Raw genomic sequence first — 72089 nt, forward strand, 5'->3', positions numbered from 1 at the left:
AAGCCACGCACCACTGTGCTCTAAAAGATATAAGTGAAGCACATAGAGCAAAAGTATCTAGCTCAAAAGATATAAGTGAAGCACATGTGAGCTGAATTGTCTACCAAAAGATATAAGTGAAGCTCGACAAAATTACGGTGAGTGCATGTCTCTCTCTCTAGGTGTGCAGCAAGGATGATTGTGACACAACAAAAAAATAAAAGACTCATACGATACAAGACGCTCCAAGAAAAAACACATAACATGTGGTGAATAAAAATATAGCCCCAAGTAACGTTACCGATGGATTGAAGAAAAGAGAGGGGATGCCTTCCCGGGGCATCCCCAAGCTTAGGCTTTTATGGCATCCTTGAATCTCTTGGGGTGCCTTGGGCATCCCCCAAGCTTGAGCTCTTGCCACTCTTTATCTCTTTGTCCATAAGAACTTCACCCAAAACTTGAAAACTTCACAACACGAAACTTAAAAAGAAACTCGTGATAACATTAGTATGAGAAAGCAAACCACGACTTCCTTAGGTAATGTAGAAAACTTAAATTCTACTTGTGCTGATGTTGGGTTACTATATTTTCAATCTTCCCTGGCTAATACCCTCCGATACTATCCATAGTTTCATCAAAATAAGCAACTAACACAACAAAAACAGAATCTGTTAACAGCAGACCAGTCTGTAGCAATCTGTATATTTCGTATATCTATGGTACATAAAAAATTCTGAACAATTACGACAGTCTGAAGAATTTGCGTAGCAGTCAGCAGCAAAAAGAATCAACTCAAAAGCTCTAACATAAAAAAATGAAAATCTTTTCGTGAGCAGAAAGTTCCTGTCTTTTCCAGCATGACCAAACGATCATCCCCAAGACTAATCATAACGGTTTTGCTTGGCACAAACGCAAAAAAGAAACACAAAAAACACAATCATAACAGAATTATGAAAGTGTGGAAAACACAAAACAGAAATAAAAAGGATAGATTTGTTGGGTTGCCTCCCAACAAGCGCTTTTGTTTAACGCCCTTAGCTAGGCGAAAGGTGATGGAATCACGTATAATCATCTTTGGTGCTCAAATCGTAAGTAGCCCTCATCATAGATTCATAAGGCAATCTTATTTTCTTTCTAGGAAAGTGCTCCATGCCCTTTTTAAAAGGAAATTCAAATCTAATATTTCCTTCCTTCATATCGATAATAGCACCAATAGTCCTTAGGAAAGGTCTACCAAGAATAATGGGACATGAAGGATTGCAATCTATGTCAAGTACAATGAAATCCACGGTTACATAGTTCTTATTTGCAACAATAAGAACATCATCGATCCTCCCCATGGGTTTCTTGACAGTAGAATCCGCAAGATGCAAATTAAGAGAACACTCTTCAATCTCATGAAAACCAAGAATATCACATAAAGACTTTGGAATCGCGGAAACACTAGCACCCAAATCACACAAAGCATTGCACTCATAGTTTTTTATCTTGGTTTTGATAGTAGGTTCCCACTCATCATGAAGTTTTCTAGGTATAGAGACTTCTAGTTCGAGCTTTTCTTCAAGAGATGTCATCATAGCATCTACGATATGCGCGGTAAAGGCTTTGCTTTGGCTATAAGCGTGTGGAGAGTTTGCAATGGATTGCATCAAAGAAATGCATTCAAACAAGGAGCAATTATCATAATTGAATTCCTTGAAATCAAAAGTGGGAGTTTTATTACTACCCAAAATTTTGATTTCTTCTACTCCACTCTCCACACCTTTATCATCAAGATAGGTGGACTCCGAATCATTGGGGCGTTTTTCAACCAAAGTGAATTCATATCCAGCCCCTCCATCAAAAGGTTTGACACGCGAAAACAAAGATTCAAGAGGAGACACACCAAGCACTTTAAGATCTTCGTGATTTGCATCACTAGAACGCACCCTTTTAAACCATTCATGCCTAGCGCGAATTTGGGCGGTTCTTTTTTTGCTCTCATTCATGGAGACACGCATAGCTTTCAAAGTTTCATCCAAGTTGACCTTGGGAGGAGGGCACCTAACTTTCAAAGCATCAATATCACAAGACATCCTATCAACGCTCTTAGCCAAATCGTCAATTTTGAGTAGTTTTTCCTCTATGGACGCATTGAAAATCTTTTGAGAGTTGATGAACTCTTTGATATTACTCTCTAAATCAGAGGGTAATTTGTTGTGATTTCCATAAGTGTTGTTGTAGGAATTGCCATAATTGTTAGAGGAGTTACTAGGAAAAGGCCAAGGAACATAGTTTCCTCTAAAAGCATTGTTGTTGCCAAAATTGTTCCTACCAACAAAATTCACGTCCAAACTAGCGTTGCTACTCTCAATCAAAGAAGATAGTGGCATGTCATTAGGATCTACAGTAGCGTTTCTACGAGCAACCAAATTCATCAACTCGTCCATCTTAGCACTAAGCGAGTTAATCTCTTCTATAGCGTTTACCTTTTTGCTAGCAGGTGACCTTTCACTGTGCCACTCAGGGTAGTTGGTCATGATATTGTCTAGGAGTTTTGTAGCGTCTCCTAACGTGATTTCCATGAATGTTCCACCTGAGGCGGAGTCCAAGATATCGTGAGAACCGAAATTCAAGCCAGCGTAAAGGATTTGTATAATCATCCACAAACTCAAGCCATGAGCAGGACAATTTCTAATCATAAGCTTCATCCTCTCCCAAGATTGTGCAACGTGTTCATGATCAAGTTGCTTGAAATTCATGATATTGTTACGTAAGGAGATGATCTTAGCCGGCGGAAAATACTTGGATATGTAAGCATCTTTGCACTTATCCCAAGAATCGATACTATTTTTAGGCAAAGAAGAAAACCAAGTTCTTGCGCGATCTCGCAACGAGAAAGGAAAAAGTTTCAACTTAATCACGTCATTATCCACATCCATTTTATTTTTCATATCACAAAGCTCAATGAAGGTATTGAGATGGGATGCGGCATCTTCACTAGGAAGGCCAAAGAATTGCTCTTTCATAACAAGATTCAGCAAAGCTGTGTTGATTTCATACGATTCCGCACTAGTGGCGGGAGCAATCGGAATACTAATAAAATCATTATCATTGGTACTCGAGAAGTCGCAAAGTTTGGTGTTTTCAGCCATGATGACTTAAAAAAATAAACAAGCACACAAGCAAGAAAGAAAACTAGCAAAGGGAAACAGCAAAGGCAAAAGAAAACGGCAAACGAAAAAGGCAAACGAAAACGGCAAATGTGAAGTGGGGGAGAGGAAAACGAGAGGCAACTAGCAAAAATGTAAATGCACGAGATGAGTTTGTGAGACCTACTTGGATAGATCTCTCCTTCCCCGGCAACGGCGCAAGAAATACTTCTGCTACTGCAACAAAAGACCTTCCAACGGCGCCAGAAATAGGTGTGTCGATGGCACCAGGAATCCTTGTGCTATGGCTACGCCTTAAGGGACTTCCTAAGCAAATATGCCAAGGATTTCCCCCGTGGACTTGGAGCCTTGCGTTGGTGTTCCCTCGAAGCGGAAAGGGTGACGTAGCACGGCGGTGGTAAGTATTTCCCTCAGTTTGAGAACCAAGGTATCGATCCAGTGAAGGTGTATCACAAGAGCCTGCACAAACACAAAAAGCTTGCTCCCAACGCTATGAAGGGGTTGTCAATCCCTTATAGGTTGTTCGCCAAGTGAGAACTGAAAGCAACAAAGTAACAAAGCAAAGTAAAAAACGAAAGTGGAAACGATAGATGTGAATAGACCCGGGGGCCGTAGTGTTTACTAGTGGTTTCCCTCATGAAAGCAAGTAGACGGTGGGTGAACAAATTACTGTCGAGCAATTGATAGAACCGCGCAAAGTCGTGACGATATCTATGGAAATGATTATGTCTATAGGCATCACGTCCAAAACAAGTAGACCGATACTTTCTGCATCTACTACTATTACTCCACACGTCGGCCGCTATCCAGCATGCATCTAGTGTATTAAGTCCAAAAGAACAGAGTAACGCCTTAACCAAGATGACATGATGTGGATGGACAATATCATATCTACGACAGAGCCCACCTTGTTACCCTTGATGGCAACTACACAATGTGTGCCTTGCTGCCCCTACTGTCACTTGGAAAGGTCACCAAACGGTAAGAACCCAAAACCAAGCACTTCTCCCATTGCAAGAATCATAGATCAAGTTGGCCAAACAAAACAAAGACTCGGAGAGACTTACAAGGATATCAAATCATGCATAAAATAAATCAGCAAAGACTCAAATATATATCATAGATAATCTGATCACAAATCCACAATTCATCGGATCTCGACAAACACACTGCCAAAGAAGATTACATCGGATAGATCTCCATGAAGATCATGGAGAACTTTGTATTGAAGATCCAAGAGAGAGAAGAAGCCATCTAGCTACTAACTACGGACCCGTAGATCTGAAGTCAACTACTCACGAGTCATTGGAGGGGCGATGATGATGATGAAGAAGCCCTCCAACTCCAAAGTCCCCTCCGGCAGGGCGCCGGAAGGGTCTCCAGATGAGGTCTCGCGGAAACGGAAGCTTGCGGCGGCGGAAAAGTATTTTCGTGGCTCCCTTGATTTTTTCTGATTTTTAGGGAATATATAGGCGCAAGATCTAGGTCAGGGGGCCGCGAGGGAGGCCACAAGCCTGCCCACCACCGCCCCCTGGTGGCGGAGTGGGGGCTTGTGGGCTCCCTGTAGCCCTCCTGGCTTGGCCCACAGGCCCCGTGATGTTCTTTCGTTCGGGAAAAAACTTTTCGGGGATTTTATTCCGTTTGGACTCCGTTCCAAAATCAGATCTGAAAAGAGCCAAAAACAGAGAAAAAAAGGAATTGTCACTTGGCGCTGAATTAATAAGTTAGTCCCAAAAAAGATATAAAAGGTACATAAAATATCCAAAGATGACAAGATAACAGCGTGAAACCATCAAAAATTATATATACGTTTGAGACGTATCAGGACAATGCTACTATCTTTTTCCATACTTGTGCTTCAAAGTAGCACCATGTTCTTCATAGAGAGTCTCCTATTTTGTCACTTTCATAAACTAGTGGTACACATCTTTTGCACAACAACTTAGTTTTCTTTTTGAGGTTTCATACACTTAGATCTCTAGTGCATTTATTGCATGGCGATCCCTACTCACTCACATTAATATCTATTGGTGGGCATCTCCATAGCCCATTGATATGCCTAGTTGATGTGAGACTATCTTCTTCCTTTCTTTTTGCAAACTCCACCACATTCTGTTCCACCTATAGTGCTATATCCACGGCTCAAGCTCATGTATTGCGTGAGAGTTAAAAGGTTTGAGAACATAAAAAGTGTGAAACAATTGCTTGATTTCCACTGGGGTTGTGCATGATTTAGATACTTTGTGTGGTGAAGATGGAGCATAGCCAGACCATATGATTTTGTAGGGATAACTTTATAAGACCATGCTATTTCGAAAGGAAGCAATTACCTTATTAGTATGCTTGAAATATTATTGTTTTTATGTCAATATAGAATTTTCTTTTGAGTCTTATGGATCTGAATATTCATGCCACATTAGAGAATATTACATGGATAAATATATTAGGTAGCATTCCACATCAAAAATTATGTTTTTATCATTTACCTACTCGAGGACGAGCTTGAATTAAGCTTGGGGATGCTGATACGTCTCCAACGTATCTATAATTTTTTATTGTTCCATGCTATTATATTATATGTTTTGGATGTTTTATATGCATTTATATGTTGTTTTATATTATTTTTGGGACTAACCTGTTCATCTAGAGTCTAGTGCTAGTTTCTGTTTTTTCCACGTTTTTGAATATTGCACATAAGGAATATTAAATGGAGTCCAAATGGAATAAAATCTCCAAAAAGATTTTTTTCTCGACAAGAAGACATGCAACACACTTGGAGTAGGGGGCAAGGAAGTTGTCGGGAGGCGACAAGCCTGCAGGGCGCACCCTCGGGGTCGTCGCGCCCCCGTGGCTTGTGGCACCCCTGCAGGTCTCCTAACCCTAATTCTTGGCTTATAAATTCCCAAATATTCTAGAAACACCAAAAAGAGCCACGAGAATACTTCTACGCCGTCGAGAGCCTCTGTTCCCGAGAGATCCAATCTAGGAGCCTTTTCCGATAATCTTCCGAAGAGGGAATTGATCACGGAGGGCATCTACATCAACTCCATTGCCCCTCCGATGATGTGTGAGTAGTTCACCACAGACCTACGGGTCCATATATAGTATCTAGATGGCTTCTTCTCTCTCTTTGATCTTCAATACCATGTTCTTCATGATCTTCATAGGGATCTATCCGATGTAATACTCTTTTGCGTGTGTTTGTTGAGATCCGATGAATTATGAGTTTATGTTCAGATTATCCATGAATATTATTTGAGCCTCTTCTAAATTCTTATATGCATGATTTCATATCTTTGCAAGTCTCTTCGAATTATTTGTTTGTTTGGCCAACTAGATTGGTAATTCTTGCAATGGGAGAAGTACTTAGTTTTGGGTTCAATCTTGTGGTGTCCTCGCCTAGTGACAGTAGGGGTAGCGAGGCATGTATTGTATTGTTGCCATCAAGGGTAAAAAGATGGGGTTTTCATCATATTGCTTGAGTTTATCCCTCTATGTCATGTCATCTTAGTTAATGCGTTATTCTGTTCTTCATGAACATAATACTCTAGATGCAGGCAGGAGTCGGTCGATGTGTGGAGTAATAGTAGTAGATGCAGAGTCGTTTCGGTCTACTTGATATACACGTGATGCCTATATGCATAATCATTGAGTTGGATATCCTCATAATTATTTGCTTTTCTAACAATTGCTCAACAGTAATTTCTTCACCCACCGTATTATTTTCCTTTATGAGAGAAACCTCTAGTGAAACCTATGGCCCCCAGGTCTATTTTCTATATCATATTTTCAGATCTATAAACCAAAAATACCAAAAATACTTTGCTGTAATTTATTTACTTTACTTTTACTTTCAGATCTATCAATATTTTATTTCTATCTCTATCAGATCTCATCCTTGCAAATAACTCTGAAGGCATTGACAACCCCTTTATAACGTGGGGTGCAAGTGTTTGATTATTTGTGTAGGTACTACTATTGGAGTCTCGCTTGTTCCTCCTACTGGATTGATATCTTGGTTCTCAAAAAACTGAGGGAAATACTTATCTACTTTGCTGCATCACCCATTCCTCTTCAAGGGGAAACCAACGCAAGCTAAAGAGGTAGCACTAGCCTAGGGTAAGTCCCACGCGAGGTGCTGGGGACTCAACTTCCTCCTTCATGGGTTCTAGGCGAACGATGCGAGGCGGCTAAGCACGCATTGGGCTAGCAGGCAGGAAAGCTCTAACGGGGGTAGGAGCAATAACTTGATTGAACTCCTCAAGTGTATGCAGCTGATGGCGAACTGGCTGGCTAACGGGGAATGACAAGCTGAGGAGTGATGACCCACAAGTATAGGGGGTCAATCGTAGTCCTTTCGATAAGTAAGAGTGTCGAACCCAACGAGGAGCAGAAGGATCTGACAAGTGGTTTTCAGCAAGGTAAAATTTGCACGCACTGAAATTGTCGGTAACAAGTGATTGTGTGGTGAGATGAATCATAGCAAGCAACAAGTAACAAAAATAGCAACGGTGCAGCAAAGTGGCACAATCCCTTTTGTAGCATGGGACAAGCCTGGACAAAATCTTATAGGAGGAAAAACGCTCCCGAGGACACACGGGAATTTCTGTCATGCTAGTTTCATCATGTTCATATGATTCGCGTTCGTTACTTTGATAGTTTGATATGTGGGTGGACCGGCGCTTGGGTACTGCCCTTACTTGGACAAGCATCCCACTTATGATTAACCCCTCTCGCAAGCATCCGCAACTACGAAACAAGAATTAAGACAAAGTCTAACCATAGCAATAAACTAGTGGATCCAAATCAGCCCCTTACGAAGCAACGCATAAACTAGGGTTTAAGCTTCTATCACTCTAGCAACCCATCATCTACTTACTACTTCCCAATGCCTTCCTCTAGGCCAAATAACGGTGAAGTGTTATGTAGTCGACATTCACATAACACAACTAGAGGAAAAACAACATACAACACATCAAAATATCAAACGAATACCAAATTCACGTGACTACTATTAGCATGACTTATCCCATGTCCTCATGAACAAAAGTAACTACTCACAAAGCATAATCATATTCATGACCAGAGAGGTAATGAGTAGCATCAAGGATCTGAACATAAACTCTTCCACCAAGTAATCCAACGAGCATCAACTACAAAGAGTAATTAACACCACTAGCAACCTTACAAGTACCAATCGGAGTCGCGAGACGGAGACTGGTTACAAGTGATGAACTAGGGTTTGGAGATGAGATGGTGCTGACGAAGATGTTGATGGTGACGAGTCCCCTCCGGTGAGAGGAGTGTTGGTGATGACGATGGCGACGATTTCCCCCTTCGGATGGGAAGTTTCCCCGGCAGGATCGTCCTGCCAGAGCTCTAGATTGGTTCTGCTCAAGTTCCGCCTCGTGGCGGCGGCGAATCCACGAAAAAGCTCCTCCTTGATTTTTTTCCTCGACGAAACCCTTCACATAGCAAAAGAGGGGGGCCAGTGGGCCAGCAGGCTGCCCACAAGCCCTCATGGCGTGGCTTAGGGGGGTGGCCACGCCGTGCAGGCTTGTGGCCACTTGCACGCGCCCCTCTGGCACTTCTTCGGCTCAGTATTTTTTATAAATCCGGAAAAAAATCATTGTTGATTTTTACGGCGTTTGGAGTTGCGCAGAATAGGTATCTCAACTTTGCTCCACTTTCAAGCCAGAATTCCAGTTGCCGGCATTCTCCCTCTTCATGTAAACCTTGCAAAATAAGAAAGAAAAGGCATAAGTATTGTACCGTGAAGTGAAATAACAGCCCAAAAAGCGATAAATATCAACATGAAAACATGATGCAAAATGGACGTATCAAGGAGGAAGGGCATGACTGGGGCGGTGCGGACGGGGAATCTCGATCCTGTTAGGGGGACGTGTGTGAGCCTCCATACGAGAAGCCACCAAGTCATCCACTAAGTCTTCGAAGGCTGACTCCAGGACCACGAGTTACTATACCACCATCCCAATGGCCTCATCATCCTCTCCTCTAGGGAAGGCAAAGGCATAGTAACTGGTGTACGGAACGTGGCACGAGTGGTAGTGATAAGGGCGAGTCTTCATCATTGTAAGGGTGTCCCAAAGACGGGAAATCGCCTCCCTAGCAGCCATCTACATAGCCTGTCTCTCCGTAGGCATGGCTCTCCCGACGAATCAAAGACGGTGGGTCTCAACTCGCCCACCAATAAAATGCATCGAGGCCTCATGCATAGTCAGAACATCGCTGACCTTGTGGTGGTAGAACAAGTACTCGGTGCGAGTCGTTGGTCCAATCGCAATCCTCACAATGACTAAGAGGAGTTGTGAAAATCCCGCCGGCTCGTTGGCGAAGACCTGTGATGGACAACCGTTGCCAGCCATCTGCACAATAGAAAAAATTTCTAGAAAGTCATAACATGAATATATGTTGACTAACAGAAAAATCTCTATAGTATGTAGAACACTAAATTAAAAACAGCTAATGTGGTTAGTGATCGCACATAGTGGTTTCTTGCAGTTAGCCTGGCTCTGATACCAAGGTTATTAGGACTGGTTTCCAAATAAATAAACTTATTCGAAATCAATCATGAATGTCACAAATGTAGAAAATAATTCACACTAATAGACCAATCTTGATACAGAAACCAGTAGTACTTAATATTAAACATGGTAGAGCGGAGCTCGCTCTACAGTTTATTACAACACGCCCATACTATCATAAGGACGGATATATTACAGTGGTCATGGGATAACTCTACTGTTTGCATAAAGGTGAGCATTTCACATCAGAGTGAGGTGACATGGCATAAGTACTACTACGCGCCAAGCGTGAGAGTGAGGCTTGACGATTTATTCATGGTGGCAAAAGCGGTGAAATGATAAAACGACGAACTCCATGATCGCACAACTGACTGGGACTCCTCTAGGCGTCGGACTCGCTATCGTACTCTTCATCCATGAGGTCTCCTTCATCCATACCTCACCACATCAACAAGCCAGTGAGTACTTCGAAAAGTACTCGCAAACAGTTTGCACAAAAGATAAGGTGAATGCAACAATTTCATATGCGTGGTTAATTATCACAGTTATCATGATAAAAAAAATTAATAACGTTTTAGTTAGAATAGATAAGTCGGGCGATAGTCCTTCTGAAATATCCAAACGAGAATAAAATGCATCGATCGGGTGTCTGAAGCGGCACCTCAAAAGGTTAACAAGCAAAATAAAAACCATCTTCGGGCGTCAAAGCGACACCACATACAAGGCATAATAAGAACAAGGCACAGTTGGGCATCTTAGCGACACCACAAAAAGGGCATAATAAATAACATGTCATAGTTGGGCATCTTAGCGACGCCACACAAAGGGCATAATAAGTAACAAGCCACAGTCGGGCCTATTAGCGACGCCAGAAAGGGAAAAATATATAACAAGTCACAGTTGGGCATCTTAGCGACGCCACGGAAAGGGGAAAATAAATAGCAAGCCATAGTCGGGCATCTTAGCGATGCCACAGAAAGGGTAAAATAAATAACAAGCCAGAGTCGGACATCTTAGCGACGCCACAGAAAGGACAAAATAAATAACAAGCCATAGTCGGGCATCTTAGCGATGCCAAAGAAAGGGCATAATAAATAACAAAGGATTATCCGGGTGGTACAACCAACCTTCAGGATATTCCAAATAACCAAGTTTTTATCAAGTCAATTCCCACATCACTGTGAGATGTCAATAATCAACATTTTATAAACCAATACTTGTGCTCCATGGACCAACACTAAGACCGACACTTGACATGTCAACGAGCCGTCCTTGACCATGCACATGGCTATTCGAATAGTTTTGACTCTACACAGGATGTGCTCTTTACCCACAGCAAACGGGTTCCAATGGTCACTAGGACTAATCCTGCGTACGTTATTTTAGAAGCAAACACTCAGAACCAGCACACACCCATTTTCCCCCGCAAAGACCGTCCTCACCCGAGCTACGCTACCAGGGAAAACCCATAAGACGGGGAGGCCAACATCCTCTACTAGCATGGGTCAAATTTCTACCACGCGCTCCAAGGGAGTGCCCTCCCTCTCGGTCCCATACCGGAAACACCCATGCACCCTAACCAGATGACTGGCTTTACTCCACGGCCATGGAGACCTTCATCCCGACCCCTCTACTTCGTGTGCGACTAATAATAGGTTCACGACCTACTATATTGTATTCCCTTTTGGAAAGAACTGTGGCAGCACGAAATAAAAGGTGACGCACAACAAGACTCGATCTAGGTCGACATCCATCACAGTCATGCATCCGGCATGCTTAGGCCACAACCTATCACGTCCCACGTGACTAGGCTGTCCACGACCTCTCATCACCACATCGGTCATCATTGTCACATATATGGTCATATCATGTAATATGTAATGTGTTTGTTAATGCAGCAGTTGATCAAACAAATTTCATCAGCAAACATCACATCAAGTGTTCAAACATGCTTGCCTCGTTTGTCAAAGTCGGGATCGAGCTCGGTGAAGTGGACGTCGGCGCTTTCCCCATCGGTATCTACATTATACACATCGGTTCTAATATAATTACCATAGTCCAAATATTGTCTCAAATATTTTTGAATAAATATGAAAATAAACTAGACAGCAAGAGAAATATTTTGCAAAAAGAATCACTCGAAAAGCCCCTGCAGTATAAAAGATATGATGAAAACAAGTCCAGGGACTATTCTATAATGAAATAGAAATTTCCCAGGGGGCAAACTGGAAAGAAGCAAAGAGCCCTTTTGAAAATACGCAAGCACGAAGAGAAAATGTACTCCGGAGGAGTATGCTTCTAGAAAATGCTTCAATAAAAAAATCCTGACAGTGGGCCTCCACTGTCAGGTTTGATCTCACCTCGCCGGTGGTAGAGGCTCGTGGTGTTGCCGGTGGCGCCCTGCGATGGATTAGAGGGGCAAGAGCGTGCGGGTGCACTCACCAGGAGGTTCCGCATCTGATGGACATGGAGTCACACGTCGGCGGACACCACGTCAACGGCATCTCCAAACTCCGGCGACGACGCTTTTCGGGTGCAGGTGGATCTCATCAGAGCGCGGGTCACCGAATCGACGCGCAGGTCGGATGAGCTAGTGCTCTAGGCGCTGGCTGGCAAATAATGGGTTGCGGGGATGCTCTTACTGGCTCAAATTTAGCCGGGACTCATAGCCCAATTAGGCGGCCGGAGGCGGGGAAGACGACCTTCCCTCCCTTCGAGAGGCTGGGGCGAGGCTCTGGAGTGGAGGAGGGTGAGTGGTGGCGCTAGCAAGGGCTCGGTGTGTCTATTTATAGGTGGACTCGAGGGGAGCCGCGGGGGACCAACTCCGTCGACAAATTGCGGCAAGACAAAGGGATTAGCAGGTGCTCACAGGGCCGGGTTAGCTGCTATGGTGTGCGAGTGATCCATTTTGCTCTTGAACACGAGATAATGCCGGCAAGGACATGCTATCAATGGGGCGTCTCGTCACGGACGCGTCGGCGGCAGAAGACGCGCTCTGCGCTATCCAGAGTGTGATGATGGGCATCGCGGCGCGCATGGGTAGGGGACGAGCACGCGGAGCTTGCATGACGCTTGGGCGGTGCCGGGCGGCGTTGCTTTGCAGCAATGTTTGTTGACGGTCGCGGCAGCCGTTGCTGGCGCTGTTGCCAGAGGTGGCGAGCTTGGACCAACTCACCACTGACGCGTGCAACTGGTCAAAGGACCGTGCGACGCGATGGATAGGCTCGAGGCATAGTGCGCAAGCAGCGAGGGCTTGCCACTCATGAGATTGAAGATGAGATCCCCCTCCCTCGAACAGTGCACACAACCTGTTCGACAGAAAGAAAACTGCACAAGGAAAATGATTTAGGAGCTGGAAATTTATGGGTTGGCCTCTCATTGATCCGAGAGGCTGCTTGTAAACTTTCAGAATTTTTGGAAAAGGTAAGTTAGGTTTTTAACAAAAATAGCCAAATTTGGTCAAACTTTGATCAAACCTAATTTGAACATTTTAAACTAGAGACCAGAATGTTTTTGGTGAAATGAGTTGAGGGTACCTAGGGCTGTAATGGATAGGAATCTCACGGTTAGTAACCAAAGGGGACTAATAGTTTCTTTGCAAATTTCTAAGGGCCAAAACTAATTACAGAAATTGCCTTTGGTTAAAATAAAATATGAAATATAGTTAAATTGTCCCCAAACCTTTAGAGACTATTTTTAAAAGTTGTCTTGAAGCTAATAGAGGGTCATGGGCAAGAAATCAGAGAGGGGAGAAGAGAAAAACACATTTGGTAAACTAGTTACCAAAATTTGGGGCACTCGCCACATAGAAGATTTTTAAAAAAGAAATATCTAAAAGAGCTTCTCCAAGAAAAACTTTTGTGAGGAAGAATCTCAATAAGACTCTTCCCTAAACCAGAGTAGTGGTCAAAAGAACCATCAAAGGATTTTGCTCAAGAAAGGATTTTCAAAAATATCCAAAGATGCTTTTGTAAATTTTTTTGGAAATCCACTTAAAGATAATTAAAACTCAGAAAAATACAAATTGAAATTTGAGGGTGTTACACGTGGCATGAAGCAGCATGGCCCAAACGGCTCCATTATCATCCATTTTGCCACGTCAAAATAGATGACATTAGTGGAAATCTTTTTGGTTTTTGGCTTAAAAATGTGGTATCTCCTAATTAAAAATCCGTTTTCACCATTAAATTTGTCTCGTCGAGATCTTTAAAACTAGATCCCACATTGATATGTTTCGATGAAACAAAAATTTAACCAAAAGTTGCAATGATGTTTAGACAGTAGTTGGCATAGTGTTTACACTAAAATTGCCATCACATGTTCTATCTATTTTATTTTTTTTAGATTTAAAGCTACCTTTATATTTTTAACTACTTTTTACGGCGATTTTATTAATTGATCATGGCAATTTTTAGTAATTAACCACGGCAAATTTAACGCATGGATCATGACAATTTTTAGTAATCCATCATAACTATATCAAATTTTACTTCTAAACGCAGAAAAAAATAGCTGAAACATATCATAGCAACTTTAGTATAAACACCATGGCAATTCATGTACATGGCAACTTTCAAACTAAAAAAAAGTCGTCAAAACATATTCATATGAGATTTAGTTTTGAAGATCTCGTCGCGATGGATTTAATGGTGAAAATGGATCTTTAAATAAAATTTTCATTTAAAAAATAAAACATTTTGAAAACTAAAAATCCAGAAAGATTTCTACATGCATGCATGCGGTGACGTAATTGTAATTGTTAGAGCAACTCCAACGGGGCGACCCATTTCGTTCGTCACCGTCCCTTTGGGTCGGCGCGGACAAAAAAGATGGCCCAACGCGTCGACCCATTGCCAAAACGCGTCCGCGTTGACCCTTTCCGACCCAAATTTGGGACTGAAATGCGTCGGCGCGGACGCGAAGCGGACGCGCGCGCCCCCTCGGTGTCCGCCCCAACCACCGCGGTCAACCTAATTTATGACGGTCGCCATCCTCGGGCCCACGCGTCGGCGACCGCGGCCGGCGACCGCGGCCGGCCTTTTTTATTCCGAGCGTGCGGTGGGTTCCGCCACCCAATCCAGAACCCGTCCCGTCCCCACCTCGCCACCTCCCCGGCGACCGAAACCCTAGCCCACCATGGTTGACGGCTTCCCAAACAAGGGAAAGGCCCCGCTCTTCCCCCGCGCCACCTCCCCGTCGTCTTCTTCCGGCCTTGCCAGCGCGTGAGCGTCCCGGTGCACCAAACGCGGTGGCACTGGGAGCACCGCGTCGCACTCCCTTACCCCGACGTCACACTGCCGCACGGCTGGCACCTGTATCCGGAGAGGATTCCGGTGTCGGCCGTGCCGTGGTCGACGCGGATGCATCTAGAGGAGGTGACGAAGCGGCGACGTCTACTGACGGCGGAGCAGCGACGAGACCCCACATACGCGACCGACTCCCCTAACTCGGAGGTGTGGTTCGCGGTGGAGCACGAGCAGCAGCGCCGCCGTGGCGTGCGCCAAGTGCATCCAGGAGGTCCTCCTCCGTCGCTGCCTGTCGTCAGCGATGAAGACCAGGAGGGTGAGACCGCCTAACAGGCGGCGCTCACTGGCGTCCTCCGCGACAGCGAGGAAGAAGCTTGTCACGCCGCCAAAGAGGAGGAGGAGGCGTACCAGCAGCAGCTCGCGGAGGCCATGGCGCTGTCGGCCGCCGCCGGCTGCGTAGTGCCACCTCCGCCGGAGCCCGAGCCCGCGCTGCCACGGCAAGTCTACCAGTAGACCGGCATCGTCCAGGAGTTCGTCAGCGCACCGCCCATCTGAATGGGCGCGACACCGGAGCAGGAGCAGGCCTACCTCGAGCACTGAAGGTCGGTGCACCTGCAGGCGGAGCGCGCCAAAGGCCTGCAGCTCATGGAGCTGGAGAAGGAGGGGGAGGAGGAGGAACGACGGGAGGCGGAGGAGGAGGAGCGTGCTCGCGCTGCCACCGCCACCACCACATCCCGCATTGACGGGGTAGACGACGGAGGCGCGGGCAGCTGCGCTCTAGAACTCGGCGTTCCCTTGAGCCGGCCCTGCGCCAACGCTGGTCAACCTCACCGGCCCCGACGACGACGCCTAGGGCTGCATGAATGCAGTTTTAGTTTTTTTATTCAATGTGATGCGGACGCGACGCGTGGACTATCATCAGCCGTCATGGCCGCTTTTAATGTTTAATGTTTTTTTCCTCATCGGCAAAAAATGGATCCGACCAGCGTTGGACGCACGAGTCGACCCATTTGCGGGAGTGGACGTTCGTGTCCGGCTGACTGACCAAAACGGACAAAACGGATGAAATCGCTGTCCGTTTGGATCGGTCCGTTCGAGTTGCCTTTATACATATGAACGGATGTTACTTTCATCACACGTGTGAATGTTATAATACTCAAAATAAAATGATCACTTTTCTCTGTTTTAGTTTCAGAACTGTACAATTGCGCAGCGCTGTTGTCTCTCATTATCGAAATTGTTTGGTCCAGTCCATCATCTGTCCCCATGCTGGCACTTTATCTTGTTGGTCACCAGTGTTTCATCATCAGCCCATCTTTCTAAATACTAGTAATGGTGCACGTGCAAATGCACGTATCATCAGATGCATCAAATTTATTTATAAAATAAAAAATTCCTTATTCTATTTTCAAGATAGTAATAATCTGTATGAGTTAGGAACTCTACCTGCTCCGGGAGTGGAGTTGTGGAGTGGAGGTTCTCCGTACAGGGCCTAAGTATTTGAAACATAATAAAAACGAAAAATGGAAAAAAAATCTATTTTCGGGTTTAAATTGAGATACCCACATTGAAGGTACAAACACAAAAAATACATGTTGATGTGTTCACTTGTTCTTCCATACAATCTGATGTGTTATGCACTACCATTGATACATACTAATAATGTACTTTTGCAATCTTATTTTTTCTACGGGAAACAGGTTGAAACCTACCCAAGAGGCAACATAACAAGATTTAAAAAGTAGAAAGGAAATTTGGAGGATGTCAATAAGTCAGCTCGGCTGTACAGCAGCAAAGGCTAAGTGCCAAACACCTCCAACGGGAGGTTAACACTTTAAATAACTTCAGAAACTAACTCTTACGGACTCATATCTTTGGCCTAAAAGAAATCTCCACTTATTTCTTTCCAAATCTGCCACACTGCTTCATAAGATGCAAGAGAGATCTGCTTGTCAGACTTATCTCGATCTAATGAGTTCTTGCTCAATACGTATAAATCTTGCAACTATGTCAGCAATTATAGGTAGATGTTTTTCCCTGACTATAGGAACATCATCCAATGAATAGAAGGCAAAACTTTGTTATTCAATAAGTTACATTGTAGGGACCATGTGTGAACTATAGAACAAATAAAAACTCGAGTGAACAAAAAAGAAACTAATCTCAAGGAATTTCTCTTAAGCAAAGAATTCAAGATAGACATAGGGAATGATACCGAGGCAACGGAAATGTCTTTAGGTAATAGATTAATTGCTTGATATGTAATAACACACCTCCAGGTCAGTGAAACATCACTAATCACATCAGCGTTAAACAAGAACAAGGAGACTTAATTAGGGCTTATATGAGATACGAGACTGAACCTTGGTGATCAGCTCCGCCTTAGAGTCTTCCCACTCCTTCAAGTAGCCTCTAATTCGCTCGTTCCGGACAATAGCACCTGATACAGGCTCGCCGGTCAGAGGACAGACAAGTCCTTTCTTCTCAAACCAATCCTTGAGGAACTGTTGGTCAAACGTCTAAAACAAATTCAAACATACCCATCGTTAGTTCACTATACTTAAAATCAAGAGTTGTATATATTGTATGCAGCTAAAAAATTTAGTGAGCACTAAGATAATTACCTTCCCCGTGGCAATTGTCACCGGGTCAATCATAACTTGGCCACACAGTGGACAGGTAAGATATTCTGGAATATCAGAATCCCTGGTACGCTGCTCTGCAAGCTTCCTATCCCTCAGGTTATCCATTGCAAGCATGAATAGGGGAGTAGGCCTGCGCCCGCCCGCTTGCTGACTATCACGCAGCCCTCTGAAATGATTACGTGCGGCAAACTTCTCTTGCTGACGCAACCCTCGCAATTTTCTCACAACTCTTACATCACTCCATTCTCTTTTTGGGGTCAAATGAGAACCATCTCCGCAGAATTCAAAGTATAAAGGGCACGGAGTTCCCTACATGGGTTTTGATCAAACAGATACGATTCCTTAGTAAGTTGGATTACAAGTTTATAAGCTACCAACTTCTCTTAAGCAAAGAATTCAAGATAGACATAGGGAATGATACTAAATGAAAACAAAACACCAGATAATGCAAGTTTGAGTCACTGAGATTGATGAAATTTGAACCCAATAAATTCAATTCCAGAATACAAATAAATTGTAGGATCTTATTAACAGAGGTCAATAGATGGTTTGTCTTTTAAGGATAGTAGATGAAAAGGGTGCCTCTGTTAACACATTAGATCATACTACCAGCCCTGTAGACCTAAACATAATTCCAGTGTGCACTATTTGTAAGTTGTAAGGTGAGGCAATAACCCATTCAGATAACTGGTTCACGTGAAATCACCATAGGTATAAATTAACAATTTGCAGGTATTACTAATGTGAACAAATATCATTTATGGCACAGAATCATATATAGGAATTGCCATGTTATTAATAACAAAAAATCAGTAACACAGCAAAAAGAAGCAGATATAGGGTGCTGCAGTTTATAGCTCACCAAAGGTCCAGCAACCTCCTCCATCTTCTCTTTGTCATATAGCTGCTCCACCAAAGCAAGAGCAAACTCGATTGCTGTTCCTGGACCCTGGCTGGTCACCACATTTCTATCCACCACCACCCTGGAGTTCACAAGGATCACTTCAGAAGTGAACTTCTCCATGAATGACGGGTAGCAAGTCGCCTGAGGTAACAAAGCACGACAGCAATTTGTGAATACAATTCATCTTTCCACCAAGACCACCCTACGACAGTCAATTGATCATAAAACGCTCACGAATTATTCACCTTTAAACCTTTGAGCATGCCCCAATGGGCCAACGTCACCGCGGGCACAGCGCAAATGGCGCCATAGAGTTCCCCCTTCTCTGCATACATCTTGACCATCTTCTCGAGCACTTTACAGTCTCTGAGATTAGTTGATCCCGGCATCCCGCCCTACACCGAATTAAGCAGCAATACCAAATGATCAGGCCATGTGTGTCAACATCTTTGAGGTTGCAGCGAGCGCGAACGCCAATGGAACAGTTAGGCAGGCATAGTAGGCGGTTGTTGATTGATTCAGGGAAAAGAAAAAGGCTGATTTGGTCGAAGCCTTGATTGTGGTCGGAGAGGGGAGTGGTGGACGCCCCGGCAGTGCGATGAGGTCGAAGGCCTCGCCTTCGAGGTCGGCGACGCGGGCGTCGGCGACGAGCTTGACCCCGTAGGCGGCCTACACGAGGAGGCCCTCGTCCCCGGCCGGCGCCCGCGGGTGCGCGAGGCGAGCGGGGGCGGGGCCGAACGGGCGGCGGCGCCGTGTGCGCGAGGCGAGCGAGGGCGGGGCCGAGCGGGCGGCGGCACGGGGTGCGCGAGGCGAGCGGGGCCGAACGGGCGGCGGCGCCGTGTGCGCGAGGCGAGCGAGGGCGGGGCCGAGCGGGCGGCGGCACGGGGTGCGCGAGGCGAGCGGGGCCGAACGGGCGGCGGCGCCGTGTGCGCGAGGCGGGCGGGGGCGGGGCCGAGCGGGCGGCGGCGCCGGGTGCGCGAGGCGAGCGGGGGCGGGGCAGAGCGGGCGGCAGCGCCGGGTGCGCGAGGCGAGCGGGGGCGGGGCAGAGCGGGCGGTTCCAGAACATGGACGTGGGGGTGGGTTTCGTGAGCGATCGAATTAGAGTGATCGGTTTCGTTAACGAAAGATTAGTTTCGTTAATGACGTTTTTAACCCTTGATAATATATCCGACGGTCCTGGATCTGCCCTCTCGTGCTTTTAATCTCGTGCTTTTAATAGTACAGATAAATTTTTATAAAAATTTCGTTAACAAGGGAATTTATATTTTTTAAAATATTTTTATATATATTCATCAGTCTTTCTTAAAAAAGACGGAACGGAGGGAGTGGTCAAAAAGTTGAGTGGAGCATCACAAGCGTGTAGTATTTCACAAAGCTCAGATCTTCGGATGATTATTATATGTCACAGTTGAGTTCAGCGATGCTACGTTAAGATGCACAGGGCACAGTTCGACAGAACACTAGCTTTTGTACACAGCTCCTCTCTGTATACAACAACACTGCAAAATCACACGAGGAAGTACCAGAACCTAAACCTAGGAGTATCGCTTAGCCAAGATCAGGTACGATAAAGAAGTCCTCGTCATCGGCGATCTCGACGCGGGCCTTCTTGCTCTGGCGCACGCCGGCGGTGGCGGCGACTCTGCTCTGCCTGTAGTAGGCCGCGTCGTCTGCCGCCTGCGAGGCAAAGAACTCGGGTACCTCCATGGCCGCCCTGCCGCCCTTGGGCGCGTGGTCGTGGAAGAGCTCCATGTCGGCGGTGAACCACTCCAGCTCCTTGAAGCCGAGAGTCGAGTCCTTGTGCAGCTGCAAATTAACACGAGTATAACATGAGAACAAGGTCGAGACGGAGCCCTAAACAAGGCAAGCACAGACAGGAGCACCGAGATCATCGTATCGGCGGTGGGGTTGGATTGTTACCTTGTCGCTGGACTCGTAGTCCGAGAACTGCAGGAGCTCGTCCACGGCCCAGTCCTGCGGCAGGAACTGCGGCGGCGAGGGAACCTGCTGAGCGCTGGCGGCGGGCTGGGCCGGCGGCTGGTGGTCGCAGGCGACCTTTGGCGGGGCGTGGTGGTCGGCGTCGTGGCTTGCGCCGTGGTCCCCGGCGGCGCAGGTGGAGACGGGGCCGAGGCCGACGCGGATGCCGGTGGCGAGGTAGCGCTGGTGGTTCCCGGAGAGCGTGCCTGGGACGTGGATGGGCTCGTCGCAGTCGCGGCAGAAGAGCGCCCTGTCCTCGACGCAGAAGATGAAGGCGGCCTTCTCCTGGCAGATGTCGCAGCGCGGGAGCTTGGCGCCGAGCGCGTCGAGCGGGAGCCTCTGGTGCTTGCTGGCGAGCTTGTTGGCGGCGTGGATCTCCACGTCGCAGCGCGCGCACAGCGCCGCCTCGTCCGCGCAGCACACCACCGTGGCCGCCGCGACCCCGCACGAGTCGCACTGGATCTTCATGCCTCTGCTTTTCTTGCTTTCTCGCTGGCCGGAGAGCGCTTTGCTAGGCTTGAGCCGGAGAAGAGATAAGGGTGCTGCGAGGAAGAAAGGGAGGCGGGATTGGCAATGAGGAGAGGGATCCAGAAGCAGGCGGGCGCGAGTGGTGCATATAAGCGCAGGGCCGTGCACGCAACCGCGACAATGAGAGAGCGCCGCAGCGAGCAAGAGGCAAGAGGGAGGGAGATGAGCTTGTGGTGGAAAGCTGGCCGCGGGAAACTCGTGGACGCGGGCGCTCCTCGGGTGGTTGTACCCCACTGAAAAGCAACAGGGTACGGGCCGCGATTTTGATTTGGTTTGATATTTTGATCCGCTCTCTGCTGACTCGGCACATGCACCGAATACATACATTAAAACCAAGGAGGAACGTGTGGTCGTAGCAGTCTGCTGCCCGCCTAATTCTACTCCTTTGGTTTTTAAATACTATAAAAAGAGCCCTTGCCATAAAAAGAAAATAACACTTACTCTTAACACAATAACCATGGCTCTAGACCTTAATAGGTCTACGTCTTTTAGTTTCAAATGACATCACATTTTAAGGTCCCTTTCTCTCTGATAGGAAAGAAGTGTCCGTGCGTTACAACGGGAAAAAAGGAACAATTCTGTCTATATTCCTAGCTCAATAATGTAAATTAAAAGAATAACTTTTTAAACAAGGCAAAAAAAATTTGAATAATGTATGAAAATGCATGGAATCAACATTAACACAAGCATTTGATTTTATGAAAAAAAAGAGAGAAAAGGTATTTATTTACCTATAGCCAGTAGGGCTGTCAACAAAGCCACAGATGTTACATACAAAGGCATTGTAGTCTTTAAGTTGAAGTATACATAATAAAATGTAATGCATGACATGCTTGATCTAAAAAGGTTATAGTTGTACTGAAGAAACATAGACCGCAGGATGCAAGCAAATTTTGTAGTAATGTACGTTTATTGGGTGAGATTGGGATTACACCACCATTTACTATTAGGTGTAAGATGCTCCTCTTTCTCATTTTTTTCTAACCAAGTAAACCGTTTTGTTAGTGCGATTTGGTCCTCGACAGCAAATGGAGTCTCTTTATGACCTGAAAATATAACCAATAAACAATGAGTGAATAGTATCATCTCTTTATTTCAAAGGGATATAAATTATGGTTCTTTGATTGCTCTACCCATTAATCTGGCAACTTATATTAAGCATATATCACAGATATATATGTATCATGGTTTCCAAAAGCTATTCTCCAAGAGGATACAACAATAAGAAGCCAGGGATGAATCATTATCTTTTAGCATGGACACCAGATGTTCAGTGTTTTGTTATTGCATTGAATAGGAAAGATAAATCATATATTGCATTTGCAACAATATTAATGCCATTTCCACTACACCACAGCTTAGAGTAGTAAAATATCTAGCCGACTCTCTACGGTTGATTTAATTAAGAACCACCCACACATTTTGTTCTACATGCAAATTGAATATTGAAGTGTGCCTAAAATCGAAAGAAAAGAAGTAGCAAGGATGTGACAGCCCGATGCCGACGTTCCAGAAGATTCCCTTTCCTTTTCGTTTTCGTCGTGTGTCTATTTTTCATTTGTCGCATCACCATCGCATCATCAGCATTGCATCGGCATCTCCGTTGCCGCCAGTTTTCAAACTTGCATCCGTTGTTAGTTGCCGATTAACGTCGTTGTTCGTTCCGAGCCTGACCGCACACGCACGCGCCCGCGGCACCGTCGTAACTCTGTTTTCAAAGCGTGTATAAATCTTTCTCCGATTGAGCTGGAATTTGACGTGCGGTGTTATTTTAATATAGGTAGGCCGCCTTCAAGTTTCGTCGCAATCGGAGACCGTCTGGTACCCGAACGGTCGCCCATAGCAGCACCGTATTCGGTCTACCGTCGGACGTCTGTCGGTGTTTAAAAATTCGTTGCCGCGTCGCCCGTTCTCCCTCTCGTCTCCGGGTACCCCCTCTACACGGCCTAAGCCTAGCCACCTACTCTAGGACGTTTCCGGTGCATCCGATCGCAATCGGAGGGTCCGAAAATGCCTGAAACTCTAACCATAACCCCTCTGTCTATAAATAGACAGCCAATCACTTCTTCCCCTCAATTTCCGCGCCCTGCCTAACCCTAGCCGTCACTTGGCGTTCCCTGATCCTCCCAGTCTGCTCCTCCCCCACCTCCAGCCTCAGGCCCGTCAGGACCCAAATCGGGCCCTGGAAAGCCCATCTGGGCCCGCCCCCGAGCTCCCTTGCGTCCCTCCCATGGCAGCCCTTGCCTGCCCGAGAGCCTCCCACAGCCTCCTCGCCCCGTCTCCTCCCGAGCACCTCCACGGCCGTGCGCCACCCTCGCCGGAGGTCCTCGCCGGCCGCCGCCTCCGCGCCGCCAAGCACTGCTGCCTTCCCGTCGCCGGCCGGAGCCCTCTGCTTCCCGTCAGCGCCAGTTTCCCCGCTCGCAGCCGGCAGGCCGCCGGTTTGAGCCGACCCCGCCCGCGCCAGATCTCGCCGCTCGCCGGCCTCCTTCGCCAGATCCAGTCGGATCCCGCCGTCCTCGTGCGCCCCGGCAGCCTGCAGCGCCGCTGCCTCCCTCCTGCGGTTCGTGCGCAATGCACGAGGTCGAAGACCCTCGTTCACCTGGCAGCGCCCTCGCGTAGGCCGCCCGAGCGCGTGCAGGCGAGTTGCCGCGTGGATTTGGCCCAGGCCAGGCGCCGGCCTGCCTCGCCCCGCCGGCCCAGCTCGCAGCCTCGCCAGGACTGCCTCGCCTCCTGGCCCGAGCAGCTTCTCCTCGGCCCACCACCGCATCGCCTCCACAACCCAGTCCAGGCCGGCCCAAACCGAGGTGAGCTGAGATCAATCCCTCGCCCGCGTGCAATTTTCTTATGTAACGCCCTTGCCTCTGTAGCCCATTAGGAAAGGATTTCGGCCCGCTAGTAATTTTTTCTTTTTAAGTTATTTCCGGAATTTAATAAAATTCCAGAAATAGACATATATTAGAGTTCCCGTATCTTTTAATCCGTTAATCGGATCGCGACGTATTAGATATGTTTTTTTTGTAGTTTTTCGCGTAGAATCCGAATATTTAACTTGCTTAACGTTTGGCGATATTTAGCGTGCCGAGTGCATGGATTAACGTGTTGTCCTATAATGTTTGTGTCCCGTATTATTTTTTCGCGCGTGCCCGGACTGCCCGTATACCGTAGATTAAATGTCCACGTTTTAGGAATCATTTTTGCATGTATTTTACAGTTGCCGTCGGTATTTTTGCGCGTAGTGATTTGCCGCTAGTTTATTTTTCGCGTTTAGATAATTATCTCGCATTTACCTGTGGAATTATTTTGGTGTTGCAAACCCCACATATTTTATATGTTTCCGGGGTAGAAAAATCCCATGGATTTTTCTGTGCAATTAGTTTTAGCATTAGAGCAAGTTAGTTCGTGAGATATTTTGCTATGTTGCCCTTTTGATTAATTCGTAGGATTTATCCCGTGCCTCGTTTGAATTAGTTGTCAACTAGAGAGTTGATCTTGGATGTTTTGTTTAGTCCCTGTTATTTTTAGTTGCAATAGAAATGCATGTTTAGGTGTGTTTTGCTTGCTTTCAACTTGCTAGAAATAGTGTTGTTTTGGAGAAGCTGAAATATTTCTAAGTCTGGGATCTGTCATTATTTTGTTGCTGTCTTGTCTCGCTTCTACCTTTTGATCGGTACCTCTTTTGAGGTTGGTCCAATGGAGTAAGTTGTAGCCCTTGTGTTTCTCTAGCATGCTGTGAAGTTTCATGCTGTTTGGAGTCCTGTAGATATAGGTTTTGCTGCTGTCAATATAGCTTCAGATAGAAAACTGCACTTTCATGAGGTGTAATTTTCACTAAGTCTGAAATAGAGTGTGAGATGCCATTTTGTGTCTTCTTTCCCTAGTGATCCATGAGGCCATGCTAGTTGTTTTTAGTTGTTTGTAGTAGTGCTTCTTGCCCTCTTCCGTGCCATGCCTTGCTTGACCATATCGGAGTTGTGTAGCCGTAGTTGTGGGGCGTAGAAGATGCTATGTGGCTGATTTTGGCAGATTGTAGTCATTTCTTGTTTTGCTCGTAGTTTTCGAACCGTAGCTCCGTTTTGATCGTGTCCTACATGAAACTTGCTTAGAATCTCGTGTAGTTTCATTTTCTCTTGCTGTTTGTATGTTTTGAAGTGCTCGTGACCGTCGTTGCACACATATTGCATTCATGCCATCATATCTTGCGATGCTTGTAACTTTTGATCCGTAGCTCCGTTGGAGATGTTCTTTATGTGTAGATTGCTTGCCTTGACGCGTAGAATCACGTGAACCTATTTGTTTTTCTGTTTAAAAACTAATTAAATGCATTAGTTCAGATCTGGACAGAATCGTAAATTAACGTGTGAGGTCGTCTCGGAGGTGCTATATGTCATTTCCGACCTCATTTAAAATGCCTAGATATGTAGAATAACTGCGTTTCACCTATTGCCATGTTTAATCACATTTAATATTGTCATGTAAATAAAACGGAGTGAACTAAATAATTAACGTGGAGTTTCGTCAATACGCAACTCGTTGCATATTGAACTTCACTTAAGGTGTAGTGTTTGAATGTGTGAATTGTCATGCCGTGACTTGCATGTATTCAACTTCTCAGGCATCATATGTGTTGTGCATCGTGTGGTGAATTCCGTGTGTTGATTTGTGTTTCCGGTTTTTCCCCGTCTCGTTAGAGTTCCGCAGCGTGCCGGATTGTGAGGACCCGTTCGACTACGTCGGTTCGTCTGCTTCACGGAGGCATTCTTCTTCCAAGCAGGATCTCAGGCAAGATGATCATTTCCCCAGATACCATTACTATCATTGCCATGCTAGCTTCTCGCTTCTATAGATTACGTCTCGTTGCCTACCACCTGTTAAATGTCAGCCTCTCAACAATGCCATGTTAATCTTCAACCTGTTCAACCTAGCAAACCACTGATTGGCTATGTTACTTCTTGCTTAACCCTGTTGTTAGCGTTGTTAGTTGCAGGTGCATTGCTTCCATGTGAAAGCATGGGTTCCTTGTTATATCACCATATTAATGCTATTTAATTTAATGGACCTATATACTTGGTAAAAGGTGGAAGGCTCGGCCTTTCTAGCCTCATGTTTTGTTCCACCTTTGCCCCCTTAGTTTCGGCTACCGGTGTTATGTTCCATAAATGAGCGCTCCTAACACGATCGGGGTTGTTATGGGGACCCCCTTGATAATTCGTTTTAGATTAAGACTGGTCTGGCAAGGCCCAACTTTGGTACTACATTTGCCTAATAACCTAATAATAATGCATAGGGACCCGCCGGCACCCGCGGACTAATTTAATCAACCCCCGGGCCAGTGCTCCTCATGAGTGTTGGTCCCACCTGAGCGATGTCTGGCGCCCCTCTGGTCACCCGGAGGTTTAGCGATCCCGACGTCTAGCTCATCCGTCGTGTCCTGAGAACGAGGTACGCGACTCCTATCGGGATTGTCGACACGTCGGGCGGCCTTGCTGGATTAGTTTTACCTTTGACGAGATATCTTGTGCATCGGGATTCCGGTGATGCTTTGGGTAAGCTCAGAGTTGAGGTTTTCCACTAGGGAATCCGACGAGATCACGAGCTTCGTGATTGAGGATTTCTATGCGGCTTGTGGTAATTTGTGATGGACTAGTTGGAGCACCCCTGCAGGGTTAAATCTTTCGGAAAGCCGTGCCCGCGGTTATGTGGCAACGTGGAAACTTTGTTTAACACTGGTTCTAGATAACTTGAAGTTAACTTAATTGAAACTTGCCAACTGTGTGTGTAACCGTGACTGTCTCTTTCGTGAGTTCCTTCTCCGATCGAGGACACGGTGGGGTTATGTCTGACGTAGGTAGGTGTTCAGGATCATTCATTTGATCATCAGTAGACACGTCTGTTATGCGTAGATCTTCCCCCTCTTATTTCTTGTACTCGTAAGTTTAGCCACCAAATATATGCTTAGCCGCTGCTGCAACCTCACCACTTAACCATGCCTCACCCATTAAGCTTTGCTAGTCTTGATACCTTTGGAAATGAGATTGCTGAGTCCCCCGTGGCTCACAGATTACTACAACACGAGTTGCAGGTACAGGTAAAGGTTACGTGACGCGAGCGCATTGATTGTCCATTTGGAGTTGCTTCTTCTTCTTCTTCTTCATCGATCTAGGATGGGTTCCAGGCCGGCAGCCTGGGATAGCAAGGATGGACGTCGTTCTCATTTTTCTCGTTTGTTTTCGTCCGTAGTCGGACCCTGCTCTTACTCTTGATGATTATGTAATGTACTGATGTGACTCTGATGTAGCTTGTGGCGAGTGTAAGCCAATTCTATATATCTCTTCTTTTCAGTACATGTACTTGTAACGATATCCATTCTTGCGACACGACGAGATGCGCTTCTATCCCTGACGAGGCCCTCGTGCCAAATTAAGGATAGGGTCGCATCTTGGGCGTGACAAAGGATGTACAGGCCTGCTTGGAAAGTACCTTAAACTGAAAGAAGAACATGATTAAGGATGTACGCACATGTTCCCTAATCAGCGTGTCCACCTTACCATGCCGGCTAAGAAGAATCCCTGATCCTCCCCTGTCTTTCACTTGATGTTTAGCTCCCTCTTCCCCAAGCTCGCACCTGCACCTTCTTCTTCCTACCTCTCCTCGTCCCTTAATCCTCCTCTTTCTCTCTTTTCCACCAGGGAAAACTAAAGCCCCGCCATGGCTTGGAACTCTCCCTGCCAGCCATGGAGACCCGCATCTACATGCAAGGAATTAGCGCCCCCGTGCGGATCCCTTCGTCTCACGCGCCCGTCCGCCATCACCCGGTTTCGCTGAGCTCCTGCCTAGGTTGCCGGATCCCTCGCTCCGGCCTTCCTCATCATCACCGGCGACCCCTGCCTCGTAGCCCGCCTTCAGATCAGTCTCCCTAACCCCTGCCACATACGGATCCGGCCCCTGCAAGCTCCAACCGCCGCCGCCGCCATCGTTCTTCATCGAGCAGCCGTGCTGCTCCAACTGCTCGAGCTGTTGCGTTGAACCGATCCACAAGGTACGCTCGAGCATCTTCAGCGTGTAGCCGGTCGGGTAAGGGTAGGCGCGCCGGCTGGTTGGGCGGTGTTGGCGCACGGCGGCGCGATATGAGGGGCGTGGCAGGAGGTGGAGATGGGGATTGGGAGACTTGTCGTGCGGGGGCTGATTTTCTTTCTTTTCTCGCGGTCGTACCGGTTCGAGCTGACTTATTCTGAGGATTGCGCGTTGAATGCCCAAAACATCAGGGACTTTCTTGCAAAACAGGCGGCGGCGGGTTTTCCAACAGAAGTGATCCCCTCTTTATTATTAGGTAAAGATAAGGTTTTTTAAAAATTTCATTAGAGGATTATAGGGACTCGGGATTATGGTTATTATGATATTTGTATTTCGTTATTTAGTACTCCCTCTGTTCCAAAATAAGTGTCGTAAAATTTGTACTAGATTAGTATTCCAAAATAAGTGTCGTAAAATTTGTACTAGATTAGTATAAATTTTATACTGGATCAAGGACAGTTATTTTGGGACGGAGGGAGTACTCTTCTTATTCATAATATAGTGTGCATAGATTTTTGCAAAGTCAAAGTTTATAAACTTGGACTGAGTTTGTAAAAAAATTATTTATATATATAGTACCTAATATAGAAAATATGAAACTACACTCTATGATCAGGGCTGGGCCAACCACATGTGCAACAGTACCGGCCGCATGGCCTCTGATTTTTCGAGGCTTGAACTTTTTATAGCAGTTTGTCAGTTCAGTGCACGACACATAGACTAATTCAGTGTAATTGACCTGATCACTACTCAAGGCTAAAGAAGGATCAGCCACGTATTACAGCAACAATGATTACAGCGCGGCCAGCTGATGGTCTCAATAATCAATACTATAAAGTACCTGACGGAATAGCCATATAAATACTATCACGAGTATATAAAGATGCCACGTTTTGCTGGTGTTTGGAGAAGTTTAATACCATATCTAGCATTCTTTTCGAGCTATTTTCTAATTATTTGCGGCATAATAAAAAAATCCTAAGTATGAAAAATATTTATTATGTTTTCCCTCATTGCTCTAATATTGAAGTTTTTGACATATTTTGATGAAATCGTCATTAAAAGATTATTTGAAGCGTTTTCTAAAAATATTTCAAATATAATATTGATGTGTTTTTTACGAAATGTTATAACAAAAGTCCCTTGATTGACAACTGCGTTATTTGGAGGTGCTTGTAGCGTGCCGGTGGATGATGACTTGGTCATGTGCTGCACTGCGTCTCTTCGCTAGACGTTCTTCCTCTAGTGGTCGGCTTATTTCAGAGTTTGGCACACGGCCCCTAATTTGGTCGACCCGACCCTGTCTATGATGAATCTAATGATATATGTTGGGAATTCTAGATCTAAATGTTTTTCCCATAAATTTGGTCAGAGTTGTGATTTTTGATTTTTCAAAGAATCTATATACGCTACATTATGAAACAAAGGGGTATAAGTTGGCTCTAAGTTTTGAAAAATGTGAATTCATATGCAACACACTATAGCCTTGTGCAAAACGATTTCATTTGTTATTTTCACTTGGTTAGTACATTATCTTGTATACATATGAATCTTTTTGTGCGAGTTCAATAATAATTTGTTTCACTGTGATAGAAGATCTGTAATATATTGGGCCTGTGTCAAGCCACACAACCATGGCATTTTTAAATTGACTATACCTTGTCACACAATCTGCAACCGTATTCTCAGACCTATGTAATTTCTGTGAAATAAACTCTCTACCAACCATAAGGGAATTAATCTCGGCTACTGAATTATCGTACATAGAGCGGTCCAAACCTGATCCCTTGAGGCATGAAAGAGCAGTCAAAGAGTCAGATTGTACCATCACTGGCACCTCGGTATGCTCACTAGCAAGAGCCATACCGATCATTAGCGCATTTGTCTCCACCTCTAGAATGCATCTATCTTCACCTCTAAAGCCTCGATGTAGTAGAACAGGAACTGGTATGCAACAAAAATAACTGATCCGTCATCTCCCCTTAAAATCACTCCCACTGTTGCCATTGTGTCAAACTCCATGAACAAACCATCCATTGATAACGCAATACCATTGGTCGACCCCAAGAATATAAACTAGCATCTTCCCTTTTATCGACTCCCGAGTTGTATAATGTGAGCATCTATGATAGAGTTCAAGTAACTCTCCAGAAAAACAACCAATACATGGGTCAGTGTGCTTTTATAAAGTTTATTGATGAAAGTGGGGTTCTGTGACGTCTTGGTCTAGTTGTTCAACACAAACGAAGGGGATGAGTTGTAACTATGGAGAACATTAATCTAAAAAGTCTAAATGATGCCTTAAGAGTTGTATTTATAAGGGAAAAGAGAGGCGATTTCGTCCACCCTTGGCTAGATGGGACTAAAACACCTCCTTAGTCGTTTCCTCTGCAATACACACTCTAAAACGGCCTAATAAGATGTAGGTCGTGACCCAATAATAAGGTGGTGTTACACCTAAATAAAGCTAAGGATGAAATTTAAGAAAGGGCATATTGTCCATCTTCTTGTATGTAATCATGGTGGCTTTAGAGTGGTGAAATCTCCACTACAAACTCCGTTCTTGTTCCCTTCAGGGATGCCTTCTTCATGATTGACCATGCTCCAGTGTTCATCCTTCTTCTTCATGCTAGGCCCTTCATTTGTAAGCAACACAAATGTATCTAATTTAGGAAGCATCGTATTCTCATGAAAATTAGAATCATTACAAAGAAATGGAAGTACGTGGTATTTTATTTATCGTGCAGGAGCTCTAGTAATTTGACCAATATGTGTAGCAGCACGGTTGTTGGTGTAACGATGGTAGTGATTCCCTCGTCATCATCCCCTTCTTGAATTGAAGTCATCCTCGACGGAAGCTCATATTCCTCACCCCAATAAGGCTTCAAATCTGCAATATTAAAAGTGGGACTAACACCAAAATCTAGAGGCAGATCAAGTTTGTATGCATTATCATTTATTTTCTCTAACACCTTAGAAGGACCATCAACACGGGGAATTAGTTTTGTCTTGCACAAAATGAGGAAACCTATCTTTGCGTAAATGTAAACAAACAAGATCTTTAGGTGCAAAGGCAACATGTTTTCTACCCTTATCTATAATAAGTTTGTATTTAGCATTCATATGCTCAATGTTTTTCTTGTTTAAATCATGCATTTTAAAGATCAATTCAGCGTGTTGTTTAGCATCAAAGTTAACTTTGTGTGAAGATGGAATAGGCAACAAGTCAATAGGTGCATGAGGTAGGAAACCATGCACAATTTCAAAATGACGCATCTTAGTAGTAGGATGCAACAAACCATTATAAGACAATTTAGTATGAGGCAAACATTATTTCCACATTCTTCAGTTTGTTCATCAATTAGGGGTGATGTGTAGTACGAAAAACTAGCTTACTCTTCAACTTAGCCCTTAAACATCTTCAAAAGTGGCTAAGAAATTCAGTATCACAATCTGAAACAATTGTATTTGCACTTCATGCAAGCAAACAACTTCACAAAAGAAGAATTCAACAACATTAGTAGCATCATCGTTTATATGACATGGTATAAAGTGTGCCATTTTCAAAATCTATCCATGACAACAAACATGCTATCCCTCCCCTTCTTTGTTTGAAGTAAACCTAAAAGAAAGTTCGTAGATATATCCTCCCATAGAACGTAGGTACAGGAAAAGACACATATAAACCATGAGGATTGAGTCACGACTTAGCTTTTCGACATGTAGTGCAACGAACAATAAAATGTTCAACATCACATCTCACCTTTGGCTAAAAGAATTATGTAGCAAGTCTTCTTCACGTTAAAATGCCCCATTAATCCTCCTCCATGCGCCTCCTACAACAAGAAAAGATGAATGAAGAGCTAGCTCGAATGCATAGCTTGTTAGCATAGAACACAAATCCATCATTAATGAACTTTTGCGAGGAGGTGGGCATGCTCACTGGAACACCCCACACAAAATATGAATGAAATCCGACATCGAACGTACGTTGCGTCACATCCGAGCAGTATTTCAGCCATTTTCGATGATAAAATCCTAGAAAATTCATCGAACGTCACACGTCTTTCAAACTTGGCACGGATGCTGCTACTTGCACAAAAAATTGGTACCATTTCGTGAAGTTTGAAAATGAATCTATGCACAAGGAGACTTATCGGTGTGTATGTAACACTTAAGTATGTACATGAAGTACGTGCGTACAATCATGAAATTTACCCAACTTTTGTGAGGACGTGAGCATGGTCACGAGAACACCCCATGCGAAATATGAATGAAATCCGACACCGAACGAACGTTGCGTCACATCCGGGCAGTATTTCGGTCATTTTTTAGGATAAAAACTTAGAAAAATCATTGAACGTCAGACGTCTTTCAAACTTGGCACAGATGCTTAACACAGATGCTGCTACTTGTACAAAAAAATTGGGACCGTTTCGTCAAGTTTGAAAACGAATCTATGGACAAGGAGACCTATCGGTGTGTGTATCACGCGAAGTTTGTACATGAAGTACGTGCTTACAATCATAAAATTTACCCCACTTTTGGGAGGAGGTGGGCATGGTCACGGGAGCACCCCACGCGTAATATGAAAGAAATCCGACACCGAACGCACGTTGCTTCAGGTCCGGTAGTATTTCGGCCATTTTCAATGATAAAACCCTAAAAAATTCATCGAACCTTAGACGTCTTTCAAACTTGGCACCGATGCTTAACACGGATGCTGCTACTTGCACAAAAAAATTGAGACTGTTTTGTGAAGTTTGAAATTGAAAAGTAAAGCAAATACTGATAAAAGATTTATAAAACATTGTGTAAAAAAGACAAGACTAGGGCCTTTTGGCGGCCCATGTTGTGCCTCGATAGATCGCCCAAATCCGCCATGCATGTCGGCCTACATGGGCATAGTGGGGCGACAAGCAGAAACCCTACGCCCATATCACACATGAGTTACGCCGCCACGTGATCGCTCATCATCGCCCGCACCCCCCCCCCCCGGTGATCACCCATGCGCTGCCATGTGATCGCCCTGCGCCGCGCCACTCGTCCTACACGCACGGCCATACCCGCGAGGAGTCTCCACTGTCGGCGAGCCCACAATAGGCCGTCGTCCGCCCCGCGAGGAGTCTCCATCGCCGTTCCCATCGGTGGCCCGTCGCCCACGCGTGGTCGGTCATCGCCGACGAATTCAGGTCATTTATGTATGTTTTTTTGGAAAAGTACTGTTTGTAGTAATTAGAAAAAAAAATTAATATAGGTTTACCAAAAATAATAATGCAGTATGGACATCAACGTGTGATCACATGTTCAATAGAGAAGTGGCTTAGCCTCGTCGAGAGGCTTACAACTGGACAACATTTTACATTTTATTCAAGGAATTTATAAGAAATGTTGCTTATACTGTCCATCAAAGTGAGAGATTTTTTGTTGCATTTTATGATAAAAGGTTATAATCCAAATAATGAGAAATGCATGATAGAAGAACCATTAGGCAGTAAAGGTCTTATTTCACTGAGGCCGGACGATGTGTTTGCTATATTTGGCTTCACGAATGAAGGTGTTGATGTTTTTGGTATTCTTAACACTGATGGAATGAATTCAATAAAAAATACCCATTCAGTTTGTGGACAGAAAAACTCGTAACATAATGATTGATGATTTGATTGAAAATTTGTGAGGGATAAATCCAGCAACGATGACTTCGTCCGGATGACGGTTCTAGTTCTGTTAGGAACTGTAATTGCATCAATCTCTGATGTATATGTTCCGAAGGAATACTATGCGTTGGTGCAAGATGTAAAGCTAATCAACAAGCTGAATTTTAACGCCTTCACGTTGTTGGACATATGCCCTAGAGGCAATAATAAATTGGTGATTATTATATTTCCTTATTCATGATAATCATTTATTATCCATGATATAATTGTATTGATTGTAAACTGAAATACATGTGTAGATACATAGACAAAACATTGTCCCTAGTAATCCTCTAGTTGACTAGCTCGTTGATCAAAGATGGTTAAGGTTTCCTAGCCATAGACAAGTGTGGTCACTTGATAGCGGGGTCACATCATTAGAAGAATGATGTGATGGACAAGACCCAAACAATGAACGTAGCATATGATCGTGTCAGTTTATTGCTACTGTTTTCTGCATGTCAATGTATCTGTTCTTATGACCATGAGATCATGCAACTCCCGGACACCGGAGGAATACCTTGTGTGTATCAAACATCGCAACATAATTGGGTGACTATAAAGGTGCTCTACGGGTATCTCTCAAGGTTTGTGTTGGGTTGGCGTGAATCGAGACTGAGATTTGTCACTCCGTATGACGGAGAGGTATCTCGGGGCCCACTCGGTAATACAACATTATAAAAAGCCTTGCAAGCAATTTGACTAAGGAGTTAGCCACGGGATCTTGTATTACGGAACGAGTAAAGAGACTTGTCGGTAACGATATTGAACTACGTAAGGAGATACCAACGATCGAATCTCGGTAAAGTAACATACCGAAGGACAAAGGGAACAACATACAGGATTAACTGAATCCTAGACATAGAGGTTCAACCGATAAAGATCTTCGTAGAATATGTAGGAGCCAATATAGGCATCCAGGTCCCGCTATTGGTTATTGACCGGAGAATGTCTCGGGTCATGTCTGCATAGTTCTCGAACCCGCAGGGTCTGCACACTTAAGGTTCGGTGACGTTTCAGTATAGTTGAGTTATACGTGTTGGTGACCGGAGGTTGTTTGGAGTCCCGGATGAGATCTAAGACATCACGAGGAGCTCCGGAATGGTCCAGGGGTAAATATTGATATATAGGAAGTCATGTTTTGGTCACCGGAAAGGTTTTGGACTCATCGGTAGTGTACCGGGAGTGCCGGGAGGGTGCCGGGGGACCACCGGGAGAGGTGTGACGACCCAAGAGCCTTATTGGCTGTGAGAGGAGGTGGACTAGCCCCTGGTGGGATGGTCGAAGCCTCTCTCAAAGGCCCATGCAGTTGGGAGTGGAGATAAAAGGCTAAAACCCTTTAAAAGGAAGGGAAGGAGGAGTTGTCCCAAAGTAGTCCACCTCCCTTGAGGGAAGGTGGACTCTTCCTTGGTTCGGCCGACCCCTTCTCCTTGGAGTAGGCGACAAGGATGCCTCCTCCCCCTCCTCCTATATATACTAGAGGTTTTGACGGTTTTGAGACACAACAAATCAGCCAGGTGATGCCCTCTGTCTAGATCGTAGCTCATTCTCTCTAGTTCGACGGTGCTTAGGCGAAGCCTTGTCGGAATAGTTCCACCACCACCACCACCACGCCGTCATGCTGGAGAACTCATCTACCTCTCCGCCCCTCTTGCTGGATCAAGTAGGCTGTGATCGTCATCGAGCTGTACGTGTGCTGAACGCGGAGGTGCCTTCTGTTCGGCACTAGATCGGGATGGATCGTGATGAGATCGCAGGACGGATCGTGATGAGATCACGCGACGGGCTGCGATTTGGATCGCGAAGATGTTCCACTACATCAACCACGTTATATATGCTTCCGCTCAGTGATCTACAAGGTATGTAGATTCCCATTCGACGTTCCCCAATAGTGGCATCATGAGCTAGGTTCATGCATAGATGATATCTCAAGTAGAACACAAAAGAGTTTGTGGGTGTTGATGTTGAATTTGATGCCCTCCTTAGTCCTTTCTTAATTCAGCGGTATTGTTGGATTGAAGCGTCCCAGACCAACTTTACTCGTACGCTTACGAGAGACCGGTTTCATCGACTGGCATGCAACTTGTTGCATAAAGATGACTGGCGGGTTTCTGTTTATTCAAATTTAGTTGAATTGGATTTGACCGAGGCGGTCCTTGGAGAAGGTTAAATAGAAATTTGCATATCACCGTTGTGGCTTTGCGTAAGTAAGATGTGATCATACTAGATACCCATAGCAGCCACGTAAAAATTTGCAACAACAAATTAGAGGACATCTAACTTGTTTTTGCACGGTATGCATGTGATGTGATATGGCCAAAGACATGATATGATATATTGGATGTATGAGATGATCATGTTGTAATAGTTAAATGTCGACTTGCACGTCGATGCTACGACAACCGGTATGAGTCATAGGGTTGTATTTAAATTTATTTTGCACTTGCAAATGCTCTTGCTATATCGCTAGGTTGTAGCTTTAGTACTAACAACATAGATAGCGCGACAACCTTGATGGCAGCACGATGATGGAGATCATCGTGCGGTGTCGGTGACGATGGATATCATGTCGGTGCTTTGGTGATAGAGATCAAGAAGCACAAGTTCATGGCCATATCATGTCACTTATGATTTGCATGTGATGTTAATCCTTTTATTCACCTTATTTTTCTTAGGACGACGGCAACATTATAAGGTGATCCCTCACTACAATTTCAAGATAAAAAGTGTGTTCTCCCCGACTGTGCACCGTTGCAATAGTACATCGTTTCAAGACACCACGTGATGATCGAGTGTGATAGACTCAACGTTCACATACAACGGGTGCGAAACAGTTGCACACGCGGATCACTCGGGTCAAACTTGATGAGCCTAGCATGTACAGACATGGCCTCGAAACACAAGAGACCGAAAGGTCGAGCATGAGTCATATACTGGATATGAGGAACACCACCGTCAGAGGGATGGCGAGCTCGAGCAAACCGAGCGAGATAGGCGACATGAGATGGCACGTCTCCTTCGCCGCCGATATCGGCTCGCGGCAGCTCCGGTTCGCTGATGGCGAGCTGCTCCTCCGACGGGAGGCTCTCGTGTTAGTTCTGAGGGATGCGACAGGGGTTACTATTGATGCGCGATGCCTTCGGGAAGGGGAAACCCTAGATATTGGCGACATGGTGGCATTCCCCTGCTATTTTGCGAGGATTCGGGACCGGCTGCCGGAGATTGGGGCTCCGGTGAGGGCGACCGTGGATGCAGCGTCGGGCTCGAGGTGGGGAACGGTGGGTGGGGGTGTTGGTCCGACAGGTGGGGCCGGTGCGGGTCCTGCCCCCAACAGTGCGCCAATGGCGGATGGGCGACACGTGGGAGGGGATCGGAGCGTACGTTTGGCCTCGGATGGAAGTATAAATGCCCCCATCGCGCCGCGACTTGACCTAGAGGAAGCATTTTCCCACTTTTGGTCGGCGCAGACGAGAAACCCTAGATCGAGAGCGAGTGATTCCTTCGGTTGATGGAGAGGGAAGGTTGGAGGAGATCCGCGTTCCTTCGCGGCGGTGACTGCGTCTCCTCCTTCGATGGGGGATGGGGGTCGAGGCTTCTGTGGCGATCGACGGGGGGAGCCTGGTCGTGGGGCTCGCAATCCCGGTCCTGCTCCTGGACGGGGCGGTGGCCGTGGTGGAGACCGGAAGTTCTCCTGGAAGCGGGACGACGGAACAACAACTCATCTACCTCCAATGTCGCCTCCGGATCTGACGACACCTCGCGATGGGATGAGGCTGCGATGGGGAAGCAGGCGGTGGAGAGTGGGGTCTGGGTGCCCAAGAGCCAAGGATACTCTGGATCTGCGGGTGAGGGAGCGGATCCCCAGATCCCCACTCCTCTGCGTCGAATCAAGGGCCCAAAGCGAATCAGGTGACTCCTTCCAATGTTCATGATCCATGCCTTATCTGCAAATCTCGTGAGCATGTTCCTGCGTTCTGTGCACAAGCTTTTTGTGAAAGATGTGGTCGATTAGGTCACCTTGCATCTGTTTGCTGTGAGTTCTTACCCTGGAGTTGTGTTGCATCTATGTGTGCGTTTCAATCGAGGGGGCAGGGTTTTTACTACATACATGACTCATGTTCGACTAATCTGATGAAGGAGAGATCAAATAACATAGTTGTGAGTATAGTGGAGGGGGGGACATCTACTAGACAGATGGAGCTTGATCTCAATGACTATTTAGCCACAGGATGGCGATGCTCGGCTCATGCTATTGACCCGAGTGTCTTTGTAGTGATATTTCCTAACCCTAGGGCTGTAGCTCAAATCTGTTATGTGGGTCGCATTGTGCTCAAGACTAGTGGTGCTATTATTAATGTGACTAAATGGTCTTCAGCTGTTGGGTCTAAGGGGGTGATGGAAGTGGCCTGGGTTAAGGTTAGTAATGTTCCTCTGGATAAAATAAGTGAGAGAAATATGGCTTATGTTGCTTCCTTGGTGGGTGTTCCCTTGGAGATTGATAGTGCAACTTTACACCGTCCTGCTTTCGCTAGGGTGAAGGTTGGGTGTAGAAATGTGGATGAGATCCCTTCTGTAGCTGAGGCTATTCTAGGGGAGCACTTTTATGATTTTTACTTTGAGGTTGACCAGGTTCTGGTGAGAGATCCTAATCGGGGTGAATTTCTCCTTAGTTTTGGTAAAAGCAATGATAAGGAAAAAAATGATGATGTGGATACTAATAAAAATAAGAAACCTAGAATTGATGAAAGTCCGAGGGGGGCTGTGGAGGGGAAAAATGATAATGAGCAGACTAGGGAAAAAAGAGCAAATCCAAGAATCTCAAGAGAGCATAGAATCTGATGTTTCCTTGCATACCTCTTTGTTGATTGATTCTATGGCTATGGAGTTTATGGAAGAAGAGAAACATGTAAGTACTAAATGTTCTGGAGGTGATATAAATAAAAAAATGATATCTCCTGAAAGTGATAAAAATCCTTTGCTGATGTGGTGAGAATTACCCCTCAGGTGGTATCTGTGGATGCTGAGAGGGGAGAATTTGATGCTGGAAAGGTGGAATATATGGTGGAATCTCCTGACACTGCTGTGGAAGTGGAGGTGATTCCTACTCCTCCCCTGGCTACTGAGGAAAATTTGAGATTCAGTCTCCGTAATGTGCGGAGCAAGATGGATGATGTACAGTTGAAGGCTGTTGCTGCTGTCAAGAAAAGGAATGTGGAAGGTATATTACATTCTCATAATTCTTTTGATGCTTTGTCTAATCAAAACATGGTGTTAGCTGCTTCTAAGATGGGGGTTATTATTCCTGATAATGACTTTGTTAATATCAATGTTATTAGGGAGTTGGAGAAATTTAGGAATAATAACTCTAAGGCGGAGAGAGAGGGTATAGTGGAGGGTGAGGAGAATATGAGTAATATGACACTGATTAATGCTAATGGTGTAGTTACTCCGCTAGATTTGAGTTGGATGGAGGAGGGTAATATTGAAGAGGATGATTTTACGCTTGTGCGGTCTAGGAAAAAGAATAAAATTAAAAAACCTTTGTGATAGCTAGACATGTTACTAGAAGCCAGAAAACTGAATCATCCTTGGCTAAGAAAGTGGGTGCTCCTATTGTGATTCCTAATAGGGGCCCCAAAGAGAGAAAAAATTCAATAGGAATTATATGAAAGGGGTCTTTTGGAATTGTAGGGGGGCAGGTAGGAAATGGACGGCCTCCTGTTTTGAAGACATTATTAAATATCACTCTCTCGACTTTGTTGGTATTCAAGAAACCAAGAAAAAGGAGTTTGCTGCTAAATACTTAAGTAGAATGGATCCTGGTGGTTACTTTGCATGGAATTTTTTACCTTCTGTGGGGAGATCGGGGGGTATCCTTTGTGGGATTAAAAAAGAGAGCCTGGAGTTGGTTTCCTGGAAGATGGGGAACTTTATGGTGCAGGCTCATGTGTTCGATGTGAAAAAAAATGTGGGTGGGTGTTAATTGTTGTTTATGGAGCAGCGCATGATGATCGTAAAGATGAATTCCTGGAGGAAATGCTTGTTACCTGTCGTAATGTTGATGTCCCCTACATTATTGGGGGGGGGATTTTAATATCATTAGAGGGATGCAGGATAAGAATAAGAGACATGGTAATCTCAAGTTTGATGCCAAGTTTAATGATGTTATTCATTCTTTAGGCCTAAGAGAGGTTGATATGGGGGGAGTATACGTGGACTAATAAACAACGTCATCCTACTTTGGAGAAGTTGGACAGGGTTTTAATGAGCTTTAGCTGGGAAGATCTGTATCCTTTGGTTTCGGTTCGCAAACTGGTCCGGGAGGTGTCTGATCATAACCCTTGTTATTATCGACGGGGGCGGATGAGAGGTGTGCTCCCGTGAATAGGGAATTTAGATTTGAACTTTCCTGGCTTAAGAATGAAGAGTTTTCCCTAAAGCTAAGAGCATCTGGGAACAAAATGTCAGGGCAGATGATCCTATTGATATTCTTAATATAAAATTGAAGCGCATTAAGAAATATTTTAAAGGTTGGGGATCAAAAAAGTTTGGTCATAGTAGGAAGAGAAAAGATGAGATTAGGAGAGAATTAGAAGAGATTGAGAAGATGGAGGAGATGGGCCCTTTGGATCCTGGCATATATGAAAAGAGAACTTTGTTGTGTGCTGAATATAATGAGATCCTTAATAATGATGAACTATTTTTGCTCCAGCGGTCTAATGAGAGATGGTTGTTAAAAGGGGATCAAAACACAGCCTTTTTTCATAGAGTGGCTAATGGTAGAAAGAGGAAAAATACAATCCATTCTTTTGTTAATGGGGATGTGGTAATTGAGGGGACTGAAAACCTGTTGAGACATGCAACTGACTTTTATAAGGAGTTGTTTGGTCCTCCTAATGGGAACATGTTTCACCTGGACCCTAGTACTTGGTCTATAAGGGAAAAAAATCAATGTGGAGGATAATGATTTTAGTACTAGAAAGTTCACGGAGGAGGAGGTGAAGAAGGCATTGTTTTCTATGGAAAGCAATAAAGCCCCAGGCCCAGATAATATTCCTGCTGAATTCTATAAACACTGTTGGGAGTTTGTTAAAAATGATCTGATGAGATTGTTTGATGCTTTCCATAACAACTCTTTAGATGTGGCCCGTTTGAACTACGGGGTGATCACTTTGCTTCCTAAGCTAAATGGAGCTAAGAAGATTCAACAATACAGACCTATTTGTTTGTTACGTTGTCCTTATAAGTTGATCACTGAAGTTTTGAATGACACGGTGGCTCTGTACTCTGATGTGCTAATTAGTAGGCATCAAAATGCTTTCATCAAACATAGAAATATAATGGATGGCATCCTGACTTTACATGAAGTTTTGCACCATACACAGCGTAAAAAAAGTGTGGAATAGTACTGAAACTGGACTTTGAAAAAGCTTATGATAAGATCAACTGGGATTTCCTTCTAGAGTGCCATAGGAACAGAGGTTTTGGAGAACCCTGGTGTGGTTGGATAAAAAAGATATTGTATGATGACACGCTGTGCATTAAGTTGAATAATGAAAAAGGCCCGTATTTCCAAAGTCATAAGGGGGTTAGGCAGGGTGACCCTTTCTCTCCTTTCTTATTCAATATTGTTGTGGAGGCCTTATCTAAGATGGTGAGAAATGCCCAGAAGGAGAAATTATTCACAGGTTTGGCCCCTGATCTTATTGATGATGGTGTTGCTATTCTTCAGTATGCGGATGATACGGTAATACGTTTTGAACATGATGTAGCTGCAGCTGTTAATATGAAACTCTTATTATATATGTTTGAGCTGATGTCGGGGTTAAAGATCAATTTTGAGAAGAGTGAGGTTTTTTGTGTGGGTGGTGATGATAATACCCTGAATACTTATGCTGACATGTTTAATTGTCAGATTGGGCATTTTCCTATGAAATATTTGGGGGTCCCAGTAAGCTGTACTGGTCTCAGAAATATTGATTGGTTGTTTCTGGATGAGAAATTTCTGAAATGTTGTGAAACCTGGATAGGTAATGCTGCATCTTCGGGGGGTAGGCTGATTCTGATGAACTCATGCCTTACTAGTATAGTATATTACTATATGGCTATGTTTGTGCTCCCTAAGATGGTCATATACAAACTTGATAAGCACAGGAAGAAATTCTTTTGGAGAGAATTCGAGGGTAATAATAGGTATCACCTTGTTAAGTGGGACCGTATTTGTAGATCAAAGAAAAAAAGGGGGCCTGGGGGTGAAGAACTTACATAAACAGAATGTGAGTTTGCTTGTTAAATGTTGGTGGAAGTTAGAAACGCAACAAGGGTTGTGGCAAGATGTGATCAGGGCTAAATACTTTAGAAGAGTAGATGTGACATCTATCTCTAGTGAGTTTTCTGATTCCCCTATCTCGAAAGCTATTATGAAAGTTAAACCGCACTATATGGCTGGTTGAGAGGTGGTGTTGAGATCGGGTAATATAACTAGACTGTGGCATGATTCGGTGAATGTTGCCCCACCATTGAAAAACTCTTATGCTGATTTATTATATATCTGCAATAACCAGGATATTACTGTGAAAGATTTTAAATCTTGGGAGGGGGTGACTTTTTTAGGAGACAGTTGACTCCTCTGTTGGCGGGTCAATGGTCAGAAATGAATGCAGTTGTTGGCCAATGGGTCTTATCTGATGATCCAGATCAGATTAGATGGAAATTTGGGGGTGGTAAAAGGTTTTCTACTAAATCTGTGTATGAACATGTGGAGAATAATATTGCTGGTTGTGATTTTCGATGGATCTGGAGTGCAAAGTTGCCTCTTAAGATCCAGATTTTCTTATGGCAACTTTTTCAAGATGATGTTCTAACACGAGATGTGATGAGTAAGAGGAAATGGAAAGGTAACCCTAGATGTTCCTTTTGCCCACATAGGGAGACTTCGCAACATTTGTGCTTTTCTTGCCTTGTCGCTAGAGTGGTATGGAGAACAGTGGGATGTATGCTTGGGACCAGTAATGGTCCTGATAATCTTTGGCAATTTTATGCTTGGTGCTTTGCTTATCTGCCTAATGGAGTTAGATTTTATACCTGTGGTCTTGCGGCTATTTGTTGGGCATTGTGGAATTGCCGCAATCGCGCGACATTTGAAAAAAATAAGCTGGGATCCCCTTTTGATGTCGTTTATTCTGCTTGTGGGTTCCTGACATATTGGGCAGGGCTGCTGACGGGGGAGGACAAACTGGCGCTGGAGCGGGGGGCGAAGATGCTGAAGAGGAATGCGTCCAATATGCTGAGGATCTGTGCGGCCCCGGAGGAGGATTGTTGATGGGCGTAGTTGATGTTACTTAGTTGCTTTGGTGGCCTCCCTGCGTGGAGTGATTTCAGGCGTTGACCTGTGTTGCTTTTGCTTATAGTTCCCCTAAAACTCTTTGGATGGTTAGTGCGTGATATGTGTGTTCTTGGGTTTTTGCCCTACGGTAGGCTGCTCGATGACGAGTGCCCATGTGTACGTTTCCCAAGAATGCTCTGAACTCGCACCCCTTTTCTGGTTTCCTTCCTGACTTTGAACTTTGTATTTCCGTTATGTGAGTAATGGAAAGGGGGTTGCCCGGTTCAAAAAAAATATAGTGGATATGATCAACATGGAGATGTTCACCACTAAAACCAATCTCGACTCACGTGATGATTGGACTTGAGTTACTGGATTTGGATCATGCGCCGCTCGAATGACTAGAGGGATATCTATTTGAGTGGGAGTTCTGACGTAATATCATTAATTGAACTCATTATCATGAGCATAGTAAAAATGTATTTGCAAATTATGTTGTAGCTTGCATTGTAGCTCTACTGTTTTGATATCTTCCTATAGAAAATTTAGTTGAAAGATGATAGTAGCAATTATGCGGACTGGGTCCGTAAACTGAGGATTGTCCTCATTGCTGCACAGAAGGCTTATGTCCTTAATGCACCGCTCAGTGTGCTAAACCCCGAGCGTCGTGTGTAGATGTTGCGAACATCTGACATACACGTTTTTTATGACTGCATGATAGTTCAGTGAGTAATTCTTAAATGACTTAGAAGTTAGGCGCCAAAGACGTTATGAACATCACGGTACATATGAGATGTTCCAAGAGATGAAATTGGGATTTCAGGATCGTGCCCGTGTTGAGAGGTATGAGACCTTCGACATGATTCTTTGCCTACAAAGTAAGGGAGAAAAGCTCAATTGTTGAGCATGTACTCAGATTGTCTGGGTGCTAAAATTGCTTAAATCGAGTGGGAGTTGATCTTCCAAATAAGATAGTGATTGCCATAGTTCTCCAAAGTCACTGCCACCAAGCTACAGAGCTTCGTGATGAACTATAACATATAAGGGATAGAGTTGATGATCCTTGAGCTATTTGCGATGTTTGACACCGCGAAGGTAGAAATCAAGTAGGAGCATCAAGTTTTGATGGTTAGTAGGACCACTATTTTCGAGAAGGGTAAGGGTTAAAAGGGATGCTTTATGTCGGGGGGATAACCCCGGGGTAGGCTCATCAAGCCTGCTCCTTCATTTCCTACCCAAAGGATATGAACAAGTACAGTTTCCCAAGACCCAAGTCTTCTGGCCGGCTAGGTTGCGCCTACCGGCTGGAAGACGAGGCAGCCAACCCTCAGGCCGGCCAGGCAACCCCTGCCGGCTAGAGTCGAGACGCTTAGCTCTTCCTGACCGGCCTGGTCAAGCCAGCCGGCCAGGAACGAGGCGGCCGTGCCCAAGCCGGCTAGCCAAGCAGGCTAGCCGGCCGGGGATCACAAGTCACATCACATCGTAGGTCAGGATGAGACCTTCCGATTAAAGGTAGCTACGCGTCAGCAAAGGTACTGGATCGGAGTGCCCAACAGGTATGAGCGTCGGCGGCCATGCCGCTGACCTACCCCGGCTCTGATCCATCACCTAGTATAGTGTCGGACCATCACACTCCCACTCCATTACTGCACTCGGCATGGGGAACAGTAGAGGCGGTCGTACTATCTGCCCATGACGAATCTCGTTGGACGACGCTCGACGTACAACGCGTGCTCGGCGTCAACCTTACGCGAGAGCTTCATTGGCCAGCCGGCGGGTCCCACAGCCAATCGAGACCATGCAGTCGGCGGGCCCCTCAAGCGACAATACAAGACTCCCGTGGGCCCCTGGTCAGCCGGCGAGGCTGCCAGCCGTGGGACCCCCCGGTACCTTTTATCCATATTGTAGGCTGGTGGGTTCGTACATAAAACCCCCCGGTCACCCTCGATGCAGGAGAACGGTCGAACAACACTTAACATCCACCAACCACATAGAGAGAGGCAGAGACGAGCCGGCTGCTTCCCTCTTCCTCCTCCCAACACAGCTCCAGGAGCAACATTGTAATCCATTCATACATATCAAACACTCCGCGGGACTAGGGGTCTTATCTCTACGGAGAGCCGTGAACTTGGGTACATCGTGCGTTCCATGCTAGTACCAACCTCGTTCCCAACGCCCTCCTTTGTCCCTTCGGTTCACACCCACTTTAGCCTACCTATGGCATATGTTGTGAGTATTCACCGACATTTGGTTCCCACCATGGGGCCGATCGCGGCATCGGCTAGCTTTATGCGCTGGGCGGGGCCCCGCACCTACGCCACCGGATGCATCGCGTCCGGATCGGTCTGCATGCCCGTGGAGCCCGCTTTCGACGAGGCGACACCGATGATGATCGACGTCCCCGTCCGCCATGCGGATTCGGACGAAGATTCAGATGACGAGGCGCTTCCTAGCGTCGTCGTCGCTGCTATGGAGAACCTCAACATTCTCTTTAGCGACTTACGTCTCAACGACGGTCCTCGCTACTTCGGCGAGGATTTCGACGTTGAGGCGCTCTGCGCCAGCTTTAGCACGCTCTCTATCGCTGAGACGCCTACACATGACGTGTACCCCAGCAACGTACTCGTCTTCAATGGCCCACCGCCGTCGGTGGGGTTCTTCACCCCATACCATGTCGTCGCCGTCTCCAACGTTGTGGAGGTGATGGTTATCGGCGCTGGCACCAGCGTGGCTCATGGCAAGGCATCAGCGGACGCTGGTGAGCCCGCTGCTGCCACCACTGATACTCTTCAGGACGCCATCGCCGGCCTGAAGACACCCGTTGCTGCTTCCGCGAACCCCAGCAACGCCCGAGCCTCACTGGAGGAGGCTCGCAAGCGTATCTTGGAGGAGGGCATTGCCGTCACCTCGGCAAAACGTCGGATGGAGGCCACGTAGTGTGAGTGTAACTCCCCATACGGCCTCACTCCAATTTCCGAGGCCCCTAGTCGGCTTGGATCGGTCCGCAGCCGCGGCCGGTTCATTGCTGAGATCCTAGGCGGCGATCAGCCCACCTACGAGACCCCTGCGACCAACATGCGGGCAGTGCAGGCGACCATGGAGGAGATGGCGAGCCTGGATGGCGAGGAGCGCGCCTTCCAGGAGAAGCGGGTCAGGGATCTCCTTGACGCCGCCAACAAACAAGAGACTCGGCTTGACCCCGGTCAGGCCCAGTCAGAATCTCCGGGACCCAACTCCGGAGCACGCCTCAACTCTAGCGGTCAGCATCACGTAGAAGGATCTTCCTTGCATCGCACCTCCGGCTGGAGGGGCGAGGGAAGCCAAGACCGGCGCTCCCAGCGCCAGAGCGAGCACACTTCGATCAAGCGTCGCAGAGGCGACGAAAGCGATTCGGCGTGTAAGGTTCCTCACCCGGGCAGGACCCATGTCTCCGGTTTGCGAGGTGCCTCCCCTCTCGCTACTCGGATTGGCACTCGCACTCCCCAGGATGATCGAGACGCCCGCAGGCGTCTCATCGTCCTAGCCCAGTCGGCCCTCCTGGAGGAAGACGGCCCCATCGGTCCAGCTTGCTTCGGGCCCCGAATCCGAGGGGAGCCATTCCCCCGAGGCTTCACCTTGCCTCGGGACACACCCAAATACAACGGCACTGCCAAGCTAGAGGACTGGCTGATTGACTACACCACAGCCGTCGGCATTGCCAGGGGCAACAAGCGCGTAGCGGTCCGCTACGTGCCACTCATGTTGGCCGGCTCGGCTAGGACTTGGCTTAACAGCCTTCCGGCCGGTAGGATGATCAAAGAACAACTATCTACTACATCAATCCAATGTTGGCTCGGTAACAAGTATCTACTTCATGCATTCTTTTCTTGCAAAGGCCCCTGTCTTTTCTTTGCAGGTTGCATCATGGCATGAATCTCTTGATTCGTTCTTGTAGTACTTGTTTCCTTTCTCAAAGCATCCTAACGATGATGTCTTATTACTAGTTGGGATGTCTTTGATGTTCGTATGTTGGAAGTTCATATTGTACAATAAGCAAATATTAGGCCATGTGCTATGCTTCCAAGCAAAAGATCTTATTGATATATTTATGACTTCCTTTTGGATATCTAGTTTGTTCCTTCTTGTAACCATTTCGTGTGTACATTCTTCTTCGTGGATATATATCATCATGATTGTCTTCTACTTAGAATCTTTTACACATGAGAAAAGTTACATCTCTAATTGATATCCTCTTTTCTTTTACGTCCATCGTTGCATTTCCTTTTTCAGTTTTTGGTGGCTTCGTGAAAGGATTTGTCTTGAGTGCGTATCTTATTTTCCTACATCTTGATGCACTCTTTGGCCGTGAAGATTATTTTTCCTCATGCCTGTCTTGATGAGGGTTTTGCCATTTCGATTGGTATCCCTCCTCTCTTGACAAGGTTCTTATTTCCTATCTTCACCATGGGTTGTCACAAGCGTTGGTTCTTATTTTGTTTTTTTAGTAAGCTTGTGAACCCAGTTTCTAGTATGTGTGTGTGGGAATGATATGTCTTGCACTTTGTGTCTCATTTCATCAAGACTATGTTGATGAGTAATGTTCATCCTTATCTTAGTCTTCTCAAGTGCCTTGCCATGACTCACACACATTATTTTGGTTGAGCCTAATCTTAAGTTGCTTCTTTTACATGTTGCTCAACCACTTGTTGTGTGCAAGAGATTTGCTTATTGTCTCATCTTTCTTCTTGCACCCGTTGTGTGTTTTTATTAATTTTGGGGGAGCAACGATCCTATTTTGTGCACTTGTATCATATACAAAAATCTCCTATTAGTGCACAAATCATAGGGAGCTTCTCTAGTTTTGATAAAACACTCCGTTGCTTTTATCATAATATCTTTTATTCATGTGGTTCGAAGGACCATATGATTGTTTGTTCCATCCGGTATCTTTTGATTGCTTGCCTCTATTGTGGTATGTCCTTGTGGCATACGATTCTTTTATTTGCAATCTTTGGGTCCTCAATATAGTTTGTTTTCCTCCAACTACTCATCATTGTATTTGTGTATTTCTTGGCACTCATTTTCTGAGAAGTACACACTTCTTGGAGGACCACCAAATATATTGGCTTTCTAAACTTTTCGTCCATTTTGGCAATCAATGCCAATGGGGGAGAAGTTTAGAGAGTTTACTTTGGATATGTTTAGAGGGGTTTTCTTTTATTGTGTAAGCATTTACATCTTGCACGCATGCATTATTGCTTTGTATGTGTGCGGTTGGTTATGCTTATTTCCTTATATAAACTCTCTTGAAGTAGTTGTCATCAATTAACAAAATGGGGGAGAATGTTAGAGCATATATCTCCATATGTGGTTTTGGTAATTGATGACAATTCCTATGGACTAATGGTTGCCTTAAGTTATATTTATAGGATTTGTCCATAGGCACTTCTTGAAGTCCATCTGTTGGGTTCAAGGAGTTTATATGATGACCAAGATGGTATTCAAGGTATTATCCAAAGTATGGTCATAGAGACACATGGTTGATCAAGATCTCAGACAAAGAGTAAATCAAGATGATCAACACACAAAGCGTACAAGATGTACCGAGAGGGATCAAGTGATCCCATGGTATGGTAAACATTGTTCGTTACATGTTTGTGTACTAACCCATGGTCTTCGTGAGAGTTCTATGTGGGGGTTAGGTGTGTTTCCATGGGCTTGCGTCAAAGGGAAGATCTCATACAACCCATGAAGTATGACGTCAAGTTGTGATCGTCATCAAGATTGCGATGTGCAAGTTCAAGTGGATCAGCACGAAGATATCATGCTTGAAGCTTGCCGTCCATTGTGGTGGCAATGGACTTGTGAAGATATGATGAAGGGTGGCTCACCCATAGTGAGTATGGAGGAGCAATCAACTAGTCTTCATCAAGCCAACGCAATCAAGAAAGGTGGTCCATCTTGAGGAAGCCAAGATCATCATCATCTAGCTCAAGAGGACGAGGTGCAAGGTATAGTTTTGCCCTTGATAGGTTTTCTGTTTAGGATAGATTGTTGTACTATCAAGGGGGGCTCTCAAGTGAGTAGCTTGATCGTATCGTTCGTTGAGAACTCAAACCATTTGCATCCTTGCATCATACTTCTTGGTTCTTGTTTGGTGTTTCTCTTTGTGAGTTCTAGAGCTTATGGTCATCTTCGTGACAAGCTCGAGTTCATCGAAAACGGAGTCCATATGCATCTACTATGATGTTTTCGATGTTGGAGTTTTTGCCGGTTCTTCATTCATAGAGCACTCACATCTCTATATCATTGGCATTTTCATATCTGCATGGTCGTTGTTTGGATAGCTCTTGTCGTCCTGAATCCAACAAGCTTGGGTTTGCTCGATTCGGAGCTCGTATGCGAAAGTTATGGTTGTTTCAGTGGCGAGCGGTAGTACCGCTGGACCTAGCGGTAGTACCGCTAGAGTTGGCGGTAGTACCGCTGGCCCTAGCGGTAGTACCGCTGGCTGGCGGAAGTACCGCCCCTGGTCAGCGGTAGTACCGCTCCAGGATCTTAGTACCGCCTGCCTAGCGGTTGTTCATGGACGGACCTTTTTGCGAAGAATTTCTTGGCGGTGGTAGTGCCTTTGCACTACCACGGGCCCAGCGGTAGTACCGCTGCAGCCAGCGGTAGTACCGCTAGCTGGCGGTAGTACCGCTGCAGTCAGCGGTAGTACCGCTGGAGTGCCAGCGGTAGTACCGCTGCAGCCAGCGGTAGTACCGCTGGAGCTCGGGCAGAGAGTGGGGGTAACGGTCTGATTCCTTCCCCCACTATATAAAGGGGGTCTTCTTCCCCCTTGGCCTTATCCATTTTGTTGAGCTCTTGTTCTACCTCCATTGTTGACATTCTTAGAGCTTGCTTACTCTCAATCCCTCCAATGATTCTTGCTTGTTCTTGAGGGAGAAGAGAGAGGAGATCTAGATCCACATCTCCACCAATCACTTTCTCCTCTATGTGAGGGGAACCCCTTGGATCTTGATCTTGGAGTTCTTTGTGAGCTCCTTGCTCTTCCTCTCGTATTTCTCCATAGCTTTCGTTGTTGTGGAGGGATTTGAGTGTGAGGGACTTGACCACTTCGTGTGTTCTTGCCATTGCATTAGTTGCATCGGTTTGAGTTCTCCACGGTGATACGTGGAAGTGAAGTTTGAGAAGCTTATTACCTTTGGTACTTAGTACCCTAGATATTGTTCTTCGCGGATGCTTTGGCGTCCTAGAAGCTTGGTGGTGTCTCAGAGCTCAATCATTGTGGTGTGAAGCTTCGGGCAAGCTTCGGGGTCTCCAATTAGGTTGTGGAGATTGCCCCGAGCAATTTGTACGGGTTTGGTAACCGCCCCCAAGGGTTGCCACGTGTACGGGTTCGGTGACCGCCCCCAAGGTTTGCCATTTGTACGGGTTCGGTGACCGCCCTCAAGGGTCCCTTAGTGGAATCACGGCATCTTGCATTGTGCGAGGGCGTGAGGAGATTACGGTGGCCTTAGTGGCATCTTGGGAAGCATTGTGCCTCCACACAGCTCTAACGGAGATTAGCATCCGCAAGGGTGTGAACTTCGGGATACATCATCGTCTCCCCGTGCCTCGGTTATCTCTTACCCGAACCCTTTACTTATGCACTTTACTTTGTGATAGACATATTGTTTATTGTAATATATCTTGCTATCACTTAGTTGTTTATCTTGCTTAGCATAAGTTGCTGGTGCACATAGATGAGCCTAGTTGTTTGTAGGTTTTGTGCTTGACATATTAAACGTTAGTTTTATTCCGCATTTGTTCAAGCCTAAACCTTAATTATTTTAAAGCGCCTATTCACCCCCCCCCTCGAGGCGACATCCATGTCCTTTCACACGGCTTTCCGAAAGATTAAACCCTGCAGGGGTGCTCCAACTAGTCCATCACAAACGTACACAGGCCGCAAAGGCATCCTCTATCACGAATCTCGTGATCTCGTCGGATTCCTTAGAGGAAAACCTCAACTCTGGGGGAAACCAAAGCTTCACTGGGATTCCTATACGCAAGATATACCGCTAAGGTAAGGCAAGGCTAGCAGGACCTCCCGACGTGTCGACGACCCCGATAAGAGCCGCGTATCTCAGTCTCAAGACACGCCGGATGAGCACAGCGTACAGTGGCCTGATAGACATCTCCCGAGTTGCCCCGGTTGGCCCCGCACACGACTCTAGTCTGGACCAACACTCATGAGGAGCACTGGCCCGGGTGGTTGATTAAAATCCTCGGGGTAGCTATTCCCTATGCAGTTTATTATTAAGTGATTAGCAAATTAACACCAATGTTGGGTTCTGTCGGACAAGTCTTAGCACTAAGCGATTTATCGAGGGGGTCTCCATAACAACCCCGAACGTGTTAGGAGCGATCATTATGGAATCAAACACCGGTAACCGATAACTAAGGCGGCAATAACGGAACAAAGCACCCGACAAAAGGCTAGGCCTTCCGTCATTTACCAAGTATATAGGTGCATTAATTAAATAACAGAATTTAAGATAATGATATCAAGCTCATGTTATCACATGAGTCAAAGCACCTGCATCTAGCAATGCTATCATTAGTAGCTGAGCAAAGCCTACTTAGCCATTCAAGTTTTGCTAGGAAGGGGAACAGTGTTTGGGCTCATGGCATATGAAGAGGCAATTTAATTTCAGTGGTAGGCAGCGAGCAATATGACATGGAAACGAAACTATCATGACAAGTCTAGAGATGGAATCAAGGTCATATCATCTTGCCTGTGATATCCTCAGCTTGGAATGGTTCTGGTTCGTCCTGCACGTACTCTCCTGACTCCACGTATTCGTTCTCCGATCCCGGTTCTACCCAACATAAGAATAACAACCAATGAACAGCAGCACCACAAGATGCAACAAGCACATGATGCATGAGATGAAAAATGAGCATGCATCACTATTTCTATCACTAGCACAAGCAAAGAAACTACTACAAGTTCCTGGACAGAACTGTACAGTAGGCTATTTTGACATGCATGAGAATTACATGAACAGATGCGTCTCGTGAAAACGATGCAAAACCATATAAAGAACATTACAATCGGAGCTACGGATCAACGGGAACCAACGAAACAAGATATGAAGCCCTACATGTTAAAAACAACACCACACACTCCAATGGCACAAAACTGGTATTCCCAGGTTTCCAAGACATACAACAACCAAACATGAATGGATTGGAGCAAGGAAGAACACCACAACATCAACTAATCACCCACAATCATCAAAATAACTATACTACGCAATCTGCCATAAGCTGCATCTTAGCTCTTTATAAGCTACATGCAACATAGCTCCAGCCCTCAAAATATGACAAATAATATATGTGGCTGTAGACAACCAAGAACACTACAAGCACCAGCAAGAATCACACCAAAAGGAATTAAACTCTAGAAGATACAAGGCCACAAACTTTCACAAAACCATCAGATCTCAGGGACTTAGTGAAAATTCCTGCACCTGACTTTCTGTCTTAGTTCTGAAGCTTTTTGACAGCAACCAAAACATAATCTACAGGGCTCCAAATGAGATGAAATTTTACAGGGAGCTTCACAAACATATCAGGTCCAAATTCCCAGCACTGAACTAAGGCTAGTTCACAACACAATGACCAGCACAACCTCATCTACAGGAGAAGAAAATGTTTCCCAGATTCCCAGACTTGGTGAAATTCCAGATTTCACTAAACTGGAATTTTCAGCCACATGCCCACTTTGTCTAGACATAGCTTGCACACAAATACCATCAAGTGATAAATGACACCACTATGGTGTAGAGCAAAACCCCTACTTCTATCACACAAAAGCTCATGCCCTTGGGATCCACCTATTCCATGGAAACAAAGAGCAAACTTGCAACAAATCTGAATATGTCAACTCCATAAAGTATCCCAATGGCAAAACTAACTTCACCAATGGATTCCTTGGGAGATTCTACCCCAAAATCATATATAATATGCGGGCACTTACTTGGAACAAGTGACCACAAATTAAGGAAGAGGAAACTACTTCAAACCATGCCTAGTGAATAGGGCATCATTTCATGTAGTTCCACTATAACAACAACTACAAGTGTTGAGCTCATGTGCACAATGACAAAGTGACATGGGGGTTTGAACCCCATGTTTGTGTCATGCACATCAACTTCACAACCCCTTCTACTAAGCTTCCCAACATAGAAATCACCATGCCCTCTCACATATGGACATGTGAAGGTGCACAAGTGTTGCAAGGTGGGGATGTTTTCACCACATGCATATCATCTAGTTTAGAACCCACACCACCTACACATGCTAGCAACACAAAGAATGCTAACACATGCATATAGAAATCACACACACAAGCATGCCTACACTAGCTACAACTCATGTGTGTGCAACACACACACACATGCACATCTCTCACAAGCATCCAAACAACCACCTCATCACCTACCACTACTACACAATACAAGCAAGGAGATAAAATGCCAATCTCAACTAAGGTGAAAAGCACTAGACCATAAGCACATGCATCACTACTCTACTAAGTGCATATTCACACACACAAGAACATCACCACTTACTCACACACTCACTTGTGGCCAACATCATGTGTATGCACACACATCACATACACCTCTCACAAGCACATCCACACACACTACATCACCTAGCACAATTATAACAGCAAGGAAAAATAAAAACAAAATGCCATGGCCACCTATGGTTGGCAGAAGATCAGCAGCAGCAAGAAGGGAGTAGAAATTACAGCAAAAGGAAAAAAACAAAAGGGGGCTCCCTGGGATTCGAACCCAGAACCCACTGGTGCAACAAACCTGCCCATACCACTCTGCTACTGTCGTCTCATCGACAGAACAGAGGGGCCAGACAAGGTAAGGCTACCCTGCATATATTGCGCCGAAAAAACAATTAAGCAAAAGATGCCGAGGGGGATCGAACCCAGCACCTCACAACAGGCACAACAGAACACATACCACTGGGCTACGCTACGGAGTCTGAACTAAAACGCGCAACGAATCAACTGAAGGAGGTCCCTCTGCTGATCTACTACCGGCGGCAGACCGGAACAGGGGAAGGCCCTCGCCGGCGACATGGTTCAAATCGAGCAACGGCTCGTGGAGGGGAGGAAGCCCACACACGCACGAGCTCATTTCACAAACTAACTACGCCCGAGGAACTCTACAACGATGCGACGATGGCGAGCGGCGGCTCCGGCGACAGAGAGCAAGCGCGCTTCGAACCTACTGCTACTGCACCCGATATGGGACAGGAAGGAGGGAGGAGGAGCACTACCTCGCGTACGAGTCGAGGAGGGAGCGGCTCGTAGAGGAAGTAGTGGAAGAAGGCCGTCGGCGAAGCTTCTCGTCGGAGGGGAAGCGCCGCCGGGAAGCAGTGGATGCAGCACGGGGGTGGTCGATCTAGCGCCGGGAACGGGCTCCTTGAGGCGTCCTCGAGCTTCTGGTGCCGTCGTAGAGGAGGTAGAGGAAGTAGATCGACGGCGACGATGAGCTTCTACCCGTCGGCCATGGCGATCCCGTGCCCTCCTTACCTTGCTGCGGCGAGAGAGAGAGGGGGGTTCGAGATCTGGACGGTGGGGCGGCGGGGAGGAACCCTAACGCGACTGCACGGACGCCAAGGGGTTAAATAGCGAGAGAGGAGGAGGCAAGAGCGTGCCGTCGGCCATGTGCTGTGGCTCCTCTCGGTGGAGCGGAGGGGGGAGGAAAAGAGAGGATGACAGGTGGGGCCGCCTGCCTCGCTGGAAAGGGAGGAGGAAGACGCGCCGCGCGCGTGAGCTAGTGAGGAGATGGGATGGGCCGTGCGGCGGCTGCGCTACTGGCGACAGATTGAGGAGAGGGCCTGAGAGGGGTTTTATTTATTTAAAACAAACACCGAAAAGGATTAAAACAAGGCAATCTTGTTGGGGTTAAAATCAAAACAAAAATGCCCCTGGCCATAAGGAATTATGACCTATTTGAATAAAATAGAAAAGAAATATTTGGAGCAATTTGAATAAATGCAAAACAGCAATTTGTTTACTGTTTTGGATTTATTTGCACCCTTAAAACCAAGATACAAAACATCAAAAACACATCTTAGCATCCTCCACAAAATACCCTAAACCATGGGCATTTTTAAAAGAGGGAAGGGAGAAGAGAATCTTGACATAGGAGAAATAGAGAGGAGGGGTGGAGATTGTTTTGAAACCCAAGCTTATACTATCACATGCACACCCCACTTAACCTATACATCACATGCACATCATCACAAGGTGCAACCACAAGATCACCACCACCACATGAATTGCTAAGATCGTATGGCAACAACACAAGACAAGGGCATGCAATTATATGCTATGCATGCATGCATGGGAAGGAAGGAAAAAAACAAGGGACACCACATGAGGTCATGGCACAATTGATATCATCAAAACTCTGACAAGTTGGACCCACATGCAATAGGTTCCAAAAATGGCAAGGTTACATCTGGGGCACTACACAGAGCTCAAGCTTTGAAAACAGAGATAATAATTTTGGGTGGCATGCTTTCATTGTCAACGCAATGACCAAGAGTTCTCAATATCTTCCATGCTACTCATGATATAGGCGGTTCCCAAACAGAAAAGTAAAGTTTTAACTCCGCCACCACCAATCAATCACACTCCACGGCTAGCTGAATCCTCAGGTACCATCCATACTAACATCAATCCAGGGGGAGTCTTGTTTTACAGTTATGTTTTTGATTTAAGCATGGAACTGGGCATCCCAAATACCGGCCCCTTTCTCGTGAATGACTGTGAATAAACACATGTCGAGGATAACACTCCTAGCATGGAAGATACCAATAGCCCTCTGTCACCACATGAGCGGTTCGAGCATGCAAAACAGATTTATTTCTTGAAGGATTAGAGAATGGCACATGCAAATTTACTTGGAACGGCAGGTAGATACCGCAAATAGGTAGGTATGGTGGACTCTCATGGAAAAACTTTTGGGTTTATGGAAGTGGATGCACAAGCAGTATTCCCGCTTAGTACAAGTGAAGGCTAGCAAAAGACTGGGAAGCGACCAACTAGGGAGCGACAACGGTCATCGAGATGCAATGAGTTTGACTAACATTGAATGCAAGCATGAACAGGATATAAATCACCATGAACACGAACATCATAGGGGCTATGTTGATTTTGTTTCAACTACATGCATGAACATGCGCCAAGTCAAGCCACTTGAAACATTCAAAGGAGAATACCATCCTATCATACTACATCACAGTCATCTCAAAATCTATGTTAGCAATCAAGACAAACCATGATAAGCTCTGAGCTAAATAAGCATGGCATCAGAAACTATGATCTCTAAGTTGTCATTGCAAACATGGTTCTCTCACAACAAAGCTAAATCTGGGTCGACAAGCTAGTCATATTTACAAAAACAAAATAGATAGAGTTCATACCAGCTTTTCAGTCTCAGTCACTTCATCATATACCATCATTATTGCCTTTCATTTGCATGATCGAACAATGAAAACGATAATAAGCGCATTGGACTAAGCTGAATCTGCAGGCAAACACAAAGGAGAAGACAAAATAATATGGCTCTTTTGAAAGCTAAACAGGTAAGCATGTAAGAACCACTAAGCATTGTAACCAATATCTTCTACCTTGACACAAAGAAAAATAAAACTATTTACACGGGAAAGCTCCCAACAAGCAAAAGAAGAAAGAAAAAATCTTTTTGGGTTTTCTCAAAAGGACACAAAACAGGAAAACAAGAAAACGAAAAGAAACTAGCATGGATAGTACAGTAGCAAAGTGTAAACACCGGCTAACAAAGTGAAAGCATAAGCATGAATGTAAAGTCGGTGAGAACACGTACTCCCCCAAGCTTAGGCTTTTGGCCTAGCTTGGTCTACTCCCATGGATGATCCTAGCGAAACCCAAAGTCATAATGGGTGTTATACGGGAGTGCTGCAGCCACTGCCTGAATAGCTGCCTCACGAAGTCGAGTAGCAGTCGCCTCCCTCTCATACTCCTCTGCCTCTCCTATGGTTATGTAGTATCTTCGTTTAACCTGAAAGTCAAAGAAAGCAGGAGAAGGAAGGGTAATATGGAAAACACGCTGCCGGTTAAATATCAAGCGGTATAGGAGGGATCCATGATCTCTCTCAAGGAACTGGTAGCGTGTTAGAGCGACACGATCAAGGTAGGCTGTATGGAGAGGAGGGTATTCTGGACGGATGGATACTCCAAGAAAATTTGCTAAGCGTGTAGCATAAACTCCACCAAAGAAATCCCCCTCACTGACATTTTTATTCAGCCTCCTTGCTATAATAGCTCCCATATTGAAGCTCATGTCACCTGTTACTGCGCTCTTAAGGATACTAAGGTCGGAAGTGCATAGGTGACAATGTGCACCCTTGCCGTTAATGCACCTACCTATGAAGAGGGCAAGGTAGTGCAAGGCAGGGAAATGGATGCTTCCTATGGTGGCTTGTGTGATATCTCTGGTTTCTCCCATAGTTATATTGAAGACAAAGTCTCTGACCGAAGACTTAGGAGGATCAATAACACTACCTCCATCGGGTATCTTGCAAATCCTATTGAAATCCTCCAGACCCATGGTATAGGATTTATCGTACAGATCAAACAGTATGGATGATTCATGCCCAACTAAAAATTTAAATCTACGCACGAAAGAGGCAGTGAGCATAGCATACTGTTCACATTTATCTGAGAGGAATTCTTCTAACCCGGCATTGCGGACAAGTGCATCGAACTCATCCTTGAAGCCTGCTTCGATCATGAACTCATCGGAAGGCCATTCACATGGTTGAACCGGTGCGTCCCTTAGTTGAAAAGGTTTGGGCTCCCGAAAGGAGAGAAGAGGACCCTTCTTACTTGAGGAACCACCATGAAACTTCCTCCTGAACATAATTTCCTTTGCTGAAATTTTTGAAGTTCAAGAGAAAAGTGAATAAAGACCCACCACACCTTGTAGCAAGTACTCCTACTAGTGCCTAGAGACCGTATCACACGCTAAAACTACTTGGGACCAGCTAAAATCAACTTTTCTAGCTCAAGAACAGGGTCACCAAGGTAGCAAGAATTCGCGAAGGATAAAGCACTAGAGCAAAAACTAATTGGACTAATGGAGGAGTCACTTACCAAGAAGTAATTTCCCCAAAACGGTTCGGAGAATGGTGCTTTGAGCAAGGAGATCAAAAATTACAGCCAAATGAGCAAGAACACGGGTTCGAGTTACGAAACAATTTTTTCTGGAGGTGGAAGAAGAGTCTAAGAGCTGGAATGAGTGGAGGGGGTGCCTGTGGGCCCCACAAGCTTGCACCCCGCCACTAGGGGGGTAGGTGGCGGAGCAGGGGCTTGTGGCCCACTCGTCAGGCCCCCTGACCAGCTCTCAGGCCCAGAAATTTTCAAAAAATCCAGAAAAATCATACTAAATTTTCAGGACCATCGGAGAACTTTTATTTTCGAGGTATTTTTCTGTGGGACGCTAAAACAGAAAACAGGAAAAGCTAAACTAATTCTATCATTTTTCTTCTAAGCAATAGAAAAGGAAAACTCAAAAAAGAGGTATGTGACTCTCTGATTCATCTGTTTCATGGTCATCGGAAGAAATCCGCCAGTGGGGTTGATCAAATCCTTATGACAAAACCTTCTCGAATCGCAAGAGAGAATGGAGAATTTTCGAATAGCCACTAAGTCACCTCAATGGGGATATGAATCTCCCCAACAAGCAAATCATACTTCATCTTGACACAAGGAATAGGGCATTCAAAGCTCCCAATAAGAATCGATGAAGTCTTTTCGTTAGCATTGATGCAATGTACTGGATATCGTTTCTTCGGAAAGTGCACTGTGTGCTCATTGCCGTTGACATGGAAAGTGACATTGCCTTTGTTGCAATCTATAACAGCCCCTGCGGTGTTTAAAAAGGGTCTTCCGAGGATGATAGCCATGGCATCATCCTCGGGAATATCCAAGATAACAAAGTATGTTAAGATAGTGGTATTAGCAACCACAACAGGCACATGCTCGCAAATGCCGATAGGGAAAGCAGTTGATTTGTCGGCCATTTGCAGAGAAATTTCAGTGGGTGTCAACTTATCCAACTCAAGTCTACGATAAAGAGAGAGCAGCATAACACTAACACCGGCTCCAAGGTCACATAAGGCAGTTCTTACGTAGTTTCCTTTAATGGAGCAAGGTATAGTGGGCAATCCGGGATCACCAAGTTTCTTAGGAGTTCCACCTTTGAAAGTGTAATTGGCAAGCATGGTGGAGATCTCAAGATCTGGTATCTTCCGTTTATTAGTCACGATATCTTTCATGTACTTGGCATACAGAGACATCTTGAGCATATCAGTCAACCGCATCTACAGAAAGACGGGTCTTATCATCTCAACGAAGCTCTCAAAATCCTCATCATCCTTTTTCTTGGATGGCTTAGGAGGAAAGGGCATAGGTCTCTGAACCCATGGCTCTCTTTCTTTACCATGCTTCCTACCAGTGAAGTCATTCTTGTCGTATCTCTTAGGTTGTGGATTATCAGGATTAACCGTAGGTTCAATCTCCGCATCCTCATCATGGCTAGGTCGAGCATTATTATGAACATCACTGTCCACATTGTCACCAGGTTCACGTTCATCACCTAATTGTGTTTCTGCATCAGACGCAGAAATATCATTAGGTTCTTCTGGTGTGATAGTATTTGGTGAACTGGCGTGCAGGTTTCTATCATCCTTCTTCTTCTCCTTAGGATGACTAGGTGTATCAGCATTGATTCCTTGAGAATCTTGATCAATTCTCTTAGGATGAACTTCAGGATACAAAGGTTCCTGAGTCATTTTGCCTCCTCTAGTAATGACTCTGACAGAGTTGTCATTTAATTCATTGAGCAAGTCATTCTGAGCTTTAAGTACTTGTTCTACCTGAGTAGTAATCATAAAGGCATGTTTACTCAGAAGTTTCACAGCATTGACATTTCTGTCTACACAAGCACTTAAATGGCTAAGCATACGAGCACTTTGTTCCAAATGTCTGCTAACATAATCATTAAAACTCTGTTGTTTGGCAACAAAGTTATCAAATTCATCAAAGCATAGGCTAGCAGGTTTATCAAAAGGAATATCACTCTCATCAAACATACGCAGAGAATTCACTTCCACTACCTGTATCGGGTTATCGAGACCATGGATCTCTTTGATAGGTGGTAGATTTTTGACATCTTCAGATCTAATGCCTTTCTCTTGCATAGATTTCTTGGCTTCTTGCATATCTTCAGGACTGAGGAATAGAATACCTCTTTTCTTAGGAGTTGGCTTAGGAGGTGGTTCCGGAATAGTCCAAGCATTATCGTTGATCAAGAGGTTATTCAGTAGGGTCTCAGCTTGTTCTACAGTTCGTTCCCTAAAAACACAACCGGCACAACTATCAAGGTGGTCTCTAGAGGCATCGGTAAGTCCGTTATAGAGGATATCAAGTATCTCGTTCTTCTTAAGAGGGTGATCAGGCAAAGCATTCTGTAGCTGGACGAGCCTCCCCCAAGCTTGTGGAAGACTCTCTTCTTGGAGTTGAGCAAAGTTGTATATTTCTTGCAAGGCAGATTGCTTCTTATGGGCAGGGAAATATTTCTCACATAAGTAATAGACCATCTCCTGGGGACTACGCACACATCCAGGAGCAAGAGAGGTGAACCAGGCTTTAGCATCATCCTTTAGAGAGAAAGGAAACAGCTTAAGGATATAGTAGTGGCGGATCTTCTCCTCATTAGTGAAAAGGTTGGCTATTTCGGATAGTTTGGCAAGATGGGCTATGACCGTCTCAGACTCATAACCGTGAAAAGGATCAGATTCGACTAGAGAGATTATCTCAGGGTCGACAGAGAATTCATAATCCTTATCGGTGACAAAGATAGGCAAAGTGGCAAACTTCGGATCATTTTTCATCCTGACTTCACGAGATTTTTCCTTCCACTTGAGAATTAATTTCTCAGCGTCATAGGCATCCTTACACATAATAAAATCCTCAGCGATCTCTCCCTCCATAACGAAACCCTCAGGTATATCACGCAATTCATATCTAGGAGAGCTAGATCTAGCAGGAGCAAAAGCAGGTTCTATCTCAATAGTATCGGTAGTTTCAGAAGCATCACGAGCATTGGCAGTAACTCTAGCAATATGAGCATCAAGGAACACTCCTAGTGGAACAGGCAAAGGAGCATCTCTAGCAGTATCAAGCATAGAATCATCATGCAAAGCAGCATCTCTAGCATCATCAGGCAAAGCAGTATCAAGCATAGCATCTCTAGCAGTATCAGGCAGAGCATCTCTAGCACGATCAAGTATAGTATCAAGCATAGTATCAAGCATAGCATCATCAGGCATAGTATAAAGCATAGCATCTCTAGCAGTAGTATCATAAGCATCATCAAGCACAGGCGACATATCAAGATTTCTAGCAGGAGGTGATGTCGCAAACTTACTCATAACTGAAGGTGAATCAAGTGCAGAGCTAGATGGCAATTCCTTACCTCACCTCGTAGTGGAGGGCAAGACTTTGGTCTTCGGATCCTTCAGATTCTTCATAGTGATCAGCAGATATAAATCCCAAGTGACTCAGAGAATATAGCAATACCTCCCGGGCAACGGCGCCAGAAAAATGCTCATGTGAGCTGTGCTTCCCTGGCAATGGCTCGAGAAAAGTGTTGATCCTGCAATCTCTAGTGTTAGCTAGACGAATGCTTATGACAACTAACCTTCTCCTGCAACGGCACCAGAAGAATGCTGATAGCACTCCCCGGCAATGAAACTGGAAGAATGTGGTTGATGGCCCACCAGCGCGTGGGTCCGCAGCAGTTTTCGAGGGTAGAGTATTCGACCCAATTTGTTGGTTTGCACGACGGGAGGTGAGAGTATACTCTCAAGTATTAGCACCCGAATTTGTCAGATTCAACCACACCTCAAAGATTAGTATCTGCAAGCACAATAGTAACAGCAAAGTAGCGAGTAACGGCAGTGTAACGAGCAATAGCAGTGGCAAGGAACAGCAGTAGTGACAGCAGTAGCAAGTAGCAATAGTAGCAAGCGACAGTAGTAGCAACAGTAGCAGCAGAGCAAAACAAGTAACAACAGTAGCAACAGTAGTAGCAGCAGCAGCAGAGCAAGATAAGTAACAACAGTAGCAACAGTGGGACATACTCGTAGGCAATGGGTCTATGATTTGTTTGGATGATATTCATCATGCAACAGCTATAACACGGAGAGATAAGTGGCTAGCTCCCGTTCGTCAATGTGATGTAGGCATGCATTCCGTGTGTCGTCATACGTGCTTAGGGAAAAGAACTTGCATGACATCTATTGTCCATCCCTCCCGTGGCAGCGGGGTCCAAAAGGAAACTACGGGATATTAAGGTTCTCCTTTTAATAAAGAACCGGACCAACGCATTAGCACTTGGTGAACACATGAACTCCTCAAACTATGATCATCACCGGGAGTGGTTCCGGTTATTGTCACTCCGGGGTTGCCGAATCATAACACATAGTAGGTAACTACAACTTGCAAGATCGGATCTAAAACACACATATATTGGTGACAACATAATAATTTCAGATCTGAAATCATGGCACTCGGGCCCCAGTGACAAGCATTAAGCATGGCAAAGTAGTAGCAACATCAAATCTCAGAACATAGTGGATACCAGGGATCAATCCCCATCAAAACTAACTCGATTACATGATAGATCTCATCCTACTCATCACCGCCCAGCGAGCCTACGAATAGATTACTCACGAACGACGAAGAGCTTCATGGAATTGGAGAGGGAAGAAGGTTGATGATGACGATGGCGACGATTTCCCCTCTCCGGAGCCCAAGACGGACTCCAGATCTGCCCTCCAAATGAAGAACAGGAGGTGGCGGCGCCGCCGTATCAAAAACGCGACGAAAACTTCTCTTTTTATTTTTTCTGGGACGAAAGACAACTTATAGAGCTGGAGTTGGGGGCGGCAGGTGCCTGTGGGCCCCCACAAGCCTGCCCACCGCCACCAGGGGGTGGTGGCGGAGCAGGGGCTTGTGGCCCACTGGCCCACCCCTTGAGGTGGAACTTGGCGCAGATATTTTTGATATTTTCCAAAACTGCTCCCCGTAAATTTTCAGGACGTTTGGAGAATTTGATTTCTGCACAAAAATAACACCAAGGCAATTCTGCTGAAAACAGCGTCAGTCCAGGTTAGTTCCATTCAAATCATGCAAATTATAGTCCAAAACAAGGGCAAAAGAGTTTGAAAAAGTAGATACGTTGGAGACGTATCACGCCACCTCGGGAATCGGCTTGGGGGTCCTCGCCGCCCAATTCAACTTTGTCGGCGAAGCGATGTTGAACGGGGGCATGTTGAGGGCGTCCTGGGCGGGGTCGGCGTTCTTCACGTAGAAGAAGCCCCTCTGTCACTGCTTGATGGACTCCTGCAGCGGCATCTGGGGGAAGCCGAACTTCGAGCGGTGATGCACCAGTGAGGCTCCGCAAGACGTCATCGGGCGCGGTCTGGCGAGCTTCTCCACCTCGGACTTCTCCATCGCGATGGACTGCTGCTTGAAGAAGAATAAGCTGCGCCCGAGATCGACGCGGGGATCGATCCCCACGAAGCCCTCGCACAAGACCACGAAGGCCGACAACTGCAGTATGGCGTTCGACGCCAGGTGATGCGGCTGCAGGCCAAAGAAGCGGAGCCACTCAGAGAAGAAGGTGCTTGCCGGGAGCCCGAAGCCCCGGTAGAAGTGCTCGTTGAAGACCACGACCTCTCCCACGGCAGGTGTGGGAGTGGTCTCGGCGCCTGGGATTCGCACCAGCACCCGCGAGGCTGGGGGCAGCAGCCGGTGATGGCGGAACGCCTCGATGTGGCCTTCGTAGATCTCGCTGCCCAGCCAGGCTCCATGCGACGAGGCCTTCTGCGACGAGGACTTTTTTGAGGTGGAGCCGCCGGCCATGGCTGCGGGCGGCTAAAGCTCGAAAGGGTCGGTGGCTCTGCGGCGACGAAGGCGATGAAGGCGAACAGGGCGAGCTCTTTCTCTGTGGGCTCAGGGAGGAAGAGGGCGTCGATGCGGGGCGAGAAGGGGGGGATGGCCTCCTCGGAACCCCGGCATCCCATTTAAACCCCACGAAGCGTCGTGGGGAGGGGATCCGGTGCGCCCGGGACCCCCACTAACCCCGTGTATTACGGGCGGTAGCGTTTCCCTAAGCCCAACCATCGCGGAGTAAATCCGCAAAGGATCACTCGCGCGGAGGCCGAGGGGGCGTCGTGGAGGGACCCAGGGCCCAGGCCCGGTCCCGTCACCAGTAATCACCATCATTATGTCAGGCGGGGCCTGGCACGTGGCGCCTTCTGAGCAACCTACAACGAAGCTGAGGCGTCGCTTCGAAGCCGGCCGGTTTCGGAGCCGGCGCTCCCCGTCACGAATGGCGGCAGAAATACCAAGACAAGTCATCAAGCCGGGGAGGCCGCTCGTCCGCAGACGGCAGGCCTCTCCAGCTTCAGGGACTACTGTCGGGGGGATAACCCCGGGGTAGGCTCATCAAGCCTGCTCCTTCATTTCCTGCCCAAAGGATATGAACAAATACAGTTTCCCAAGGCCCAAGTCTTCTGGCCGGCTAGGTTGCGCCTACCGGCTGGAAGACGAGGCGGTCAACTCTCTGGCCGGCCAGGCAACCCCTGCCGGCTAGAGTCGAGATGGTTACCTCTTCCTGACCGGCCTGGTCAAGCCAGCCGGCCAGGAACGAGGCGGCCGTGCCCAAGTCGTCTAGCCAAGCAGGCTAGCCGGCCGGGGATCACAAGTCACATCAGATCGTAGGTCAGGATGAGACCTTACGATTAAAGGTAGCTACGCGTCAGCAAAGGTACTGGATCGGAGTGCCCGGCAGGTACGAGCGTCGGCGTCCACGCCGCTGACCTACCCCGGCTTTGATCCATCACCTAGCATAGTGTCAGACCGTCACACTCCCACTCCATTACTGCACTCGGCGTGAGGAACAGTGGAGGCGGTCGTACTATCTGCCCATGACGAATCTCGCTGGATGACGCTCGACGTACAGCGCGTGCTCGGCGTCAACCTTACGCGAGAGCTTCATTGGCCAGCCGGCATGACCCATAGCTAATCGAGACCATGCAGCCGGCGGGCCCCTCAAGCGACAAGACAAGACTCCCGTGGGCCCCTGGTCAGCCGGTGAGGCTGCCAGCCGGGTCCCACTCTTGTACCCTTTATCCATATTGTAGGTCGGTGGGTTCGTCTATTGCTAATGCAACAAAAGACCTTCCAATGGCGCCAGAAATAGGCACGTCGACGGGAGAATACTTGGCTTGATACTTCTGCTGCGGCTACGCCTTGAGGGACTTCCTAGGCAAGTATGCAAAGGATTTCCCCCGTGGCCTTGGAGCCTTGCGTTGGTGTTCCCTCGAAGCGGAAAGGGTGATGTAGCGTAGCAGTAAGTATTTCCCTCAGTTTGAGAACCAAGGTATCAATCTAGTGGAGGAGTATCTCAAGATCCTGCACAAACACAAAAGCTTCCTCCCAACGCTATGAAGGGGTTGTCAATCCCTTATAGATTGTTTGCCAACTGAGAACTGAAAGCAACAAAGTAACAAAGCAAAGTAAAAGCGGAGGTGTAAACGAAGGATGTGAATAGACCCGGGGGCCGTAGTGTTTACTAGTGGCTTCTCTCATGAAAACAAGTAGAAGGTGGGAGAACAAATTACTGTCGAGCAATTGATAGAACCGTGCAAAGTCGTGACGATATCTATGCAATGATTATATCTATAGGCATCACGTCCAAAACAAGTAGACCGATACTTTCTGCATCTTCTACTATTACTCCACACGTCGACCGCTATTCCAGCATGCATCTAGTGTATTAAGTCCATAGGAACAGAGTAACGCTTTAAGCAAGATGACATGATGTAGAGGGATAATCTCAAACCAATGATAAAAACCCCCATATTTTTACCCTTGATGGCAACTACTTGATGTGTGCCTTGTTGCCCCTACTGTCACTGGGAAAGGTCACCACATGGTAGAACCCAAAACCAAGCACTTCTCCCATTGCAAGAATCATAGATCTAGTTGGTCAAACAAAACCCAAGACTCGGAGAGACTTACAAGGATATAAAATCATGCATATAAGAAATCAGCAAAGACTCATATATATATCATAGATAATCTGATCACAAATCCACAATTCATCAGATCTCGACAAACACACCGCCAAAGAAGATTACATCGGATAGATCTCCATGAAGATCATGGAGAACTTTGTATTGAAGATCCAAGAGAGAGAAGAAGCCATCTAGCTACTAACTACGGACCCGTAGGTCTGAAGTGAACTACTCACGAGTCATTGGAGGGGCGATGATGATGATGAAGAAGCCCTCCAACTCCAAAGTCCCCTCCAACAGGGCGTCGGGAAGGGTCTCCAGATGAGATATCGCGGAAACGGAAGCTTGCGGCGGCGGAAAAGTATTTTCGAGGCTCCCCTGATTTTTTGCTGAATTTTTGGGAATATATAGGCCAAGGATCTAGGTCAGGGGGCGGCCAGGGAGGCCACAAGCCCTGCCACCGCCGCCTCCCCCTGGTGGCGGAGTGGGGGCTTGTGGGCTCCTTGGAGCCCACCTGGCTTGGCTCGGAGGCCCCTGATCTTCTTCCGTTCGGGAAGAAATCATTTCGGGATTTTTATTCCGTTTGGACTCCGTTCCAAAATCAGATCTGAAAAGAGTCAAAAACACAGAAAAAAAACAGGAACTGGCACTTGGCACTGAATTAATAAGTTAGTCCCAAAAAAGATATAAAAGGTACACAAAACATCCAAAGAAGACAAGATAACAGCATGAAACCATCAAAAATTATAGATACGTTTGAGACGTATCATCTATAAAACCCCCCGGTCACCCTCCATGCACGAGAGCGGTCGAACAACACTTCACATCCACCAACCACATAGAGAGAGGCAGAGACGAGCCGGCTGCTCCCCTCTTCCTCCTCCCAACACAGCTCCAGGAGCAACATTGTAATCCATTCATACATATCAAACACTCCGGCAGGACTAGGGGTCTTATCTCTACGGAGAGCCCTGAACCTGGGTACATCGTGCGTTCCATGCTAGTACCAACCTCGTTCCCAGCGCCCTCCTTTGTCCCTTCGGTTCTCACCGACTTTAGCCTACCTATGGCATATGTTGTGAGTATTCACCGACACTTTATGAAATGGCAAACCAGTTGCTACTCTAGTAAAAAAACAAAGGTTGAACCCAAACCCGAGACTAAGGCTTCTATTATGAGGGGAACGGACACTGAAGCGGAACTACCCTAGTTACTTGGTAGATGAGAAGGCTCGCAAAGTCGACAAAAGTATATTGGATATACATGATTTTGATGTGTACTTTACTAGTATTCCTAGTAGCACCGGGGTATTAGATACCGGTTCAGGTTGCTAAGTGTTAGTAACTTGAAATAAAAGCTACGGAATAAACTAAGACTAGCTAAAGGCGAGGTGACGATGTGTGTTGTAAGTGTTTCTAAGGTTGATGTGATCAAACATCGCACGCTCCCTCTACCATCGGTATTAGTGTTGAACCTAAATAAATTTTATTTGGTGTTTGCGTTGAGCATGAACATGATTGGATCATCCTTATTGTAATACGGTTATTCATTTAAGTTAGAGAATAAAAGCTATTTTTTTACATGAATAATACCTTCAATGGTCATGCACCAGTGTGAATGGTTCATTGAATCTCGATCGTAGTGATACACATGTTCATAATATTGATGCCAAAAGATGCAAAGTAGTAATGATAGTACCACTTACTCGTGGCACTAACACTTGAGTCATATTGGTGTAAAACGCATGAAGAAGCTCCATACTGATGGATCTTTGGACTCACTCATTTTTGAATCGTTTGAGACATGCGAACCATGCCTATTGGTGTAAACGCATGAAGAAACTCCATGCAGATGAATCGTTTGGACTCACTTGATTTTGAATCAGTTAAGACATGTAAATCATGCCACATGGGCAAGATGACTGAAGGCCTCGTTTTCCACTGAGATGGAACAAGATAGTGACTTATTGGAAGTAATGCATTTGATGTATGCAGTCCAATGAGTGCTGAGGCACGCAGTTGATATCGTTATGTTCTTACTTCACAGATGATTTGAGTAGATGCTGGTATATTTACTTGATGAAACACAAGTCTGAATTATTGAAAGGTTCAAGCAATTTCAGAGTGAAGTGGAAGATCGTCGTGACAAGAGGACAATAGGTCTACGATGTGATCGTGGAGATAAATATATGAGTTACGAGTTTGATATACATTTAAGACAATGTGAAAATTGTTTCACACCTAATGCCACCTGGAACACCATAGTGCGATGGTGTGTCCGAACATCGTAGCCGCACCCTATTAGATATGGTGCATATTATGATGTCTCTTATCGAGTTACCACTATTGTTTTGGGGTTATGCATTGGAGACAACAACATTCACTTTAAATAGGGCAGCGCATAGTTCCGTTGAGATGACACCATATGAACTATGGTTTGGAGAAACCTAAGCTGTCGTTTCTGAAAAGTTTGGGGCTACGATGCTTATGTCCAAAGGCTTCGGTCTGATAAGATCGAACCCAAAGCGTATAAATGCATCTTCATAGGATACCCAAAATAGTTGGGCATATCTTAGATCCGAAAGCAAAGTGTTTGTTTTAGAAAACGGGTCCTTTCTCGAGAAAGAGTTTCTCTTGGAAGAATTGAGTGGGAGGATGGTGGAACTTGATGAGGTTTTGAACCATCCCTTTAACCAGAGAGTAGAAGGGTGCAGGAAGTGGTTCATGTGGCGCCTACACCAGTTGAAGTGGAACTTGATAATGGTGATCATGAAGCTCCAGACCAAGTCACTACCAAACCTCGTAGGTTGACAAGGATACACACTGCTACAGAGTGCCACGGTAATCCTGTCTTGGAGGTCATGTTGCTAGACAACAATGAACCTACGAGCTATGGAGAAGTGATGTCTGCTAGAACTATGTCGGTATTTCCCCAAAAAGGAAGGGATGATGCAGTATAGCGACGGTAGGTATTTCCCTCAGTGATGATACCAAGGTTATCGAACCAGTAGGAGAAACTCCTCACATCACGTAAACAACACATGCACACAAATAACAAATACTCGCAACCCGACGTGTTAAAGAGGTTGTCAATCCCTTTCGAGTACGGCGCCTCAAGATAGGAAAATAACGTGAGATAAAAGTGGTAGATAGGATAAATATATCACGGAACAAATAAATTGCAGCAAGGTATTTTTGTATTTTTGGTTTAATAGATCTGAAAATAAAAACAAAGAAAATAGATCGCAAAGGAAAATATGATGAAAAGAGACCCAGGGCCGTAGGTTTCACTAGTGGCTTCTCTCAAGAAAAATAGCAAACAGTGGGAAAACAATTATTGTTGGGCAATTGATAGAACTTCAAATAATCATGACGATATCTAGGCAATGATAATTATATATGCATCACGTCCAGGATTAGTAGACGGACTCCTGCCTACATCTACTACTATTACTGGACACATCGACCGCTATCCAGCATGCATCTAGTGTATTAAGTTCATGGGAAAACGGATTAATGCAATAAGAATGATGACATGATGTAGACAAGATCTATTTATGTAGAAATAGACCCCATCTTGTTATCCTTAATAACAACGATAGATACATGTCGTTTCCCTTTCTGTCACTGGGATCAAGCACCGTAAGATCAAAACCATCCCAAAGCACCTCTTCCCATTGCAAGATAATATATCAAGTTGGCCAAACAAAACCCAAATACGGAGAAGATTTACGAGACTATAATCAATCATGCATATAAGAGATCAAAGAAGACTCAAATAACTTTCATGGATAAAAACATAGATCTGATCATAAACTCAAAGTTCATCGGATCCCAACAAACACACCGCAAAAAGACTTACATCATATGGATCTCCAAGAGACCATTGTACTAATAATCAAGAGAGAGAGAGTAAGTCATCTAGCTACTAACTACGAACCCGTAGGTCTACAAAGAACTACTCGCGCATCATCGGAGAGGCACCAATGGACATGATGAACCCCTCTGTGATGGTGTCTAGATTGGATCTAGTGTTTCTGGACTCTGCGACGGCTGGAATTGATTTTCGTCGACTCCCCTAGGGTTTTTGGAATATTGGGGTATTTATAGAGCAAAGAGGCGGTGGGGGAGGCCAACGAGGAGGGCACAACCTATCGGGGCACGCCTGGGCCCCCAGGCACCCTCTGGTGGGTTGTGCTCCGCTCGGAGCTCCCCTTAGGTGTGTTCCTAGCCTATTGGATGTCTTCTGGTCCAAAATAAATCCACAAAAAGTTTCGCTGTGTTTGGACTGCGTTTAGTATTGATTTCCTACGATGTAAAAAACATGCAGAAAACAGCAACTGGCACTGGGCACTATGTCAATAGGTTAGTGCCAAAAAATGATATAAAATGACTACAAAATGATTGTAGAACATCCAAGAATGATAATATAACAACATGGAACAATCAAAAATTATAGATACGTTGGAGACGTATCAGCGTCCCCAAGTTTAATTCATGCTCGTCCTCTGGTAGGTAAATGATAAAAACAGAATTTTTGATGTGGAATGCTGCCTAACATGTTCATCACATTTCTTTTCTTTATGGCATGGACATTTGGACTTTTATATGGTTCAAATCAATAGTCTAGTTTTGACATGAAGACTTTAATACTCAAGCATATCAACAAGCAACCATGTCTTTCAAAATATCAACACTAAAGCAAGTTATCCCTAGCCCATTATGCTCAATCATTGATCCATTCATGAAACACACTCGAATATTAGCTACACCCAATGCTCAAATACGATCATGGTGCCCCTTAGTTGGTGCTTTATGAGAGAATATGGAGACTCAAATTCAAAATAAAAATTGCATAAAGTAAAAGAAAGGCCCTTCGCGGAGGGAAGTAGGGATTTGTAGAGGTGCCAGATCTCAAAGCGAAAATTGAGAGATAAAAACATTTCGGGAGGCATACTTTTCCCACCAATGAAAACGACTTAGAGCTCCCAACACTTTCTATGCTAGATACATCATAGGCGGTTCCCAAACAAAAAATAAAGTTTATTCCTTTGTCCACCATTACTTTCACTTTCCATGGCTTGTCCGTATCCACGGGTTCCCTCCATACCAACACTTTCCAAGGAATTTATTATTTCACAACATAAAGTAAATTCATTTTTCATTTCGGGAATGGGCATCCCTAATACCTTTGTCGTACTCTCGTGCAATGACAAGTGAATAAACACCCATCGTGAGAATAACACATCTAGCATGGAAAATATTGGCCACCCCTCATCGCCTCACGAGCGGTAGAGCACACAAAAGAGAAATTTATTTTGAAAATTACAGATGGCACATGCAAATTTGCTTAGAACGGCATGGAAATACCGCATATAGGTAGGTATAGTGGACTCATATGGCAAAACTGGTTTAAAGGGTTTTGGATGCACAAGTAGTGATCATATTTAGTGCAAAATGAAGGCTAGCAAAAAGATTGAGAAGCGACCAACCAAGAAACAAAAAATCTCGTACCCAAGCATTAAGCGTAAGTAACACCGAATAATGCACCACGAGTAGGATATAAATTTCATTGCATAACTATTGACTTTCGTGCTTGCATAGGGAATCACAAACCTTAACATCAATATTCTTACTAAAGCACAGTTACTCATCAACATGACTGACATATTATATCTTCATATCTAAAAAACCATTAATAATATTCAAGTTTATTTTTTCTAATGATCTTCATGAAAGTTTTTATTATATCCTGCTTGGATATCTATCACTTTGGGACTATTTTCATATGTTGCTTTTGATAAGCTCAAACAAATTTAAGTGAAG

At 45.5% G+C, this 72089-nt stretch overlaps 2 protein-coding genes and 1 long non-coding RNA gene across 3 annotated transcripts; all 3 read right to left on the reverse strand.

The window, feature by feature from the left end:
• Nucleotides 1-8824: 8824 nt before the first annotated feature.
• Nucleotides 8825-13475, reverse strand: LOC123403550. Its single transcript, XR_006611493.1, has 3 exons — nucleotides 12037-13475; nucleotides 9386-11695; nucleotides 8825-8866 (listed from the first exon to the last, which is right to left on the reverse strand). It is a non-coding gene; the product is annotated as an uncharacterized LOC123403550 (long non-coding RNA).
• Nucleotides 13476-17080: 3605 nt separating this feature from the next.
• Nucleotides 17081-19161, reverse strand: LOC123401161. The gene is made up of 4 exons (XM_045094891.1): nucleotides 18717-19161; nucleotides 18430-18612; nucleotides 17547-17876; nucleotides 17081-17441 (listed from the first exon to the last, which is right to left on the reverse strand). The coding sequence occupies exons 1-4, from the start codon at nucleotides 18858-18860 to the stop codon at nucleotides 17256-17258; spliced, it is 843 nt and encodes a 280-aa protein (XP_044950826.1). The 5' UTR covers nucleotides 18861-19161; the 3' UTR covers nucleotides 17081-17255.
• Nucleotides 19162-19836: 675 nt separating this feature from the next.
• Nucleotides 19837-21177, reverse strand: LOC123403653 (B-box zinc finger protein 25-like). The gene is made up of 2 exons (XM_045097569.1): nucleotides 20392-21177; nucleotides 19837-20277 (listed from the first exon to the last, which is right to left on the reverse strand). The coding sequence occupies exons 1-2, from the start codon at nucleotides 20914-20916 to the stop codon at nucleotides 20020-20022; spliced, it is 783 nt and encodes a 260-aa protein (XP_044953504.1). The 5' UTR covers nucleotides 20917-21177; the 3' UTR covers nucleotides 19837-20019.
• Between the last annotated feature and the right edge of the window lie 50912 nt (nucleotides 21178-72089).

The sequence above is a fragment of the Hordeum vulgare genome, chromosome 6H (assembly GCF_904849725.1).
Source record: "Hordeum vulgare subsp. vulgare chromosome 6H, MorexV3_pseudomolecules_assembly, whole genome shotgun sequence".
Classification (NCBI taxonomy): domain Eukaryota; kingdom Viridiplantae; phylum Streptophyta; class Magnoliopsida; order Poales; family Poaceae; genus Hordeum; species Hordeum vulgare.

Excerpts from the sequence above, each read along its gene's own strand:
- LOC123403653 (XM_045097569.1), bottom strand. The coding sequence starts at position 20,916 with ATGAAGATCCAGTGCGACTCGTGCGGGGTCGCGGCGGCCACGGTGGTG. Across the intron at positions 20,278-20,391 it reads ACTACGAGTCCAGCGACAAG|CTGCACAAGGACTCGACTCT; the intron begins GTAACAATCCAA and ends GTTAATTTGCAG.
- LOC123401161 (XM_045094891.1), bottom strand. The coding sequence starts at position 18,860 with ATGCCGGGATCAACTAATCTCAGAGACTGTAAAGTGCTCGAGAAGATG. Across the intron at positions 18,613-18,716 it reads GCATGCTCAAAGGTTTAAAG|GCGACTTGCTACCCGTCATT; the intron begins GTGAATAATTCG and ends TTGTTACCTCAG. Across the intron at positions 17,877-18,429 it reads AGGAGGTTGCTGGACCTTTG|GGAACTCCGTGCCCTTTATA; the intron begins GTGAGCTATAAA and ends AAACCCATGTAG.